This window comes from Lissotriton vulgaris, chromosome 6, assembly GCF_964263255.1.
Source record: "Lissotriton vulgaris chromosome 6, aLisVul1.2, whole genome shotgun sequence".
Lineage (NCBI taxonomy): Eukaryota > Metazoa > Chordata > Amphibia > Caudata > Salamandridae > Lissotriton > Lissotriton vulgaris.
This window is the reverse complement of record NC_141694.1, coordinates 394,546,371-394,618,459: the sequence shown is the minus strand read 5'-3', so window position 1 is coordinate 394,618,459 and position 72,089 is coordinate 394,546,371.

Below are 72,089 nucleotides of genomic sequence, written 5' to 3'. Positions count from 1 at the left end.
TGTTAGTTCTGCCTAAAAAAATGTATATATTACCTATAGTGACATGTATTCTATGTTTATCATGTTTATAAGTGACTGCATAAATAGGTAAATCTTATATCATAACTATTTATCTACAATTGCTTCACTATTGAATTACAAAAAATAAAAACAAACACATTAATTTAAAGTAAAACACTAATTTAAAGTCTGAGTTTATTAAATGCAACTTTATTCTACATATATATACCATGTACTTATGTATCTTTATATGTATTACTTTGCCTCTAATTCAGCATATCCAATGCACTACCCTGTATCTCACTCTATATCTCTCGAAATATATCCTCTATCTCCACTCTGACTCATCTCAAACCTCTTTCTACTAGTCTCTTCAATGCACTACCCTAAATCCCCTACCTCTACTCTCTCGTTCATTCCAAACCCCATACCACTGCTATGACCCTCAAGATATCTCTTTCTAAATGTTTCCCCCTCCCCTTCCTTGCATTATCTCATACCTATTTTACTGTTTAGATGTCCCTAACAAGCCTTTCTAAAACTCTCCCCTTTCTCTTCCCCCTCCACTTCCCCTTTAATCATCCCAAATGCCCTCCTACTGCTATAAACTCCCCAAAAACGTTCTAGACTCTTCCCTCTTCTATCCCTCCACTATTACTTTTCAATCCAATAACAGACTAACATGTCCAACACTCAAATTAATTTAATATTTTCCTATAGTAGTTCAAAATTATTCCTGTTTGGGTCCTGGAGTAGCGTGTTAACCGCCAAAAATCGCTTTAACAAATCATCAGGGTTAGCAAGTGCTATATAAATGCAAACTCTTCCCTCTTTCATCACTCCAATATCCTTTCCAATCCAAATAGCGGACTAGTTCACCACTATTCTTCTTTTAGTTACAGAGTAGCGTGCTATTTGCCTAAAAGTGCTTCAACACCTCATCAGGGGTAGCAAGCGCTATATAAATGCAAACCTTTTCCGTTTTCTCTCTTTCCACTAACAGACTAACATATCCTCCACTCAAATAAATGTTTTAAGTCTCTATACTAATTCACCACTAATCCCTTATGGGTTCCGGAGTAGCGTGCTACTCACCGAAAAGTGCTCCGAAACCTCACCAGGGGTAGTAAGCGCTATATGAATGCAATTACAACACAATACAATACAATTCATACAACGCTATGTTTCTTGCTATACACAAATATTTGATGGCTGTTACCCAGCAAAATAGATGTTACCGTAGTTCTACGTCGTTTTAGGCATGACTTTTTATGCATAGCATCCTTTGGGAAAAGCATATTCAAATATGTGAAGCTGTGCAATACACTGCTCCAAATAGTTTGATGTAAAACATGCATGGCATTCAACTTGCTTTTACTCATAATATTCCAGACAGTAGTTATTGAGATACGTGTCACATTAGTTCCACAAGTGCACATTGTCTGAGTCCCTCCCAAATACAGAGCCTTTAGCGGTAAAGATGCCATTGACAATTAGTATCAGAAATGAGCCAACAATGACTAGTACATTCAGTGCATTACAAATAGCGCTGGCAACATCATAGTCCATGGAATTTAGAGCACAGTATCAGAAAAAGATTTTTCTTTGAGTTCTCTGAAAAATTAGAAAACATTGAAAGTGGACATATATATTATAAATTTGACGGAGATCATTATAGCATCAACAAAGATGTTAGGAATAAAATAGTTTGGTTATTACTACTAGTTGCACAAGGCAACAAGAAACATGCACGGGCAACAATAACCAGAGAGGCGTTGCAAGTGGTTATCTACAATAGTGATGAGTGACAACGTAGAAATCACAAATGGAAAAATACAGATTTGAAACATAGCCATACGGTTCATTGTTGAAGGAAACTTGGTGATATTTTCAGGTTTTTGTATTGAGGAGGAGAATCATGGGCTAAATGTCCTCTGTTAGAATGAAAGGGGGACTTCAACGCTCGTTTAGGAATTAAACAGTGATCTACAGTTCACAAGTTCAAATCCCATGGAGGCAGACCCAGCCTTCTATCCTTCTGATATCACGCACTGAGTAATAGTAATTGTAAATGAGATAGCTAATATTTACAGTGCTTGTAATGTAGTGTAGTTCCTATTTTCCCAATAGGCTCTGCGCATTGGAATAACATAAACAGCAGTGTAGACGTAGGGCTGAGGTCATCTACGTCTCTACTGACTATGTTAAACTTAATTTAGGTTTGCGCCAGCTAGCTCAGAGGTCACTAGAAACTTTCTTGAATGAATAGGGAGGGATGAACTTCCCTGACACAGACAAGAAGGGATTCAGTTTCTGACAACCGCATAAACATGACAACTTTGCTCCCCCAGAATAAAAGTGTATCTCTAGAGTCGTGTGAAAACAATAGGCAGCTATTTCACTCAGTCAACCGTGCATACTTAGTTTCACCAGAGTGCAGAGAAATAGAGAGACGGGCGTTTTCAATAAAAGGTGTAATTTATTGAGCAGTCTTCTTTCTCATGCAAGAGAAATGAATTGCCACAATTGCAATACTTATCATAAAGTAAAGTGCGTACAGTAAAAGTAGTATTATGAAATAATACTGTAAAAACATTGATATGGTTTCTTAGCCATATGATACTTTAAAATGGATAAAATATATACATACATAAAAACTTTGACTAACGTACTCAACTGGTGCTTCTAACTACGCCTACCCCGGTGTACCTGACCTAAGCCTAATACTTGGGAAGGAGTAAGTAAGTAGCAGTTTAAGTTAAGTTGGTTAAGATTGTTTTGCCAAGAATCTGCATCAAGAATTCTCTTAAGGGTTTAGTCAGCTCCGTACCTTGGTAATAGAATGTGGGAGGTCTGGTAATTCTTTCCTCACGACTCGATCTCCCAGCAACCCGCAAGGGTAGGCTGAAAACACCGGAGCTGGATTTTCTCGGCTTGAGAAAACAACAGCTTCTCTCTGCGTCAAACCGGAGGAGCGGCTTCCATGGGCTCTCGCATCAGCTGGGCTCTCGGGCAAGTAGATGGCCGCTCTGCTCCAAACCACTGTGTCTTTGTTTAAGGCAACTGATGGTATTTTTATACCTGAAAGGTGCCGAGTTTGACGTAAGGTTGGACATAACACGTCACTAAGAACTAACAGTTCTTTCTGGACTCCAGGAGTTCTTGTTCAAATCAAAACAAAAGCAGGGGGGATTTCCCGGGCTGCTGGAGGCTTGGTTTGTTTAAAGAATGTGTTGTGCTTTCTAGGAGTCAATGGGAGTAGCCGTGCTGTGCTTTGGACTGCATGGGCTATTACTGAATATGGATATGATTCTTATCCCTTTATCAGGATATTATTGATTATAACCTCACAAGGGCAAGGATCGGGAATATCGAATTAGGGTCCTAGATAGAAACACAACAACAAATGGACAGGCTAAAGTATGAAGGAAGAGACACTCCTTGTCTCTAAAATAAAACCATGTTTTTCCATAGGTCTTAACACACAAAATTAGTGGGTGTTGGATTTGAAATTTGCAATTCATACGATATGAACCTCTGGAAAAAAAATCAGGAGTCAATCCCCAATGAAAATAGAAAATCATCAGCTATTGTAGTACTCATGTGACAGCACTGCAATAAGCAAAAGTGGGTCGGGGGGAATAGATCATGAAATACTTAAATCAAAAGGGACTCCAAATTCCCTTATATTAAGAGCATTAGTCTCAACATCAAGTATATATATACATCAATGATTGCATACCTAATAATAAAGCAGGATTATCAATTTTATTTATAAAAATCGATCAAACAAATCAATGCTTTTATATCATTCCATCTGTACCATCTCATTAACATATATATATATATATATATATATATATATATACATACAAATATCTACATCTAATCTGTACAGCTAGCAACAAACAACAAAACACACATTTTTTACATTTAAATAAATGAACTCTTTTCACCCAAAGAATTGTACTCAAAAGGAACTATGCCCCCTACTTATTCGGGGAGTACACTAAGAGGTAGTCCTGTTTCAACACAATCAGTTCTAATCAATCAAGAACAACAAATCAGCGATTGTGATGGCTCAAAATCTCATAATTAAAGTAATATCCACAGACTCCTCTTATGAATTTTGAAGTAAGTCGACACGGACGCGCTTTGGCCTTCCGATATCTTGGCCTCCTCAGGACAAGGGTGAAGTCAAAGTGTCCTAAACAAATGTACCACAATTAGCTGCCAAGGTCAACCACCTACATCTGTCAAACAACTGTGTGCCAACATGGTCCGAACTGCACGTGTCCACCTACTGACGGTGAAAAAGGGGATAGAGGGCCAACAAACCCAAGCATTAAGAAGCACAATTAAGTGAACTGGTAACACCAAATGAAAAAAGCCACAACCAAACGGAGTACAAACTGAGGTCCGAGTGTGACTTCTCGTGCAACTAAAACCATGCAGAAGGATAGTGATAAGGCACCCGTGTACAGAAATTGGAATAAAATAAATTAAACCTAAATACTAATACCTCACCACTGAACACTGTGGGTCTAACAAAAAAAATAACACACGGAACACGGACTTACTGATATCCAACTCCTAATCAGGCTAGCCAATCCAAAAAAGCACTTCATGGGTCCAAAATCTGCAATAAATGTGTAAGGCTTATCTAAGATCAAAGCACATGGGACCAAAACTCCAATCTCATTCAAACACAACCAGACACTGGGGAGTTCTCTTACCTCGTCTCAGGGGAGAAAAATGACTACCCTTGACCCTTCCTCCTGGGCGAATCTTGTATCTTTTATTTTCTTATACACGCAGTTCTCCCAGACCTGCTAAGAAAACCACGCTGTATGAATTATAGTGCCTCGTGTGCATTAAGTATACAGCCTCGCGAGTTACAACGTGTGTCACCAAATGGTCACACAACGCCCTACATCATCATAGAGTCCCCGAACCTGTTTACACACAAAACGGCCATGGCACTCTCTCGTTACTCCAACACGACGCACACCGAGACTCCAAACGGGCGCCATTTTACATTCGCCAGCATCAGTGTCTCACGCAATTTTTAAAGACGTGCCCCACGTGACCGGGCAAGCATCCATCAAAATAAACAAGGGACTGTCAGGTATCGTCCCGTTCCTCACCACTATGGATACCCTTCACTAACTCAATATTCGGAACATACCGAATCACAGACATAAAATGAAGAGACCTACTCACCATAAAAATCGGGCAACAAGTAATGAACTAAAAAACAAAAAAAAACAGAAAAACAAACCGAATGAGAGACACTAATCCCATATGGAGAAAAAAAATCAAAATTCATTTGAACAGCGTAATTAAACCTCAATACTCACAACTACTCCACGACCCTTCACAAAATCAGGAGTTACTCTCAAAGACTTTATAGAGTAGCTTAAGGCTGTCTTTAAGGATTCACCACAGCTAGTGGAAACTGCAACCTTGGGAACCATGGCAGCACAGACAGAGACTTACATTCTATATCACATCAGCAGTGTACATTCAAGGCAAAGAGAAATGCTTATGATTCGTCATAAGCATACAGACATATAAACAATGCAACATCATATCCCAAAAAATGCAAATATAAAATATAATATGTACAAAAATATATATATATATATAAGCGATAGAACAACATCCATGGCGGATGTCCAAGCTATTTACAGTACATATAGATCACACAAAGTACATTATAATATGACCCTCACATTCTGTCACATCTCAAAACTACTCCAAGACACAACAAAGGAATTTAAATTAAGGCCCATATTTTATCTCGGTCATTTAAACCAAGATTTGCATTATGGTACTTTTCTATCACATGCTCTTCCATTCTATTCAACGTAGTTTGTAACAACACCTTGTTTTGAGATTTTATCACTAGGAGCACTGACCACCTAATGTCATTTTCACTGTGTCTAAACTCATTAAAATGTTAAACCAAGGGGGCCCCCTGTGTGATACATCGAATTCTAGATTGATGTTGCATTATCCTCATTTAGACTGCTTGTGTTGTTTGCCCTATATACACTTTATCGCAAGGACAAGAAAGGCAATAAACAACATTTTTTGTGTTGCAATTAGAAAAGCAATTCTGGAAATGTTTCTTGTTATCCAACATCACATATTTAGAATTACTTGTATATGGACAAACCCCGCAGTGTTTGCATTTGAAATGATTCAGATTCAGATTCAGAATTGATTTATTTGATTTTAACAGTAAATAAAATCATAAAAGCGACAAATATATATACAACATTTGATAATAATAAATAATCCACCAAAATTTAAAAAACATTTAAAATAATAATAAATTGATACATTTTCGATTTAAAGCATTACAAACATTAACAGATCATAGAATTCTGTTTCCTCAAAATACTTTTTTAAAAACCAATCATGATCATGATCCATTTTCCATTTTCCAATTGATGTAGGCTTAGATACACTGGTCGACATTGCCGCCAAAAACCCTGTCTCAAGTAATGTTTAATCCATCATCTGCGTTTATTCTCATAATGCTTACAGAATAGGATTACATGAAATGTGGATTGTGATGATAAATTATCACATGGGCATAGTTCCAAATTCCTAGACCAATAATTTTTTGTCGGAAAATTTACCAGGCAATGAAATAAATCAAATCTAAACCTAGTCAAAATAAAGCGGTTAAAGCCCATAATACAAAGAGATAAATAGGGTTGGATCGCAAAACAAGCCAGGGACATTTGATGCTGAATTACTGTTTTTTTAGTAAGTTCACCCGAACATCTTAACATCTCGAAATGGTTCACACATAACCTTTTTAATTCTTTTAGAGACAGCCCACTAATCAGTTCCGGGTTATTATATAGTTCCGGCCTTCGCAAATCAACTAACGTTTTCCTAACGTACTCTAGCCATGGAATTTGTTTTACATTATCCAGGGCTATAGCGTCCTTAATAATTTCCCGGTTGAGGGACAACGCTTCTGAAGCCCATACTCTCTGCCAGAGTAAGATTGGTTGCAATTTTATGAGGTCGGAAATAAAATCCGTACCTAATTCTGCATGACAGTTGAAAACTGACGTGCCCTGAGGAAGCGCTAACAAATATCTTAAGAAACAGTTTTCTGCTATTTGGATTGACACTGCATTTTGAAAGCCCCAAATACCTGCCCTATAAAGTGCGATGCTTCTACATTTTGCCATGTAAATTTTTAAGAGAATTTCAGAAGGTCTTTTCCCTAATTTTTTGGCAAAATGCATTAATGCCGCAATGTAACGTTTGAACGATAAAGTCCTACTCTTAACCGCTGGACCCCACGAGCCAGAGCCGTCTAGTAGCACCCCCAAATAAGAAAAGGTTTTAGTGTATTGAATTGAGAGGCCATTCACCATAATGGCCTTACATTTGGCCCGTCCTTTCCCACACATCATCACAATGGATTTTTTAGCATTCATTTTAGACCCCTCGATTCCATGAGCTCTGTATATTTAGCGAGTGTCTTCTGGAAGCCTATCCTAGTTCTGGCCATCAGCACTGCGTCATCCGCATAGAGAAGGGAGACAGCCTGCTTTTTTCCATACCTTGGGGAATCAACTATGCTGGCCTCCAATTCCCCCTCCAAAGCCTTCGTATATATGGAGTAGAGGAATGGAGCCAAAACACAGCTCTGTCTAACTCCCTTCTCTATGGGGAAAGGCCCAGTACATTCTCCCCTCAACCCAGTTGCACCTAGTACAGCTGTCGAAGGAAGTGCACTATAGCAGGTTCCACCCTAGTTTCTTCCAATATTTTCCACAGCTTAGCCTGATCCACACAGTCGAAAGCGGCTGTGAGGTCGACAAATATGGCATAAAGACATCCTCTTTTTGCCAGGGTGTATTTCCCTTGTATCCTCACAAAGTTAAGGACCTGCTCCACAGTGCCCATCCCCTCCCTAAAGCCATTCTGGACCGGGCTCAGAATGTTGTTTTTATTTGCCCAAATTTGTAGATTATTTAGGACCACCCTACCTGCGATCTTCAAGAGAGAATCCAGAAGGGATATAGGCCTGTAATTTGCTGGACTCTCTCTGTCCCCTTTTTTATAAATGGGTATGATTACCGATTCGGACCAGGTTTTAATAAATCCTTTAGCACAACAGGCCACTAGGACACGTGTGCAAATTGGGGCCCAAAGTTCAGTGGTCATCTTAAAAATATCGTTTGGGATCCCATCCGGGCCCGGGGCTTTACTTCCTTTACTGCTATTTATTGCACGTAGGACTTTCTCATGTAGAATTTCTATAGCTATCGGAAAATGATCCTGCTCTTGTGCGCCCAACTCATTAGCCTCTACGGACATCCCCAATTCCCCTTCCTCTTTTTCATATACGTTCGAAAAGAAGTCTATCCACGTCCTTTCATCTATGGCAACTTCTATTCTCGCAATATCTTTTTTAGTAAAGTAGGGGGCGTTTACTGCCTGCCAAAACAGTTTACAGTCTCTGCATTGCGAAGCCTTCAGCAGATTTTTCCAAGCCAGCTCCTTTATTTCTTTTTTCCGAAGGATCCAGGCTAGATTATAAGTCTTTCTACAAGCTCTGATTAATCCATAGTCCCTAGGTGTAACCCTAAGTGCGACTTTAAGGTGAGTGTAAGCTTTTGTGCATTGCGAGTCGAACCAACCATTACTCTTGTCACATTTGGTTTGGTGAGGGAGTCTTGAATGACAGCGGTGACCTGCCCAAAGGCATCCAAGATTTCCTCATTTGAGGATTCCTCATCTAGGCAAACGAGGATAGGTGACAGGGCCTTAGATATAATACAAGCGTTGATTTTCATTGGGTCCATTTTACCCCACTTTATTGCAAAGCCATTTTGGCGTGCCAATACTATTTCTTGCGACCATGCAATGGTGGCGGAGTTGTTACAGAAAGGCAAATGTAAATACAAACTAAGGGGCAAGTGGTCACTAAGGCCATTTGGATTAATCACACATTTTTTCACCCAGATGGAGTATCCGGTAGGTAGGATAATAAAATCAACAACAGAATGAAAACCCCTTGCTATAAATGTCGAGCTTAATTTTACCTTCGGCAGCACATCATATTTGCGAAGCCAAGTTCATATGGCTGAGATACCCGCCACCCCCTCTCAACACAATCCCCAAGGATGGGAAACCGGAAACGGTTCTGAACTTTTGGAAGGCGGGAGGGAGTGACCCTCCCGGCCGTATTTATTAAAATATGAAACAAAATCAAAACATTAAAATTAACAGTTTCATATTATGTACAATTTCATTTCCACATTACGATGTTTGGCTAACCTTAACAGATCTCTAATACAAAGGTTCTCCTAGCCGAACTAACATCCTACAAAACATTTGACTTGAAATTGTACATCCTAACGTTAAGGGCCAACGGCAAGGTCGTAACCGGTGTCAGATCCCTAAACCAGAAATACCACCCTCACTTGTGAGGGGAGCGACCGCACAGAGGCGTACCTCAAGTGCATCTACCAATTTCCCTTGAACTTGACGGGGGCCCCAATGAACTCGACGCCATTTAACGGTCGTCCGAGGACTCGTGTGAGGTGTCTAAAAGGTAGCGTAAACCCCCTCCCGAACCCCACACAACTTACCCATCTGCCGTCGCAGATGTCCTGGCCCCGGGAAATTCCCCAGGAGGGCCCGTAGCCCCTCCTATCCAGGAAGGGGCCTTGACCACCTTTCCTTTCCTTCCGGCGGCCTATCCTTAGACGGGACCGCCTCCCCGTTGAGGGGCCAATGGCCACCTCCCCCGAGCGCTCCCATCCGTAATGGGTGACGCCCCCCCATAGGGATCTTCCAATTACTGCTCACCGATCATGACCTTACCGCCCGACCAAAATAAATACGACATTTACCTAAATTACTAAATCGCAAAACAATCATAACTATTACGAGCATGATTACAGATCAACACTAATGCAGAATTACTTTATTTGAAAAACATACTGAAAAATTACCATTCTTTATTGCATACTCAAAATATCACGACAATCATCACAACCTGTAAGAAATAGAGTTACCACATCAAAACGTTATTCAAAACAACTCGCTGTCCTCAGGGGCTGGTGGGTGGGTCAAAATTGGCTCTTCGTTCCGTCTCGAGCTCACGTACAGCGGGGAGGTGCAGCTTCAGAGCACAGGAACAAGAGGATGCTTTCTTGGCTTGTTGCTCCTTTTATCCGTCTTCAGGGCGGGCGTAAACCCGCCCACGCCTGCCTCCGAGGGCGTCGCCAGCTGCGTCAGTGTCTAGGACAACCCACTCCAGGGCGGGAAAAAGGAGCGCCCCGGCTACGCCGCTTCGGGCATACCAGCCGAGACTCGCCTCCCGCCCAAGATGGCTTCCCGGGGGGATCGTGGTACTCCACCATACGTTCGGGGGGACCGAATGGTCGCCCCTTTCCATATGGCTGAGATACCCGCCACCCCCTCTCAACACAATCCCCAAGGATGGGAAACCGGAAACGGTTCTGAACTTTTGGAAGGCGGGAGGGAGTGACCCTCCCGGCCGTATTTATTAAAATATGAAACAAAATCAAAACATTAAAATTAACAGTTTCATATTATGTACAATTTCATTTCCACATTACAATGTTTGGCTAACTTTAACAGATCTCTAATACAAAGGTTCTCCTAGCCGAACTAACATCCTACAAAACATTTGACTTGAAATTGTACATCCTAACGTTAAGGACCAACGGCAAGGTCGTAACCGGTGTCAGATCCCTAAACCAGAAATACCACCCTCACTTGTGAGGGGAGCGACCGCACAGAGGCGTACCTCAAGTGCATCTACCAATTTCCCTTGAACTTGACGGGGGCCCCAATGAACTCGACGCCATTTAACAGTCGTCTGAGGACTCGTGTGAGGTGTCTAAAAGGTAGCGTAAACCCCCTCCCGAACCCCACACAACTTACCCATCTGCCGTCGCAGATGTCCTGGCCCCGGGAAATTCCCCAGGAGGGCCCGTAGCCCCTCCTATCCAGGAAGGGGCCTTGACCACTTTTCCTTTCCTTCCGGCGGCCTATCCTTAGACGGGACCGCCTCCCCGTTGAGGGGCCAATGGCCACCTCCCCCGAGTGCTCCCATCCGTAATGGGTGTCGCCCCCCCATAGGGATCTTCCAATTACTGCTCACCGATCATGACCTTACCGCCACAGGCCGGATAGTTGACCGGCTATCCGGACCCCCCACAACCACTCCTGCCTAAAGGTCATGTTTTAAACCTTTTAACCAAGCTATGAGGTCTCCTATGAGTAACTCATTCCCCACCCGGGACAAATGAACCCCATCCCCCAAATAAATACTGTCCCCTTTGATACAACCATGCGAAACAGAATGCAGTGTACTTGAACGAAACAATCTACTCACTTTGTTATTTATTTTCCTCACTGAATGATTCAGAGCAGAAACCGAAATGGCCCCCCGCCACACTTTCCGTGGGATCATATGGGACCATGCAATTGTGCACCCTGGAACTCTTCTTGCCAACCAACTTACTGTGGAAAGCATTGCCTCAAGAAGAAGTCGTCTACCAGTGGCCACCAAATCGTTGCCCCCAAGATGGACTATGATTATAGACGGCGGTGACCTTGTCCGCCCTAACAAACCCTCGAAAAAGGATTGAAACTGGTCAATACAGAGCCCGCCCTTTCCATAGAAGGACACCCTGTACCCGTATTCCCCAGCCACGTGAAGCATGTCACCTGCTTTGAATACGTCCGCGGCACGCCTCACGTATGAGTGGCCCACGACCCACACCTCCTTTTTCGCAGCCGGTGATGTCTGACCGCTGGTCCCCAGGTGTCGGGTCGACTGCACAGTCCGCCCCGCCTCGTAGGCTTGCGCAACTGAAAACCAAACAAAAACAAGAAGCGTGAGTACATCATTACAGCTTCACAACATGTGCAACCGCACATACCTTTTATAACAGTTCGAGGACCAACGCCCCACACGTTTTACTTCTTCTACACTCAGACCCCTGGCTGTAGCCTCAGTAGCAGCCCCTATCCGAAAGGAATGGGTCCCGAACTCGCCGGGGTTCAAGCCCGCGGCCGAAATCGACATCGCAAGCACCCGCTGGAACTGAAACCTCGTCAGTGGGGTGGCGTCAGCGTGTCTCAACAAGGTCCCCCCCCATGATGCCACCCTCTGCGCTAAATATTTCTCTACGCAAACAACAGGGCACATGGAAGACCCGGGAATCCTCTGTATGATTATGCAGTCCCCAATCGCACCCTGATCGGTTTTGGACCTGACAAACGAGACAGTCATCGTCTCCCCCTTGACCTGAATGTGCTCTCGGCACAGTCCCCCCATCGTATCCTGCTTGTTCTTCGCCACTAGTTCGCTTACCCGCATAGCTCCATGGAATGCTAGCGCAAAAGCGGCTCGGAATAACAATGTTTCATACTGGGATGAACACGTTGCAGGGAGTACGGATAATAACAGGGCCAACCTATCCAGACCTATCGGGTGCCTCTCATCTGCTCTGCGACCCTCAAGGCGTTGCCACCCACGCAGCGCTTTCTGTTCCACGAAAGACGCTGTCGGGTCCTGGATCCCATGAGCCTTTGCCATAAAGGAAATGGCGGCCCGATGCCTCTGGGCCGTAGCTACTGATTTGCCTGCCTGATGCAAAGACAGCAAAAATTTTACGACAAGCTCTTCCTGGCCCCAAAACTCCCCCCTAGCAGAACCCAAAAAGGACCAATAGGAACGGAACGCCCCTTCATATGCCTTCCTTGTCCTGGGTGCTGAACTCTCTCCCACGAGGTTTTGTAGTTCGGGGCACCGAGAGACCAGAGAGCTTCGGGAAAGGGTGCCGCCACCGGGTCCGCTGTGGGCAGAAAACCCCAGAAGGCCTGCATACGGAAACGAGAAAGCGCATCAGCCGCTTGGTTCAGTACCCCCGGGACATGTCTTGCCCTAAAGAGCACATTCAACTGCATGCACAATAACACAATTTCTTTAAGCAGTCTCAGCATCCATTTGCAACGTGCTGCCTGACTATTGATACACTCAACCACGGTCATGTTGTCAGACCAAAAAACCACAGAGTGATCCCGGAACCCCTCGGGCCAAGTTTTCAGGGCCACCAAAATAGGGAAAAGTTCGAGAAAAGCAATGTTACTCGTCAGTCCGCACTCGTGCCACCATGACGGCCATTTTTGAGCCGACCATTGTGTGCCGAATATGGCACCAAAACCTATACTCCCCGCTGAATCTGTCCACAGCCCCAGCTCCTCAGAGGACACCGTCGGTTTGTTCCAGACAATTCGACCATTGAAATCCACCAGAAATGCCAACCAAATGCGCATGTCCTGCGAACCTCTGCCGAGAGCCTCGTGCGGTGATGACCCTCCTTCAGGCCGACCATGGCTTGTGCAATCGAGCGGGAAAAGGGGCGGGCCATCGGCATTACTCTCAGGGCAAAATTCAACTGGCCCACCATTTGTTGCAATTGATGCAGTTTTACCTTAGTCTCACTAATACATGTTTCAAGGGATGCCCTGAATTTTAACACTTTTTCTCTTGGTAATCGAAAACAACCTTCTACCGAGTCGAGCTCGATCCCCAGGAACTCGAGGGAAGTCGAGGGACCCACGGTCTTACCTGGCGCCAATGGCACACCAAAATGGTTCATTAACACACAAAATTCATTTAAAGCCTGTCCACATTCTGGATCCCCGGCTGCCCCTAGGAACAGAAAGTCATCGAGATAATGCATAACATGTTGAAAACCCGTCTTCTTTGTGAAGACCCATTGCAGAAAACAACTGAACTTTTCAAAATAGGCACAAGATATAGAGCATCCCATTGGCATACATCTATCCATGTAATAGCGACCCTGAAACATGAAACCAAGGAGACGCTGATCGTCTGGGTGTACCGGGAGCAACCGGAACGCTGACTCGATGTCTGATTTTGCCATCAGCGCCCCGGGCCCCAGGCGATTCAACATGGCGACGGCCTCATCGAAAGAAGCGTACCGCACCGAACACACTTCCGGGTCTATCGCATCATTCACGGAAAGACCACGTGGGGCTGACAAATTATGTATCAGCCGAAACTCACCCGGGTCCTTCTTGGGGACCACCCCTAAAGGGGAACAAACAAAGTTAGCAACCGGTGGCCAATCAAATGGACCGGCGACACGACCTCGAGTCACCTCCTTCCCAATCTTTACCTGTACCACAGCCGTATGCTGCAAGACCGATAGTTGATTCTTACAGTTTGCTACACCCTGAAAATCCCCCACTGGAATGCGAAAACCATATGAAAACCCGTTTCGCAACACCCCAGCGGAAGAATGATCCGGGTATTCGTTGAGCCAAGGAATCATTGCCATGGTATCAATCGGAGTAGGTAAAGGCGCCCCTCAGACTATTTCAGACCTGTTTGGCGCTTCCTCTACCACCGTTATCACCCGTTTTGGCTCTGCACATGGACTCAGGATGGGATGGCTGCCCACACCCCCCACATTCATGTCTGAACTTGCATGACCCCTGGGGCCTCGTACATTTCCCTCTGTTAAAATTCCAACAAATCCCCCTTTTTCCTGCGTTGCCACTCGGCTTCGAGTGATACTCGTTACCTGCACTCGTCCGAAAGGGTGTCCCAGAGTATTGGCGGGAAGATTCACCCCCGTTACTCCCTGACAATGGTACTTTCAACATTCCTGAACTCTCCATTTTTTGCCATGAAACGGAGTCGTAACAATCCCAAGTCAGAATTGGGTCGTGTTCTTTAGCTTTTCTAAAAATATTGTCATAACAGAACCACTGATTGCCCCCGTATGCTACGGAATACTCCATGATCCGTGACTGATAAATAGGCAACTCGGTCAGCAACTCGGGCCTGCGCTCCCCCATGATGGAGGTAAAAATGCCCCATGCTCTGCCCCAAGTACCAATGTTTTCGTCGACCTTAAAGGCGGCCATTTTTGCGCGCCAAACACTCGGATGCATGAGCTCCTTTTGGCTCTTAACATGCTCCATCTCGTAATGATCGGTAAGCAAAGAAAAAATGTTCACATACTTATTTGCCCAAATCTTTTCCTTAATTTCCAGTGGAACATGCTGAGCCCCCTTCTCCCTTCGTGAAGGTACAGACCCCTCCCCCGCGATCGGCAATGGCCGCTTACCTGAACCAGATACTGCATTTGCCGCCGAACTTGGGCCTGTTGCATTTTCCGCCGCCGGAACTGGCGGGGTAACAGAAGATGGTGCCTTCGCAGCCTCTCTAGATTCACGCAGTTGTCTCATTACTGCCCGGGCGTCGTCAGCCGTGGTGCCCTCGCTATCTTTTCCCAACCACGCTGCCAGTTGCGCCGCTAACTCGGGAGGCATATCTTCCCCGGTCACGGGGGTGACCACTACGGGGATCGGATGCCCCTCCTTCGGAACCGGGGTTGGCTCTTCAAGTGGGGTATCGGGAACCGGGGTTTCCCCCCCAAGTGCCCCCCTTCTGGACCTCTTGCCTCTCCCACCAGGGACTACTCCTGGCAAAGGTCGCTTCGGTCCTCCCTCCCCGTCCTTAGCCGCCATCTGCTTCTTCAAATCGGTTATCTCCTTCATGAGCATGCGGAGCATCTGATCGGTACCGACCCGCTTTCCGACTTTCTTGCCTGGCATTCTCACACGAGATATCTGTAAGACAAAAGAGAAAGATTACCACGCTCAAAATTGGCTCTTCGTTCCGTCTCGAGCTCACGTACAGCGGGGAGGTGCAGCTTCAGAGCACAGGAACAAGAGGATGCTTTCTTGGCTTGTTGCTCCTTTTATCCGTCTTCAGGGCGGGCGTAAACCCGCCCACGCCTGCCTCCGAGGGCGTGGCCAGCTGCGTCAGTGTCTAGGACAACCCACTCCAGGGCGGGAAAAAGGCGCGCCCCGGCTACGCCGCTTCGGGCATACCAGCCGAGACTCGCCTCCCGCCCAAGATGGCTTCCCGGGGGGATCGTGGTACTCCACCATACGTTCGGGGGGACCGAATGGTCGCCCCTTTCCAAATGTGGCCATAATGTCATTTATTTTTTCCCCTCTGTCTGTATGTACGAGATGGTTCATAACGCCCCTTTCTTCCCAGTCATTTTCCCGTGATCTGCATGCATTCAAGTTACATACTCTAATGTTAAAATCCCCACCCCTTACCAAAATTACGTCTCTTCCTATTACTGAGTTTATATAGTTTAAACCTTCCTGAAAATTTTTCATCTCTTCAAGAAAATCTGCATTTTTAATGTTGTTTTAGAAGTTTACCACCAGCAGTTCTGTGCCCGAGTGTAATTTAATAGATACCATTTGGTAATAAGGGGAAAACTTGATCATTTTGACTCTCTGGACCCTCAGCAAATTTGACACATATACACAAATACCCCCTTTGTGTCTACCATGAATAGAGCGCACCGCTGGAATATGAAAGGTCTATAGCCACCCAAGTGTTTTTCATTTAACAGTCAAGTGTCCTGAATGCATAATATATCAAAGTTCTGTATGAATTCCCCCCATTTTAAATGACTAATTACCAGTGGGAGTGATGTTTCTAATGTCCCCTTTGTTTTGTGTCTCACGTGTTGCTTTTACTAAATGTTGTTGTATATTTCTTCCTTTCGGGAAGGCAAACAACGGTTTGGGAATGTCTAGATTTTGTATAACTTTCCAATTCCGCTGAATAATCCATTTAATCTTATTCGCTTTCGGATTATATGTTCAGACACACGTTATCTGGTCCGTTCTTTGTTTTTCTTTGGCAATCAAAAGCGTGTCACGAGGTGTGAACCATGCTCTTTTAAGTGCCGTTCTCACCAACTTCCTGGGATAACCTCGGTTACACAATTTGATTTGTAATTGATTTGTAATTTTTTTGCATTTTCAAAGTAATCTTTCTTCTTCGAACAATTGCGACAGCAAATTTTCCCTTAAGGATCTCGTATGGCCACTCGAAAAATGGAGTAATGTATTGCGGTCAGTCGGTTTAGTAAACAAACTAACTTCTAGGGAACCTTCATTACTAATTACATACACATCCCAAAAATGTATTTTGGTATTGCTATAGGTGATCGTGAAGTTAAGATACACCAAACGTGTGTTCAGCCAATTGTGAAATAACAAAAGCTGTTCCTGTGTACCAGACCAAATCATAAAAATATCATTGATGAAACAAATCCACCGAATGATATTAGAAGCAAAAGGGATAGCTTCCTGAAAAATAAAAAGTTCTTTTCAAAGACATCCATAACCATATTGGCGATCTCGGGGGCAAAACAACACCCCATCGCCACACCTATAACTTGAATGTACAAATTCTCCTTAAAGCAAGAAAATAATTTTTAAGGCAGATGTTAGCTAAAGCGGAAATAAACTCCGTTGGTACAATGTGGGGTCTTGGTCTGCCCTCCAAAGTTCTTTCCATTACCAGTAGAGCCTTGTCTTGTGGGATATTAGTATATAGAGTTTCGATATCGAAAGTGACCAACAGGTGTTGGTCACCATCAAATATCAAATTTTCTATTTTGGATATAAAGTCCATAGTATCCCGTATATATGCTTTAGTCAAAGGAACAAAAGGCTTCAGGAACACATCGATATATTTGGCTAGTGGTTCCAACAAGGAGCCACAAGCCGCAATAAACGGACGCCCTGGAGGGTCTTGAGTGTCTTTAAGAATTTATGGCAAAAAATAAATATTAGGTGTTTTAGATGTGGTGATATTCAAATAGTAGTATTCTTTTCTACAGATAAACCCTTCTTCTAAGGCCTTTGATGTCAGATGTAAAATTTGGGCTTTTAAAACAGAGGTAGGATTGTCAGAGATTTTGCGGTAGTGTTCAATGTTTTCAAGCTGGCTAAGTACTACATTATCATACTCCTCAGTGTCCCATAGTACAATTCCACCCCCCTTATCCGCTGGTTTCACAACAGTAAGGGGGTTACTGGACAGATTTTTTAGTGCCACCATTTCTAGATGAGAGAAGTTTGATTTGAAGAAGCTTGTTTTTCTATTAAATTCATCTATTTCTCTTAAGACGAGATCCTCAAAAAGAAGGACCTCGTTAGGCATTGAAGCACTCTCCGGGCAAAAGGTAGATTTTTCATGGGCGCCACTAATATTAGTAGTGTTCGGGACATCATTATCAAAGAAGAACATTTTTATTCTAATCGTCCGCAGAAATTGTAATACCTCAGTCTTGACATTAACAGGATCTTGTACAGCTAGAGGTACAAATGAAAGCCCTTTCTGTAAAACTTGTGTTTCTATTTCAGTCAAAGGGTGTTTGACAAGGCACATTAGCTGCTGTTCAGAACTTACAGATATTCTCGCTAGGGTGCCTGCAGGGCTGTGCAGGCACAACCCTGCACAGCCCTGCAGGTTTCTCAGTGTACTACTTTCAGTGTAATATGAGAACCCAAAGGCCCCACATCCACTGCGGGGCCTTTCGCAGTGTACTACTTTCAGTGTAGTATGAGAACTCAAAGGCCCCAAATCCACTGTGGGTAAATATCAGATTTAAGAATAATTTTGAAAAATCCCCAAAGGAATATAGCTGATGATCTCAATTTTCTACCTGCTCTATTCAAGGCACGGAATAGATGAACATCAATTAGGACATGGGGGAAATGTGGTAAGAGAAAAGACATAAGAGACACTGTTTGGGAGGGATGCCAGCAGCAGTCTAGTATCAGCTCACATTCAAAGCTTGGATATCCCTGAAGGAGTAAATGCAAAAGTAAGAGATTTGAAAATATCTGACAGTCTTGGCATTTATAGATAAACTCTAGCTCAGTGAGGAAACAATGTGACTAGTTCTAGTATTACCAGAAATCAGGCCTAGAGCAAAATGCCTGATGAGAGGATGCAGAGCTGATGAGCAGGATGTGAGTAGACTAGGATACCACAGAAAATGATACCAGTGCCACAGCGGCACTGTCGAGATGCAGAGCAGTAGCTGTGTTTTGGGTACAGAGCACATAGAAGCAAGGGAGCAAAATAACTTAGCAGGCACAAGAGAGTAAACACAAAAGAGAGAATTGAGCCCAACGGTTTCAGAGGACAAGCAGGGTCAGAGAACGGAGAAGTGTAAAAATAACAAACAGAGAAGGATTGTATGTGCCGAGTGATGAACTGATAGAAGCAAAGTAAACTGAAACAACTGGGAGATGCTTCAAGACACTGATCCAATGCATAAATGAGAACTAGTCCAGCTTCCATGTTCCTGTCCTCTGCACTTGACATGCCTGTTCTCTTCTGAATTTACAGGATGGTCTAGTCCATGCATGCCTGATTAAATATACTGCGCCAGCATCTGCCAAATTGTACAATTTGGGGCGGAGCCTGTGAATGCCCAGAATTGCATATATGGATGTTATGTTTTGCCTAACTGAGTGGGCACTCTCCGTAGTGGGCTTTGGAGATCAGAAGGTGATGCCTGCTTAACAAAATACACGTAGCCACAAGAATTGCAGGTAATGACTTCCGCATACAGGCATCTACTGACGTTATGTCCACGGTGGCCGTATTTATTAACAGCATGTCACGTGACCAGGACCCTACCACATGGCCCGGTCACGGCAGGGGAGCAACAACAGTATCCCTGTCGGGATAGGCACTAGTGGGAGCCTTCACTGTAGCAGCTGTTAAGTCACAGCCGTGACATAACAAGGGGTAATCACAATCTTTTATAGCAAACCATGTTTTGATCCACCCACTTCCCACCTTTGTATGGGGCTTACAATAGCAGATTTCTCTGCACTCAGCGTATCGCTCATAGTAGTAAAATCATTTACACCTATAAGGAATCCACAAAAGACTTCCTGACAGCCATAAAGGAAGACATTTTTAACTGTAAACTTATGTTCACATCAAAAAATTGTGTTCTGTTGGACTCCATGCGAGGGACACAAGGGACCTTTCCCTGAAATTCTTCGCTATCCTAGTTTTCAAATATGGATTGCAATCCCAACTACACCTTGTCCCTTCAGTATCAAAAGAGACTGTTCTTATGAGGAGGGATATACATTGTCAGCAAAAAATAGCTTTGGTTGCCTATGGGCATATTGTCCCTAGGCCATGCTGACATTTAAATTATGCCAGTGTGGGGGGCGTGGCTTGCATGCCGAGGAGCGATGTCAGTTTCTGCGTGAGCTCCGCAGTGCTGTGGGTCTCCACTGCATTTTCCGGACCTCATTCGCTGTTTTGAGGAGCCCTAATGCAGCGTTTTCCACGTCGGAGGATGGGCTGCACCTGAGGAATGATCCGTTTGGTGCCTCCTTGCTCGTTTTCTCCTGTTTCCAGCTACCGGTAATTTTGTTTAGTTCTGGACACGGGCGGCTGCCATTTTGTGCCGCTGAGCCCGCGTCCCCGTCACAAGCTACAACAACGTTAATGCCGGTATGCTGCCCCCTCAGTCAGGTAATTTATCGCATTGCCACTTTGTTCATGCAATGTATTCAAATGTAGCTCAAAACGCGATTTTTCTTTTCTTTTTTTTGATGTTTGGCTTGTCAGCTGATACTGAGTCTCTGCTTCTATGAAACGAACGGTCGCCATTTTACGTATCGGCGCAGAAGCTCGTTTTCGATACATTTCATCATTTGAAGAACGTGACATGGTATCATTTCTACAGAAATTTCTTCCAGAACTTTTTGAGCTTCAACCTATGTCACATCTTCTTAACATTCAAAGAGCTCACTGTTTGGGGCGTCTTAATCCTAACGCCACTAAACCACGCCGCAGCATTATGCTTTTTCTTGAATTTACAGAGTTAATGACTGTTTTAAGCTCAAAAGACGTCTCATATGGTCTGGTCACAATATCTTTATTTCTCAAGATCTCTCTAACGCAACGAATGCTCGTCGTAAAGAATTTCTAAATCGCCGTCCTCAAATGAGACAGTTGAATATCCAATATGGAATTCTCCATCCTTGTTTTTGTAAAATAAAACACAATGGGCGCACTCGCTCCTTCGATGATCCACAGAAACTTAAATTATACTTAAATGTTTCTCCCTCTGGTATGGATACTAATATGTGACACTTTTTTTCCTTGCTAAGATTGCTCCTCTACTAACAATTCATATGTCTCCCTCATAACTTTCTATGATTATGTCCTCCTCTCATCTCTTGAGGTTCTGTTTTTTTTCTACTTTTCTACTACTCGCTGGAGTCCGTGTCCTCTTTGGCATCACTACGCTGCTGTTGCTTTGGTTTTTTCTGTCTCCTCAGACCTGGCTGTCTTGCCTTGATCTGTTCACTTATTTCTTCTTATCTCTATTCATCTCTTTCCTTTTTCTCTCCCCCGCACTTTCTGGCTCTTTTTCATTGCCCATGTATTTTTATACTGTTATTTTTCTGAGAAATCTCTTTTTTTCGTTTCAGTATTTCTCGTTGTTCTGTATTATAGTTTTAGGATCAATGTATTCTAGTTTTGTGGGTGTTTTGGGTGCTTTGTCCACATGTAATGTTTCTGTCTAGTGTGTTGTTTTTTGTAGCTGTCTCCTCGAAGTGTATCCACTTCAAATGTCCCCCATCTTCCCTGCCCTCCATCATGTGTAACTTTGTTACGTGGAACGTCCGGGGTCTTGGAAATCCAGTTAAACAACAAAAGGTACTATCCCATTTATCTAAACTTAATTCCCAAATTGTTTTTCTTCAAGAAACTCACTGTACAGATGTGGAATCGCTCAAGTTGAAAAGACAGCGGGTGGGCCAAGTTGTATTTCTCTTGCTTTTAACAAAAAAGGGGGTGTTGCTATATTGTTTCATAAAGCTTTATCAGTCCAAATACTATCTACTCAAAATGATGATGATGGTTGTTGGGTAATGGCTAAGATTGTGATTCAGAATAAGACATTAGTTTTATTAAACATCTATGGTCCTGTCCAACCTGATCCCAAAGTTTGGAATGATATTAAAATTCTTCTCTCCTGAGTTGACCGCCCCAATATTGTGGTTGCAGGTGATTTCGACCAATGGTTAGATCCCTTTTCTGACAGACTCTCCTCATGTAAATTTCAACCAGACAAATCCCATAAATCTTTTCAATCTGCCATTACCTCTCGTCCGTTATATGATGTTTGGAAAACGTGTAACCCTGAATTACATGAATATACTTTTTTCTCGAATGTGCATCATACCCGTTCTAGGATTGATTACATTTTGGTTAGTAAGTCTTTACTCCCTTCTATTCAAAAATCCGAAATTGGTTCCATTTTTATTTCAGACCACGCACATGTCTATGCTGCCCTAGATCTTTCCGTTACTTCTTCCAAATTTAGTCACTGGAAACTCAATACCTTTCTCTTGTCTGATAATGTTTTCATAAAAGATGTTACTATTTTTATTAATGAATTTTTTACTTTCAATAACCCGTCGGACACTTCTGTCCCTAATTACTGGGATGCTTTTAAGGCTGCTTTCTGAGGCTTCACTATTTCATATGTCTCTAAAAAGAAGAAACTGAATAGAACTAAATATGAAGATCAATTGCAGAAAATTAAAGGACTAGAACATACATACTTTACCTCTAAATCCACTGACACCCTTTAAAGATTTAATTTTGGCAAAAACTGAGCTTAATAAAATAGCCACTATTGAAGCATGTAATATTCTGCTCAAGATTAAGTCCAAATTACATGGGGGTCAAAATAAAGCGAGGAAAATGCTAGCAAACTACTTAAAAGTCAAATCTGAACGTAAAACTATTGGCCTTATCCTCAATGAATCTATTAATAAACTAGTCTCATCATATGAAGATATTGCAGAGGTTTTCCATGATTATGACCAATCTCTTTATACTGATGACACGCATCCCTCTACCCAGAATTTAAATTCTTTTTTTGCTGATCTTCCCTCCTCCATTGCTTCCTGATGAATTTGAACAATTAGAGAAAGATATTACTCTTCCAGAAGTGATTAAGGCCATTAATTCTCTGAAAAAATCGAAGGCACCAGGCCCTGATGGATTGCCTGTTGAATTTTACTCTACTTTTAACTTAATTTTTGCACCTAAACTATTACAACTTTTTAATTCTTTTATTGCTGATGCTAGAGCCTCTTGGTCATTTATGGATGCATTAATTGTCATTATTCCTAAACCTGATAAGGATCAGTCCCATTGCAAAAATTATCGTCCTATATCATTAATTAATTATGATTGTAAAATTTTCGCTAAAATTCTTGCATCCCGCCTTGATTCCATTATCCCCCATTTGATTAAAACTGACCAAGTTGGGTTCATGAAGGGCAGATTAGCCTCTGGTAATGCTTGTATGTTTCCTAATATTATTTACCAAAAATGTAAAGATCCTCTTGCAGCCCTATCTTTAGATGCTGAGAAAGCTTTTGGTCGTATCAATTGGCAATTTATGTTTCAAACTCTACATTGGTTTAGTTTTGGTCCCTCTTTTATTTCGTATATCAAACTTTATACTCCTCCCCCTGAGCCAGTATTTTTTGTAATAACAAATTTTCAAGGTTTTTTTCATTGTCTCGAGGTACAAGACAAGGTTTTCCTCTTTCACCTTTATTATATATTCTCTGCCTTGAACCATTTTTAGAGCGCATTAGAACTAACTCTCAGATTACTTGCTTTAAGCTGTCCTCTGTTGAAACTAAAATATCTGCTTATGCAGATGAGATATTGATTTATATGGCTAACCCGGTTGAATCTCTTCCACATTTTCTGGACGAGGTTCGACTATATTCCTCCATTTCTGGTTATAAACTTAACTTATCCAAAATGGAAGTTTTACCCTTAAATTCTATTTGTTACCAATATATGTTTAACGCTACTGATTTTGCTTGGTGTCCCTCCAAAATTAAATACCGTAGCATTTAGTTTTCTTCATCCCTAGCTGATACGCTTACATTTACTTTTAACGCCCTTTTGAAGAAACTTCAGTACCTCCTCCAAATTTGGTCCCATTTATATCCTTCTTGGTGGGGTAGATTGGATACTATCAAAATGATGATTGCCCCCATGTACTTTACACTGTGTCTATCCTCCCTATTAAAATTCCTAATGTATACTTTTCTCGAATAAGTTCAATTGGTACCAAATTCTTGTGGAATAATAAACACCCTCGTATTGCTCTAAGCAAACGTATTGACCTAAAAATGAAGGTGGTGTTCGTTTTCCTAATTTTAAAACTTACCACTCAGCTTTTTTGAATAAACAATCCTTTTCTTTAGCTAATGAGTTCTCGGAAATCCCTGTTCCCGGATGGGTTTTTTTAAATGCTCATTGTTAAAAGTTTTTTTCTTTTCAACATAATGTTTTTATGTCTAATTGCTCTTTCTTGGCCAAAGACCCTGTTTTGAAATATTCCCAAACTTTGCTTTATAATACATTTTCAAAGGATTTGACTCCTCTTCAATGTTTTTTATCCTCTATTGTGTGGTATAATACATTTCTTAAATATAAAGGCATATCTTTTTATTACAAATATTGGAAGGAAAGGGATATCTTGTTCGTCCATCAATTTCTCTCTGATTATCATGTCATTCCTTTTCATGAGTTACAAACTACGTATCAATTACCTGATTCCTTTCTTAACCACATGACTGCGAAGGCAATTCCCCTCCTGTGCTGGAGAGCCTTGAAATACATTATTTCCTGACGAGCTCAGCTCGTCATCAGCACACGACCAGTGTACTGCATGACGAGCTGAGCTCGTCATGAGCAGCGAAGGGGTTAATCAATATACCATCATTACTACTGCCATACAATCTCATTTGTCTACATTCTCACTCCCTCCTACCTCACCACCTCTGACTCCCTCTACTCTTTTATATCCTTTATTTTCAACTCAAAGACCGAAAGATGCCCTTGTATATAAATTACTGTTATCGAATGTTATTGTTCATTCTAGGTCAACTATTGAGATTGCTTGGGAAACTGACCTGTCCGTTTCCCTCTCTGTTATAACTTGGGATAAATTATGGTCCAATTTGTTTAAAATTTCTGCTGTCGCCCGTATAACTCAATCTTTGTTTTTTATTTATCACAGAGCGATTATTACTCCTGTTAGTATATTTAAGTTTTCACCAACCTCTTCCCCACTTTGTTGTGAAACGGGCACGCTCAAGCATCAATTATACGAATGTTCTCCTGTTTTATCCTTTTGGAATTCTGCTTTGAATGTTTGCATGCCAATGTTTAACTTCACCACTACTTTATCACTATTGAATGTTTTTTTAGAATCTTTATCACATGATATAGAAATTGTACCCTCTACTGCATGATTGATTGCTTTTTTATTGCTTTAGCCTTTAAAGTAATTGGAAGGATAAATCCAAATTGTCTGTACTTACTCGGTGGAATTTATTTGTGATGAACACAGGATTGCTGCTGCTTCCTCTTCTTCTGTTTCTCTAAAAATTAAATCTGATCTCCGTTGGCTTCCCTTTACTACATATCTCTCTTCTAACCCTCCCTTCTGTTAACTCTCTTTCTTTCTTTTCTGCAAATATTCCCCTTATACATGACTTGGATCTCTTTCCCTTTCCTTTCTTTTCGTTTTCCTTTCACCTCTCTAGTCTTCCTTCTTCTTTCTCCTTCTCTATCTTCCTATCCCATTCTTTTTCTCCCTTCTAATTATATATTTTTCATATGTCATATACCTGATGTTTTATTTTATTTAAGTTAAACATATGTTTTTATATGGCTTATGTATTGTATTTGCAAAATCCCAATAACATTTTCTTAAACAAAAAAAAAAATACGCCAGTGTAATTTTGGGAAATGGAGGCTATGCTTGTTATACACAATTCCCAAAACTACGCCATTACGCCACTTTGCATAATTATTGCCATTTATGAGAAACATCTACCATAAAAAATGCTGTAAAAAAGTACTGTAAAAACACAGGAAACGTGAGCTGCGGATTTTCAGGTTGGTTTTGTTTTGTTCCACCTTGCTTCAAAAATTGACACATAAATGCATTTCACATTCAACATAGCTCAAAATGATGGGTTTACTTTTTGCAAACCTATGTGTAATTTCACATACATTTTTCCAACTTTTTATATAATATTGTGGGAGCTAATTACTTCAATTTTTACCCCCTCCCTATTTTCTCACTAAAACCTAAAAAGAAAGTTATCACTTACTAAAGATTTTTTTGTAAATGTTGGCAAGGGTGAACAAGAAATAAGATATGCAAATTATGCTGACACTGCTCTCTGTGATTGACTTTCAATGAATTGCTTTCATTTTTTTCCTTTGTAAGAAAGTGTTGTTCAATTGTTCAGTGATTGTTCCGATGGATGATGTACTGCTATGGAAAGGACAATAAAAATTTCTAATCCGTTGCTATTGTCTGCATTTAATTCAGTGCTGGTATGATCTTTCTTCCACTGAAAGAGCAATAGAATTCTTGACTATCCTGAGGTTGAAGGAAACTGACATTTTCTAGTAACATAAGATCATCAAGAGATTTGAGACAAAGTGGTTTTTCCACCTTCGGAGAACTGGAAAAGCATAAAAACTGCACACTCTTGGTGGGCAAGAAAAACATATCTGTGACCCCTTAAGCGTTTTTTGCAGAACTGAAGAAGGCTACGTTGGGACCTCAGTGTGAATGAATGCAGCCTTTCTGAGCCCTGCCAGGCTACAGCTTTCAGATATGGCCTGCGGGTATTTAAAGATAAGGATAGGCACTACCAAGTTGAAGTTAAGACGAGACAAAACTTTATACCGGAGTGAAGCAGCAAATCATTCCCAGTGGCAATACGAGAATAGTCTATAAAGAATCTTACTTTGTAACAAAACACCAATAATGTTGCAGGCGCAGGGTAATAATTGGCACTATCGGTATTGCAGTGTTTTTTGCCTCAAATATATTCGAAAGCCATATCTCCAGTTCACCCTAATTGATTTTAAGAACGTTATTGTTTGTTTGCTCTTTGAATTTTTCTCTACCTTTAAAAAATGACTGAGCAACATTATTTTATTGTTTTCTGCACTTTAACATTGAATGGTACTGTTTAAATTCAACATGCATTTGTCTGGAGAATTGCCTGCTACCGTGCCTAGCTGGTAGGATGGGAATCGTGTTGTGACTTACAAAAATTGCTTTTATGAAGTTGAAAGATCCTTGTGTTATTCAATGGAAGAAAATCATTAAGTTTAAATATTAAATCAGCCCTGAGAAATCTCTTATTAGCCGCATTTGTTCTGTGGAATACCCGCTGCTGAGATAACATTTGGGGAAAGGAAAATGTTGAGAATTTGGGTACCGGGTGTGTTTGAGGAATTACATTTGGAGAAATAAAGCTTATTTGGCCCCAAAGGTCAGCAGAATAGCTGAAAATTGATTATGAAAGCTGATTTTCTGGATATGTCCTGACTGTACCTCATATGTTATATCATAGGACATTATTTGTATCCAATTCTTCAACATCATGACTACATCACTTGGTAAGCATTGTATGTACGAGTAACCAATGTATTGGATGCAATTTTATCCTACAGTAACTCTAGCTTTTTGACATTGATGTAGTGTTCATACAAGCATTGGGTTTAATTTCGGGTGTTTATCACGCCATATCCCTCTGATATGCAAAGTCTGTCACCAGTCAGCACCTACTCTCTGTGCACCTCATCCAAATTTGCCCCTGAAATCTCGTATGTTCAGGAGATTTGAAATAAAGTGTCCCTGCAAGGGACTGGTGTAAGCATATTCTATGTGCATCCTCACAGTGCCACCCCCAATGGCCTACGTTTCGATGGCTGAGCTCCACATACATCTATATTCTCATAGTAGAAGAGTAGCAGGCAGTACCAGACTAGGAACCCAAAGCAGTCCAGGCAATTTTGTAGGACCAGCCCCCCCGCACATCCCTAGGAGGGGGGGTGGCTAAGAGTAAAAGTGTAAAGCACTTCTGTTTTTGTTACTGGGGGCCGTTATTGCAGCAATACTGCAAAACCAGCCCCCAGTAACAAAAAAACAGCCCCCACTTCAGCAAATCCGGTCCCCCACCCTTCCAGCCCACTGGGAAATGCTAATGCCTGCTCCGGCCTGTCCAGTCCTGATAGCAGGAAGACTGGTGAACAGTTCCAAAGGTTGCTCCTCAGGGCCGAACACTTTCCAATCTACTAACTACTGCAATTCCCTTCTTTTCATGCATGTAAAATCTTATGTACTTCATACTCTTTTTCAGCAACACCCAGCATTGGGGCAAGATTTGGAGCAAGATGCATTTTTTGCACAACATTGTTTTGACAAAGACACATAAAAATTAGGATTAATTTGATAGACTGGGGCAACTTTAAATTCACAGTTCTGGCATTCACAATATGTTCAGTGGTAAACTGGCCCGTGATTTAATACTTCTAGGTGACAACTTTATTAAAATGTAAGTGTTTTTAGTGAATTAGCAAATATATTCACAGACTTTATATTTGGACTACATGATTTTTCTTTTTTGCATTAGCATACAGCCTATAAGTGTCCTTTGCTTTTCTAATAAATCCTGTGCTGACATCTGATCTTGCTACCCCAAAAACCTTTCAAATAAATATGTTCTGTCTTGCCATTTATCTGGTGATTAAAAATAGAAGAAAGACAGATGTTCATGTCTAACTGAAAATACATTCCAAATAAATTCAGAACCCATGTCAATTATCAAAATTTGTGCTGTCCCATGACATAAATCATATGATGTGTAAAACTATGTGGAAACACTTTAGAAGAGGGCAACACATTCTTTACAATAAAATGACTCTTTTTAAAATGATATAAGTGAAATTCTAAAATACCCCCACAGACATGATATACAAAAGTAGAATTTGGAGCGGTCTGAAAAGACCACTAGGTCTAGTATGCCAACCTCCAATTTGAACATAAATGTGTTAGGATTTGCACCATAAACATGGCTAATTCCCATACTGTGAATTAGAATTGACATACTTTATGTAGCATGTTCAGTCTTTATTTTAGTTTGCTTTATGGAATTGCACAAGTGAGAACGTTCATGCTTTTATTTTTCTTGTATAAATTGGTAAGGTTTACTGTAATACTGTTAGAAACATTAAGTAGTTCCTGATATCTGGATCCATTTAGCTTGAAAGAACTTGATTAAGCAGAACTAATGACAGTTAACATGTGCCTGCCACAGTTGGCAATTAGCATTTCTGTTAAACCACCCCACCCACCTGAAGCCTATAAAAGGCTTGAAAGCAGAATGAGACATGCTTGTGCTTGTCTTCATGACTCCCCACTTACCTGATTTCCTTCGAGTTTCAGCGCCGAAGGCAACATTCTTCCTCATCGGTTCCAGACAGTTCTTGGTGATTTCCAGGACAATGCCACAACTTCCTCCTTCTTTCCGTCTAGGAAATAACTCCAGCCTGCAACAAACAAAGAAAAAGCACCACTCTGTCAAGTAAGGCATTTCTAATTAACAAAGCTTGCAGTGGAAGCATGTCAAAAATTAAACAGGTACTTTTCTGTTCTATTCTAAAGGTTGATAATTTACCACTTTTGCTCTCACAGAGGAAATGCTCCAAGGTCAAGAGTGAGACAAATAAGACATTTCAAAATAAAGAGAGACAGACTCATTTCCTACTCAGAATTAAGTGGACATTTGCTGCTGAAACTTATTTTGTGCTGTATTACTTTTAAATTATGATGTTCTTGAAGACAAGAAAAAGGTGTTTGTTGGTAAGTGTTTCTTGGAACATTTTAATTTTAGTTATTGGTGTGTTAAAAGCTGACAGGGTGTTCTTTTATTTCACTACAGAGAGAAGAATTATACACATATGTTTAAGATCGACACTGTAAGCATGTGATTCATCTGATGATAAAAGGAAAACATTATCTCAGATATATGTTGAGCAGCAAATAAAGTGAAAGGTATAATCTTTATGTGCAACGTAAATCATGATACTAGTGAATGTATTCAACTAAGTAGGTTAATGAATGTTTATTGATCTTTATCATTTGTACATAGATATTGTCCCAGAAGAATTGCTCTGTTCACAGAGTGGTTTAAATATCGCAATCAGCGCTACAGTTGTGCCAAGATCCGGATCTAGAAGAGTGTTTTCCTTTTTGTTCTTTTTTATGTGTCCCATTTTCACCCTTCCCCTGAAGATCTGTTCTTGTTAAGCTGTATGATACATACGGTTTGGCAGGTGTAGATTTTTGGGAGCGTAGAGAGCAAGCGTCTCATCTCTCAAATTGAACATCCTGGATTTCAGGTGAGTGGAGACTTGACAAAATGGAACATGTCTGAATTCCCTATTCAACAACTGGAAACACAGTTGGCTAACAATTTTCTTTTTAACTACAGCTAGTGTTTTAACCATTCTGGGATGCCCATCAGTCTTCGAATCAGGAAGCCAGCTCTTAGCATGTTGCCTTAATTGAGTAGAAGAGACTCCCCTTGGTAGATTAGTTTAGTTTTTTTCAACTTGTCTTCCTTTTCTCCAAGCCAGGCTTTCTTTTTAATGGAAACAAACTCTGTACAAACTTCTATTAGGAGCTTATCAACAATAATCAACACCATAGAGTGACTATTTTGCATTCTACTCAGAAAAATCGTGGCATATTCACTAATTGCTATAGTTTCAAAATCAGGTTGATTCTGATGAATAAAATATTATTTTTTATAGTATTTGGACACATATGTTAGTTTATTTTAGTCAGAAGAAAATCAACGTCTATCTGAATTATATGGTTGTTAACATCACCTGAGTTTAAGAACTGTAAATGTATGTGATCTATTTAAACGTTTACTTTGCTCATTGCATGTAATAAATAATTTCACCTCTCTTCAAAAGACCTTTTTATTGTCTGTGATGTTATTATATAATTTTGCTAGGGAAAACATGTGTTAAAGGTAGGTTACTGGAAGCACATGTCCAGTTGCAGGAATCATCTGCGTGAAAACCTCTTCCACAGCATGATACATGTAGTCCATTTATACCACAGAAGGAAGTTCCTCATTTGGATACAGAAACCAGAGGTGCAAAAAATATTTCATCAAGGCTTGATCAAGCTCTTTGGACCATGCAAATGTATCTCCTTTGTGGAGAAGTTTAGTAATAGAACTTTAGATTTCGGAGAATTGTTTAATGACATTTATTAAAAAATCTGCAAAGAAAATCTTGCACAGTTTTTACAGAGGTAGGTGTGAAACATTTGATTTTTGCTGAAAGTTATATTATCATAATTTAAAAACCCTCATGGTGGGTATATATGTCAGAAATTTTAAAGAAGAAGGTGAGAAATATCTACCTAAATATTTTAGTAAAAATACAATTTGATAATATCTTTAGCATTGCTTCAACAGGTTGTACCTGTGTTTCCATAGAGTCAGACTAAATTAAGGTGTCATTTAAATAATCTCTACAAAGCTCTTGTAAAATTCATCCCAAGACTTCTTCAACAAAATATTGAAAGACGTATGTAGAGTTGCAAGGCACAAAGGGCATGACTTGATATTTATATAGGTCAAACCATAGTGTGACATTAAGTTTCCCATGCACTGCCCTCTTGAACTTTGACTAAATGATAAACTCTCTGAGATTAAGTTTGGTAAAAACCTTTGCAAGTATGATTTAAATTTAGATAGAAATCTAATATAATGCACATCGATTTTTACTGTAACTCAGTTGATTGCTCTCTAATGAATGCATTTTCTTAGCTCACCATCCTTCCGAAGGACAAAAAACAAGATTGAAGAAGATGGAGACCATAATGAAGTGATGAATCCATTACCTACCTTTTTGCCTAAATAATGTTAAGGTCTTCTGTTTCAGATTCTGTGATGTAAATGTTTGAGTGTATGATAACAGGGTGTCAGGATTCTAGATCTTGCAATCATAGCCTATATGTAGATATATAATACTTGTTTTCTTCTCAGCAAATATATCATAAAGATTTTTATAGTAGCCATGTAAGATAGGTACACAGTAAAAGGGAGTTGTTAAGATGCATGGTAATGCTTTGACAAGCAACTATGCGGCAATTAACTGGTTGATGAACAGTTGTTAGGATATAATGTAAACTTGATTGTAATGATTTTGCGTCTAATTCAGTGATACAGACACGCAGCACTAGCATGCTCAAAATCAAATAAACTTGTGGTGCATAAATCAAAGAAATGTTATCATGATAATTTCCAAAGCATATTAACAGTACTGTATGCTTATGGAAACATAAGGCTCTGGTGATAGTACTGAGCATTCTATTCACAAAGCTTTCTGCCATCTGTAAACACTGAGAAAATGTAAAGGCCATATAATTCTATTAAGCTCCTGCAGCTAAAAGCCCTGACAATTGTTTTCTGCCAATCTGGCAAGATATTCTCATAGGATCTATATGTTAACAACTGAACACTACATAATATTCAATTCTCAATTTGTCAATGACTTAAGTTGTTGAGTGAACAAATGAGTCCCCTTCATTATCTACGAGCCCAGTTTCCACTGGATGTGTTCTTCCTAACTGTGATGCTACTACTGTTTAAGTCTTAACGAACGGCAAGATTTCTTCACCAGCCTTTTACAAGGTTTTCAGAATTACCACAATACAGACTTAAATCTTCCCCTTCTTCTTTTGTCAGCCAACATTTCAGAGTGGTAACTGCTTAGAGTCAAGAACTACAAACATTTCTATTGTCATGTATTCTAAGAAATGTTACAGGCGCATTAGGATCAGCCATGCTTTCTCTGAGCAGTCTTCAGCAAAATGATCATCTAACTGCATAATCAAATCTATGAGCCATTACACTTAAAATGAGGTTTGACTACCAGTGCGAGTAGGTGTTTTAATTTACTTCATAAAACTTGAAACAACAATTTAGATCGTTTCACTTTAGATCCATTAGATTCAACTACTGAATAATTAAAGGTGGTTATGTAACTTGCTGTGTCTTGATGACTTCGTTTCAAATTCAACTACTCATTATCTAATTAAATATTATTTGATTTCCACACTCATTTCCACATTAGTTTACATTCCTACTTCAGTTGTGTGAATCTCGATGAATTTGCTGAAGCTAAACTAAGCAAAATTAGAACTAAATAACCTGAAATTACAAATATTAATGCAAAATGTTTCTTGCACTCGAGGTGTTGCCAGAATATTTTGCCTCCCACCAAAAGCCTGTGGTAGAGTTCATGTCAGGTGGGCTGGCTGAGCATGTGCTCTCACAGGAGCAAAACAGACTGTGGGAGAGACTGTGTACACAGTGTTGGACAACTGCAGTCCATCAGAATGCTGACCTTAATGTGAACAGCCCACCAGTGTGTCCTGGGGCATGTCTTTCTTCTGGGGGCATGGTAGGAGACGGCGTCAGCCTCTCCATAGAGAGTTTTCTTCTAAGTATCCTCCTATGAAGATTCCTGAGATAGTTTGTACTGCCCAATCCAAGATGGCGGTACCCACAATATGTTTACAGAATCTTGCTGAAAAAACATGGTGGCCTAATTTCCTGAGGGGTTTCCTGTTTTCTACCTATTTAAGGAGGGATTTTCTGCTCATTTATTGCGTCACAACACTCCCAGGATTCCTGTGGTGTGTTCCAGTGCTCCAGTCCTTTCTTGTGGTTTCTCTGAGTATTGACTGGCCTTCTTCTTACATTGCTCTCAATGTTATTCTTGTTTTCTCATGTCAGCCTACATATTCTCTGTCAATGCCCTGAATCCTGATTTAAAGTGTTCCCTTGGCAAATCTTACGAGGACCAATATCCTACGCGGATGACACCCAGCTTACCTTCTCTTTTGATAAATCTTCTACAACAGCCGAGACCAACTTCTCTGCCGGCATGCTTGCAATATCTCAGTGGATGTGTACCAACTATCTCCAATTAAATGCTGGGAAAACAGCGATTATGTTTTTCAGAGAGGTTGCATTGTTGTGGACACCAGAATGGTGGCCAGCGGAGTTGGGTGCCCCCTGCCTCGAAAGCATCAGTAATGAATCTTGGGGTGCACATTGAGCAGAGTCTGAACATGAAGGAGCAGGTGACTCATACGGTAAGCTCATGCTTTCATGTACTGAGTCTGCTGTGACAAGTATACCTGTTTCTCCCAGACTATACACGGAAGACTCTCATTCAGACGTTAGTCCTGAGTTGTTTCGACTACTGCTGTGGCAGCTGCACTGACTTCCGGTGCGCAAACAAATAAAGTTCAAGGTTTGCTGCATCGTCCATAAGGCAGTATATGGCAATGGGCCAACATATCTTATGGAGAAGCTTACCCAATACGTTCCCCTTATAGACCTGCGATCCAGCTCCAAATCCCTTCTTAAAGTTCCTCGTATTAACAAGGCTAGGACTGGGGAAAGGCATTTTCTTACCTTGCCCCATGGAACTGGAATTCGCTCACAATTATATTGAGTCAGTGTACGGACCTTCTCCACTTTAGAAAGTCCCTGAAAACATTTCTGTTCTAGACGCCTTGCATAGTATCAGCACCTTCTCACATGTCCGCAAGCGCAGAGATACCCCTGCGGGGGTAATTGAGGTACTAAATAAAGTTTTTCTAGTTACTTCAAACAATTTTGGAGATTTTTTGGCATCCAACTTTATCCTCCTTGCTCGAGCCAATTCTTGAAGGCACTTTTCTGCTTAAGCGCCTCAGTGTCAGCAGCAACGTGGCTACTGGATGGGTCACTCATATTTTTTTGACAGTCAAGAACTGTGAAGACCTGGATGTCAGGTGTAGCCTGAAACCAGATACTCTCCACCAGACATCAACTCCACGACAGTTTGCAACACCATAAGCCCATTCCAAGTCTGGAAAACATGGCACATGGCACCAGATCCAGCTCTGCTCCAAGGAGTACAGGTGCCCTGGCCCAGGCCTATGTCTTTGTTCAGACCGTTTAGCCGCACACGCATGAGTTGCAACAATTGAGAGATGAAAAGTGGGCTTTACATCAAGCCTTAACATTTAGGGGTAATTCCGATTTGGGGAAATACCCTCGGAATAGCCGTACGGAGCGTTTTTCCCGTGCAAATCGAATGCAGAACCGTACCCGTACGTATGATGTAGTACGATGTGTACCCAAAGCAGTTCTCCTTACGAATCGTAACGAAGACCGCACAACTCACTAATCCGTACGAATCGCATTCGGAACGCGCAGTACGCGATGTCCGTATGGATCGAAGCTGCATTTTCCGACCCAGCAAGTACGAATCGTATTGACAACACTCCGTAGGACTGTTTTTCTACGGGAGCTTAAAATGTCAGTGAAAGCAGATTTTGCCTCGAAATGCGTACGAAACGGACACCCCATGGTTGCAGGGGTACTGTGCATCAGGGTACGGTGTGTACGCCCCTGGATTTCAGGGGTACGGTGTGTATGTCCCCGTACGCAGACCGCATGATCGTAAGTGTACGGACCGTAGGGGTATGGTTCGTACACCCCAGTGTCGTAGGTGTACGGTGCGTACACCCCATGCATGCACCCCTTTATTTTAGGGGTTCTGTGCGTATGCAATAGTGTTGCCCTCCGTACAAATTGCTCATACGTGACAATTACCATACGAATCGCGTACTCATTCCCTAGTCCGGATCATACTTGGTGGGTCATTCGGCATTTTCACGAATCATACGGATCACTGTGCGGGTCGATGTGGAAGGGATTTGCCCTTCATTTTCGAATGGTTCGCAATGATTCGGACGTATTTTCTCACAATGGATTGTACTACGCGATTCAGATGGATTCGTAAGATTCGTACGGAAACGGCTATGAATACAAATCGTCATACGGATTCGTTTGCCGAATCGAAATCGACCCCTTAGAGTTTCTGGTGTTCTTATGCTATCATTAACCACCCAACAGTTTTCTGGGTATCCAAATACCTTACAGGAATTTATTGACATTTTGACAGTTTTCTCCACCTTTTGCCCTGACCAATTTTCTCAAGATAACGCTAAGGTGGGATACTTAATCAATGCCTTATCTGGACCAGTGTTAGCATGGGTGACCACTTTCGTGGCTGGAGAAGATTCAAGTCTCACTAATTATGCAACATTCTTGACTGCCTTTAAATGAATTTTTGAAAGACAAGATATGGAATATTCCACAGAATATTCTCTGTGAAATTCAGCATGGTAATCTAGGTGTCTTTACATATGTAGCATGCTTCCATCAGCAAGCAGCTGAGATGTCCCGTGCAGAAGGAACTCTGCTAATTCAGTTATGTAGAGGTCTCAAGGAAGAAATTAATATAATCTTGTCCATTCTCTCCAATCATAATATGTTTCCACCTTAAGAGACCACATTCTACAGATTGAACACCACCTATGGGAGTGCAGAGCAGAAAGACAAAGTGTTTTCCCTTGGTAAGTTCAGACTTCCATACCTGAAAGTGAAAATTGCCTCTGAAGAGCCTACTTCAACCTTTAGTGAAGAGCCTATGCAATTAGGCCTGACTCAGGGTCCTCTTTCTAAAACTGAAAGAAATCCTTGCTGAAAGAAAGTCCTTGTCATTCATTGCTGATACCCTGAACATCTTATCTGTGAATGTCCAATCTGTCCTTAAACGTTTTTGGGAAACAACAGATCTCATCCTTTGTAGGAGGGAGAAGGATGAGAGCAACTCAAGTCCGTTCAGGTGATAAACTGGTTCCACTTTTTCTGTTAACAGTGTTTTTGTATTCCCTTAACAGAAAGAGAAAAGAAATTCTGGCAATGCTGGATTGTGTAGCAAGTCATTTGTACCTTGATGAGTGCTGGGCTAGGAGCAATATCATTCCAAGGTTTACAAAAGAATCTCCAGAACAAATTCAGGCCACTGATCGGAAACCCTTAAATTTGGGGCCAGTGAAAGAAATTACCATACCTTTGAGAATGACATATGGTAAATTTCAGGAAACAGTCTCTTATTTTCTACTATCATCTCCTTATCATACAGCTACAGTGGGTGTTCCTTGGTTGACTAACCATAATCCATACATCTACTTAGAAAAAAGAAAAATCTCCTCATCTTCCCAATATGCTATAAAAATTGGTATTCTTCAGAGGACCATGGGGCTCTGAAGGTCATGCTTCTACTAAAAGATGCAACTATGAAAATTGGTCTGCAAGGAGTTCTGGCTCCCTGCCATTCTTTTTCTGACCTTCTCAAGAAACCACAAGAAATATCTTTACCTCTTTACATAGAGTTTGAGTGTGCTCTTCCCATTAAATCAGGAGCTACTGTGCCTTTTGGATGGGTATTTTCTCTGCCACACTCCAATAAGGATACCCAACAGCAATATCTACAAGAAAATCTGAAAAATGGTCTAATAGCTTGGTTTACCTCTCCCAGCGCAGAATCACTGTTTTTCATTCCTGAAAAAATCTAAGGAGTAAAGAACCATCATAGACTTTAGAGGATTGAACAAGTTCAGAATAAATGATAGATATTCTCTTCCTTCAATCAAGGACATTTTAGAGTCTATAACAAATGCAAAAAATGTTCAGCAAATTTAATCTTCATGGAGCCTACCATCTTTTCCGCATAAAAAAGGGTGATCAATGGAAAACTGCTTTTCAAAAACTGTTAGGCCACTAAGAATACATGTAATGCCTTTTGATCGAAGCAAAAGACGATCCATTTTTCAATGCTTTATGGATCACATATTTCCTGACATTGTTGGATCAGTTCATCGTAGTATACACAGATAATATCTTGTTATTCTCGTAAGACTCTCTATTACACCATGAGCAACACAGTCAAGTATTAACCAGACTCCTCCAAAACCAATTCTTTTTAAAAATGTAAATTTTTAAAATCTTTTTCCGTGCCACAACCAATATTATATTACTCATAAAAGAAAATAAGAAATGCCAAGGATAAATAACGACAGACAGAGCATGCATATCTAAGGAAAAACATAAGTTAAGGGCGTATGCGATTATCAAAAATCAAGAATAGGGGAAAAGACAACATTGAATAATACCATATTTTAAAGAAGCAAATCAAAGCAACAGTAAATGTTCAGTCCCATTGAAGCTTAGACCACACCCTTTCAAATGTAACCCAGGACCGAGGGCCTAATTGCTAACGGCTGCAAGAAATCTCTAGTAGGCAAGACTGATAAGTCCGCGGCCTGCGACCTGAAAGAATATTTCTAATACTTCAGAAGGCCTCGATATCTCTAACAGCAACGGTGGAGAATGTATCAGTTGATCGATCCTTTTAAGGCGGTGTGCTTGGAAGTTTTTCTGCAGGAGCCCGCACGTCTTAAGATATCAAAGATGGTCAATCACACTTTTCTTTTAACGAGCAGGATGCCAAGCAAGCACTATTGAAATGGCAACAAACCACTTGAAAATGATTGTACACGTATTCCTGGACAACAGAGAAGACTACTTTTTGTGCTTGCTTATGGTATCAGTTTCTGTTCAGCGTTTTTATTTTTGTCTGTGATCTTTGATTTGACACTTTTGCACACTTGTGGGGGGGGAGGGGTGGAGGTGGCAGCGCCTCGGAGTGGTGGATGGATAGGGATACTTTCTTAAAGCTGTCTGGTTGGACAGCAGGGAAGAATTTGATTCCTTTTCACAGGTCCTGGGGGGTGTAGGAAGGGCAGTAATTGGCCGTTCATGGCCAAAAGGGTGGTGTGGTGTGAGGGGAGGAGGGCAGGGGTGGTGGGTTGTAAATAACCACTGTTTAGTTGAAATGTTACTGATGGAGCAAAAGGGAAAGCAGTATGCCAGGAAGGGGAAGACAACCGAATTGTGTATATGGAAGTTGTTTAATGCCTGACATTAAATATATGTGTTGGAATGTGGCAAGACTCATTCAGGCAAATAAGCATAGGTTAGTAATAGAGGGGCTTCGGGTATTTAAACCTCATATATTTGGTCTTACTGAGACGCATTTAGACTATAAGGATTGAGCTTATTTAAAATAGCTTGATTTTGACTTGCTTATTTGTACTACCCTGGCAGTCTTTATACGAGGGTGGCTATTCTACAATCTAGGAATTGTAGAGCCACTGTATTACGAACATTGGCTGATTCTAAGGGGAGATGGGCAATTGCCCAACTTATGATTCATGGGCGCAAGATTACAATTTGTGTGGTGTATGGCCCCAATACTGATTGCCCCGATATTTCTTTTCATCTATGCTCTGAATTATTGGAGTGGGTGAGTGAGTTGAAAGTGATGGAAGATTTTAATTGTATTATGGACTAAAAAATTGACACCACTATCATAGCCACTCGAACTAGAATGGGCAGGACCAGGGCAGCTATATCTGAACTATTGCACATATACCAACTGCGACACTTGCTGGAGATTGTACCCAACCGACCCAGGGTACCCATTTTTCTCAAACCCACATAGGCAATATTCCTGAATTGATAGGATTTTTATAAATATGTTGGAAAAAGCTACTATTGAGGTTTGTCCCAAAATCACATCGGATCATAATCCAGTTATGTTAACTGTGCAGGTCCAGTCTGGGAATAAAGAGTCAATAAGGGAATTTTCATTTCCTAGGCATCTTCTTAGTAATGCAGAGTATGGAACAGCAAGAGGATACTTGGAGATTAATAGGGGCAATGCTTCGGCAGCAGTGGTCTGGAATTGTCTAAATTCCTATGTAAGAGGGGCTACATTACAGTATATTTTAGTACAGAATCGTCATGCTTCACAGCAAGTGGATCTGGAACATAAGGTCAATGTAGATCTTTAGCAAGAACATGCAAGAGCTATTGCTGTGAAAGCTGCTGTGGAACAGTCAATTTATCCGGGGGTTGTTGAAATGAGAGCTAAGTTTAGGAGAGGGCTAAGAAATAAAGTAGCTAATATTTATCAGAAGTATAAATCTAAACAATATGAATATGGGGAAAGGGTTGGCCGGTTGTTAGCCATGCAAATTGATGATTGAAGGGCTAAGTCGTACATCAAAATAATAAAAGGGATAAATGTTCTGCCTTATACTAGATCCCCCAAAACAGAGGAGCATTTTAGACTTTTCTAAACTAATCTGTATGGTGAGTCAGCCTCTTTTGGTCAACAGGTTGCTCTTGCATATATCCAGGAGAGTGAAATGCATACCTTGAATCCACTGGATTCTGAGGCATTGCAAAAAGATGTGGATTTGGGGGAGGTAGAAGAAGCGATTAGCAGATTGCCAGCTGGTAAGGCCGTCGGCGAGGACACTATCCCAATGAAATGTCAAAAAACCTTCAAAGATGTTCTTGCACCTGTTTTTCTTGCACTAGTCAACACAATCTTTGAAGGGGAGGACGTCCCGTTGTCGTGGAATACTACCAACATTATAGTTTTTCACAAGAAAAGAAAACCTATAGAAGATAAGAGTCCGTATGAGCCCATATCGTTGAATAATGCCGACACTAAAATCCTATTTCTCGGATTGCCTCTGTTATACATCACCTAGTCTCGGAACAGCAATTTTAGTTTTGTTCCAGGTAGGAATACAGCAGCTCATATCAATATGGCTATTGCTGCATTTGACATCTCTGGCCAATTAAACCAACATATAGTGATGCTGATGCTGGACGCCGAGAAGGCCTTTGACCGAGTTGCTTGGGGAGCTCGTTGGCCGACAATGTTAGCATTCGGTTTTGGCCAAAGGTTTGTCTCAGCGGTGCAGAAAATTTAATATTTGACTGCAGCTGTGAAATTTAATGGTCTTTCCTCCAAGCAATTTTCTGTTAATAGGTGTACGCGGCAGGGATGTCCGCTATCCCCACTACTATTTGCTCTATACATTGAGCCCTTCATAAAACACCATATTTACAAAAAGGGGTGGTGAGGGACAGAGTCTCTGAATTAAGCAGAAAGCTCTCACCCAGTCAAGAGATCAGGGCTAGATCCAACACCGTTTTTTAGCTCACTGCACCATCCCAGTTTCAGAACCTGGCTGTATGCAAATTAGTCTGTTCCTGTCCCAGTGCATGATGGGAACAGGGCAAACCAAACTACAAAAGCCAATTCTTACACTGGGAAGGAAACAAGCTCCCGGGGACCGGTTTCTGGCATTACAGCCGTCTTCGGCCCAGTTTGCTTGAATCCTGATGGTGCAATGAGCAAGGGTCTCACATCTGAGAATACCCTTCCACGCTTAGGGTGGACAAAAATATTTACAAAAAGGGGTGGTGAGGGACAGAGTCTCTGAATTAAGCAGAAAGCTCTCACCCAGTCAAGAGATCAGGGCTAGATCCAACACCGTTTTTTAGCTCACTGCACCATCCCAGTTTCAGAACCTGGCTGTATGCAAATTAGTCTGTTCCTGTCCCAGTGCATGATGGGAACAGGGCAAACCAAACTACAAAAGCCAATTCTTACACTGGGAAGGAAACAAGCTCCCGGGGACCGGTTTCTGGCATTACAGCCGTCTTCGGCCCGGTTTGCTTGAATCCTGATGGTGCAATGAGCAAGGGTCTCACATCTGAGAATACCCTTCCACGCTTAGGGTGGACAAAAATATTTACAAAAAGGGGTGGTGAGGGACAGAGTCTCTGAATTAAGCAGAAAGCTCTCACCCAGTCAAGAGATCAGGGCTAGATCCAACACCGTTTTTTAGCTCACTGCACCATCCCAGTTTCAGAACCTGGCTGTATGCAAATTAGTCTGTTCCTGTCCCAGTGCATGATGGGAACAGGGCAAACCAAACTACAAAAGCCAATTCTTACACTGGGAAGGAAACAAGCTCCCGGGGACCGGTTTCTGGCATTACAGCCGTCTTCGGCCCGGTTTGCTTGAATCCTGATGGTGCAATGAGCAAGGGTCTCACATCTGAGAATACCCTTCCACGCTTAGGGTGGACAAAAATATTTACAAAAAGGGGTGGTGAGGGACAGAGTCTCTGAATTAAGCAGAAAGCTCTCACCCAGTCAAGAGATCAGGGCTAGATCCAACACCGTTTTTTAGCTCACTGCACCATCCCAGTTTCAGAACCTGGCTGTATGCAAATTAGTCTGTTCCTGTCCCAGTGCATGATGGGAACAGGGCAAACCAAACTACAAAAGCCAATTCTTACACTGGGAAGGAAACAAGCTCCCGGGGACCGGTTTCTGGCATTACAGCCGTCTTCGGCCCGGTTTGCTTGAATCCTGATGGTGCAATGAGCAAGGGTCTCACATCTGAGAATACCCTTCCACGCTTAGGGTGGACAAAAATATTTACAAAAAGGGGTGGTGAGGGACAGAGTCTCTGAATTAAGCAGAAAGCTCTAACCCAGTCAAGAGATCAGGGCTAGATCCAACACCGTTTTTTAGCTCACTGCACCATCCCAGTTTCAGAACCTGGCTGTATGCAAATTAGTCTGTTCCTGTCCCAGTGCATGATGGGAACAGGGCAAACCAAACTACAAAAGCCAATTCTTACACTGGGAAGGAAACAAGCTCCCGGGGACCGGTTTCTGGCATTACAGCCGTCTTCGGCCCGGTTTGCTTGAATCCTGATGGTGCAATGAGCAAGGGTCTCACATCTGAGAATACCCTTCCACGCTTAGGGTGGACAAAAATATTTACAAAAAGGGGTGGTGAGGGACAGAGTCTCTGAATTAAGCAGAAAGCTCTCACCCAGTCAAGAGATCAGGGCTAGATCCAACACCGTTTTTTAGCTCACTGCACCATCCCAGTTTCAGAACCTGGCTGTATGCAAATTAGTCTGTTCCTGTCCCAGTGCATGATGGGAACAGGGCAAACCAAACTACAAAAGCCAATTCTTACACTGGGAAGGAAACAAGCTCCCGGGGACCGGTTTCTGGCATTACAGCCGTCTTCGGCCCGGTTTGCTTGAATCCTGATGGTGCAATGAGCAAGGGTCTCACATCTGAGAATACCCTTCCACGCTTAGGGTGGACAAAAATATTTACAAAAAGGGGTGGTGAGGGACAGAGTCTCTGAATTAAGCAGAAAGCTCTCACCCAGTCAAGAGATCAGGGCTAGATCCAACACCGTTTTTTAGCTCACTGCACCATCCCAGTTTCAGAACCTGGCTGTATGCAAATTAGTCTGTTCCTGTCCCAGTGCATGATGGGAACAGGGCAAACCAAACTACAAAAGCCAATTCTTACACTGGGAAGGAAACAAGCTCCCGGGGACCGGTTTCTGGCATTACAGCCGTCTTCGGCTGAAATGCCAGAAACCGGTCCCCGGTAGCTTGTCTCCTTTCTGGTGAAGAATTGGCTTGGTAGTTTGGTCTGCCCTGTTCCCATGATGCACTGGGCCAGGGACAGACTAATTTGCATATAGCCAGGTTCTGAGCTGGGATGGGGCAGTGAGATAAATAACGGTGATGGATCAAGCCCTGATCTTTGGACTGGGTAAGAGTGGTCTGCTTAATTCAGACACTCTGTTCATCACCACCCCCTTTTCTGTATCGTTTTTGGCCACTATAGGTGTGGCAGGGTATACTCAGACATGAGTCCCTTTCTCACTGCTCCATCAGGATTCAAGCAAGCCGGGCCGAAGAGGCTGAAATGCCAGAAACCGGTCCCCGGTAGCTTGTCTCCTTTCTGGTGAAGAATTGGCTTGGTAGTTTGGTCTGCCCTGTTCCCATGATGCACTGGGCCAGGGACAGACTAATTTGCATATAGCCAGGTTCTGAGCTGGGATGGGGCAGTGAGATAAATAACGGTGATGGATCAAGCCCTGATCTTTGGACTGGGTAAGAGTGGTCTGCTTAATTCAGACACTCTGTTCATCACCACCCCCTTTTCTGTATCGTTTTTGGCCACTATAGGTGTGGCAGGGTATACTCAGACATGAGTCCCTTTCTCACTGCTCCATCAGGATTCAAGCAAGCCGGGCCGAAGAGGCTGAAATGCCAGAAACCGGTCCCCGGTAGCTTGTCTCCTTTCTGGTGAAGAATTGGCTTGGTAGTTTGGTCTGCCCTGTTCCCATGATGCACTGGGCCAGGGACAGACTAATTTGCATATAGCCAGGTTCTGAGCTGGGATGGGGCAGTGAGATAAATAACGGTGATGGATCAAGCCCTGATCTTTGGACTGGGTAAGAGTGGTCTGCTTAATTCAGACACTCTGTTCATCACCACCCCCTTTTCTGTATCGTTTTTGGCCACTATAGGTGTGGCAGGGTATACTCAGACATGAGTCCCTTTCTCACTGCTCCATCAGGATTCAAGCAAGCCGGGCCGAAGAGGCTGAAATGCCAGAAACCGGTCCCCGGTAGCTTGTCTCCTTTCTGGTGAAGAATTGGCTTGGTAGTTTGGTCTGCCCTGTTCCCATGATGCACTGGGCCAGGGACAGACTAATTTGCATATAGCCAGGTTCTGAGCTGGGATGGGGCAGTGAGATAAATAACGGTGATGGATCAAGCCCTGATCTTTGGACTGGGTAAGAGTGGTCTGCTTAATTCAGACACTCTGTTCATCACCACCCCCTTTTCTGTATCGTTTTTGGCCACTATAGGTGTGGCAGGGTATACTCAGACATGAGTCCCTTTCTCACTGCTCCATCAGGATTCAAGCAAGCCGGGCCGAAGAGGCTGAAATGCCAGAAACCGGTCCCCGGTAGCTTGTCTCCTTTCTGGTGAAGAATTGGCTTGGTAGTTTGGTCTGCCCTGTTCCCATGATGCACTGGGCCAGGGACAGACTAATTTGCATATAGCCAGGTTCTGAGCTGGGATGGGGCAGTGAGATAAATAACGGTGATGGATCAAGCCCTGATCTTTGGACTGGGTAAGAGTGGTCTGCTTAATTCAGACACTCTGTTCATCACCACCCCCTTTTCTGTATCGCTTCATAAAACACCAGCTACAAAATGCTAGGATTCCCTCTCGGATTATTAGTGGTCTGGAATAAAAATTAACCGTGTATGCAGATGACATTGCTATTTTTTCTGCTAGGCCGGCAGACGCTATGGTTGAAATCATGCAAGAGGCACTACGGTTTGGCTCCTTCTCTGGCTATAAATTAAATCTGAATAAGACCCAGACTATTTTGAATATTCAACCTGAGGTGGCTCCACTAACATTAGGTGTTATTGCATCTGCAACTTACTTTGGAGTCTGCCTTAGTAGTCTTCTTTGAACGGTGAACCGCTGTTAAAAAAAAGTTGTGGCAAGTCTATGCAGTATGCACCGGCTCCCTATAAGTATAGACGGGAGGTGTAACGTAGTTTAAATTATTAATCTTCCTATGGTTTTGTATTTATTTTGTGCAATTCCCCTGGACATTCATTAAGCGCTTAGAAAGTGCCCTAGGTATTTTTATTTGGGATTATAAGCATGCAAGGAGAGCTCTTCGGTACATAACGCTATCATATAAACAAGGAGGGTTTTAACTTCCAGATTTTAAGTTATATTTTTTGGGCTGCATTTGTTAGTCGAATTCAAAGCTTACTTAATGGGCCTGATACTTGTGCTAAGTCGTTATCTTATCAACTAGCCTGTGGACCAAATACAGGGTTTTTATTGTGTAAAACAGCAGATCCAAATTACTGCAAACGGGTTTGGTTCAAGATATAAGAGATATCATTAGGATATGGCAAGATATTTGCAAGGGATATTCCCTGCCAGCGTTACATTTCTATATAATGCTTTGGGGTAACCCAAAATTGCCTGACATATTTCATGATCAAACTGGTAGATGCTGGCTAAGAAAGGGCCTATCTCTGCTTGGACAGCTTTACAACAGTCAAGAGTTTCGGTCCTTCTTAGCATTGAAAGAAGAGTTTGGGTTGCAGCAGAGTACTTTTTAAAACGATCTGCAAGTAATGGACTTCTTTATAAATGCTCCAAAACCAATTCTATTGCAAGCTTGAAAAATGTGAGTTTGACTAGCCAGAAGCGAATTACTTAGGTTTTCAAATAAGTGGCACTGCCATCTCCATGGACCCACATAAAGTGTCAGCCATTTTGGATTGGCCTTCCCCTTTGAGCATCAAAGAGACCCAATGCTTCCATGGTTTGTCCAATTTCTATTGGAGGTTCATAGATATGTTTCCTCAGTTAATTTGCTAAATTACCCATGGCTTTCAGTGAGACTCTTTAGTTGATGAAGCCTTTCAAGCACTTAACCAAACCTCTACTCAAGCTCCACTCTTACACCACCCTGCTCTTCTTAATTAGTTTATTGTTGAGAATGATTCCTCTGATGGAGCTCTTGGAGCAGCTATTTCGTAACTTCAAGAAGATGATTGGCTGAATCATCCAATCTTTTCTGTCTTTTCAATTCTGTCCAATGTTGAGAGGAACAGTCCTGGAAAGAAAAATATTAGCCATCAAAAAAGCTTGCTTGAAGAATTGAGATTTTTCATGATGGGAGCATATGAACCATTTGAAATGTGAACAGACCGCTGTAATCTCCAGTGTCAGTTGAATTTACAGTGTAAGAGCGGTTGCCAAGTCCACTGTGCTTATTTTTTCAACCAATATGACAATATTATCACTTATATCTTCAGTCCTACAAATATCCTGGCTGAAGCTCTCTCACAATGATACCTAGACACTCCATCAAATTTGAGTCACTTCCTCCACAAAGTATCATTGGAGTTACTCAATCATTTATTGAACAGTTTGGAGCCAGGTATTTAAAAGTTTCTAGAAAAGAATGGGAAGTCATGTCTGGATATCTGTACAAAAGAGGAAATGTTTCCTTCAAGGTATAAGCCCTATTCATCCCACCCAAAGACCTGAGAGCAGAAGTAAATATGATATGCCAGGATTCTCCTAAAGCTGGCAATAGAAGAATTGAATAGACCTTTGAACTCATTCTGCAATCCTTTTGGTTGCCATCCATTTGATGTGAAACTGAGCTCTATGTTGGTGCCTATTCTATCTTTGCTCAGGGGAAATCTGCTCATTATCGTCCCTCAGGACGCAACCTCTCAACACTCCATAGGAACCTTGGCACATTATCTATACTGACTTCCTCGCTGCTCTTCCTTCTTCTGAAGGGAATCAGTTCAATATCACCACCATTGACTCTTTTTAAAAAATGGTTCATTTCGCAACCCCTGAGAAATTACTTTCTCCCAAGTCTTTGTGGCAGATCATGGTCCTCAATATATCAAATTTTTTGGGAATTATTTTTGAAAATCTCTTCAAACTGATGTGGCCTGGTCATCAGGTTTTCACCCCCAGGCCAATGGTCAGATGGAATGATTATCTGCAATGTTTTTATAACTCTTATCAAAGTGACTGGTCTTCCTTTATGGCCTTAGCTTTAGTTTCCAATAACAGTTCCATTCATAGTCCCACCCAGTCTACTCTGTTTTTATGCCAAGGTATGAATACTCTGACATTTAATTCTGGTTGTCTGGTTGTCAGAGGTTTGGCATGATGCCTGCTGTCTCCAGTTAGTTTGACAGCTGTAAGCTGTTCAACTAAAAATGTCACATAATCTTTAGGCATCCACCACACCTCTTATCCTTCCTACAAAATCAGGGAAAAGGTCTGGATCCCTCTAAATATTTAGCTTGTCATCTGTCCCACAATACATGTCACCCCTGATTCTATGAGCCTTTTAAAGTTATTCAGGTCATCAATCTAGTTGGCTACACAGTACAAATACCCATTCATTGCAAAGCTACATGGTTTTTCACACCTCACAATTGAAGCCATAGTGTTTTTAGCATTCATTGTCTTTGCCTCCTACTATTTTGGTGAATAACAAACTTGAATACAAAGCCCAGGAGATGTATTACTCTCTCATTCTTAAAATATTTTGATCCATTGGAAAGGCTAACTTACAAGTGATTAGTCTGTCTCCTTTTTGGTCCTCCATTTCCTTTGGAGGTTCTTGGATAAACACAGGGCTACTGGTGAAGGGCATACTATTACATCCCACCCAGGGACTGTGGCCAAGGCCATGTTAAGTGGGCAGCGTGAGCACTCCTGTAGGAAAACAGACCACTGGAAAAACCATGGAGATACTGGCGGGCTGCCGCAGTTCCTCAGCAAACTTACTTCAAGACAGCCATCCTGCTGGTGTGTGCTGGGGCACCGGTCTTTCTTCTGGGGGCATGGTAGGCGACAACCTCAGAATCTCCCAAGAATCCTCTGGTGAGGATTGCTGTGATAGATTGTACTGCCCAATCCAAGATGTTGATTCCCACATATATTTGTATGGAACTTTGTCAATTCAACATGGTGGCTTACTTTCCTGTGAGGCATTTCCTCTTTTCTGCCTATTTAAGGAAATGTTTTCTTCTCAGTCCTTGCACTGCAAAACTTCCACGTTTCCTGTGGTGTGTTCCAGTGCTCCAGCCCTTTCTTAGGGTTTCTCTGGGAAATGACTGTCCTTCACCCTGAATTGCTTTTGATGTTATTCCTGTTGTCTCCTGTTGATTTGCATCTTCTCCGCCAATGCTCTGAATCCTAATTTGAAGTTCTTCCAATGACTTTTAGTGATCTTGGAGGATTTTTACCCTCTGGCTTTTTCCTCCCAGATGGGGACAGTTCCTAAAGGTAGCTTTTTGCTTAGGAGCTTCAGTGTAGGCAGCAACGAGGTTACTGGAAGGGGTCTACCATATGTTTAGCAGTCAAGAACTGTGAATACCTGGTAGAAACCCCAGGCCAGGCAAAACCCCAAACTCTAGTCAGTGCAAGATAGATACACAATTGAGATAACCTGTGCTCACCAGAGCATGCAGGCTTATCAAAAGAGGCAAAGTGCAAAGCATTTGTGCAGCACACACACAGTAAAACAAAGAATACAGCAGAAAAAAGAGACTCCACACAGGCTTATAAAAATAACTTAGTATATTATGACCAAAGAAGACAAAAAACGATAAAAATCAAATTAAATACTTTTTGAGTTATGAACATTGTATGAAGGTAAATGCAGAGCTGAACACATTTCCTTTAAAGAATCCTTAAACTGAGTGCAGTTGTAAAGATCCTAGTGGGGGTCAATGCAGGGATCCGCAAGCCTTTTGGGGGTATCTCGCCGGTCTGTGCCTCAAGACCAGCATGCTTTATTTAAACTCAGACACCAGTGACAATCTGCAGCTTGGCAGCAGACACCTCATAGGTAGTCCCAGTACCTTTGGGGAGGGTTGTGCTGTGACTGCCAAGCGGGACTGTTCTTGATGTCATGATGACACCCATGGCTGATGTAAGATCCTTTGATGAATTCAGTGCCATGGTTTCCCACGCTGATCTTTTCTTAATACGGTGCTGACTGCAGCAAGTGGATGCAACAGCTTCCCTCCATCGGAGTTTGAGGCAGTAGGAAGGCAGTGATTAGAGAAAATGCACTTGCGTTCATTGACACTCTATTGTTGTTTCACAATTAAACATGGATCCTTCGTTGAAACAAGCACAGGGTGCTTTATCTGATCAAGATTAAAGCGCTGATTGTCACAAAACAGATGTCTTTGCTGGTGCAGAGTGGAGCACTGGCGTTCACAGATGACATGTTCATTCTCACAGAATGGCTCTAACAGCAGTGTAGTTACAACGGACATGACGTCTTCAATGGCCCTGAGACTTCAAGAACAGGGGAAAGCCAATACGCCCTTGGAGAATGCTCAGAGTTCAACACAGCAAAAGGTAGCGGGCAGCAGGCCAGCACAACAAGACAGGTAGCAAAGTGGCAGTCCCTCCTGCAGCTCAACAGTTGTAGGAAAACACAGAAGAGCAGTTAGCAGAGTGGCTGCTCCTCCTGGCAGCACAGCAGTCCTTCTGGAAATGTGCAGATTTAGAGGCAGCAGTATTTGGTTAGAAGCCCAAAGAGTGTCGGATTTTAGGGGTCAGAGACCCAAAAGTTGCGGTAATGAAGAGGTTTGCTTCAAGGGAGCTCTATGCAGTGCACAATGATCCTTGTGAACCCAGTCCTGTCTCCCAGGCTATCTGTGGGGGTAATCAGCCCTTTGTGTGTGGACAGGACACTACCTAATAAAGTATGTCAGCCCCTCCTATTCATGCAGTGAGAATCATCAGAATGTAGGTGAATGCAGAAGCAGTTGGGTGTCCTGTGTTGTGTCTAGAGGGAATGCACAAATGAACATGTCACCCAACCCAGCTCAACCCAGATGTGTATCAGAGACAGGCTGTGAGTCACAACGAGGAGTAAGTGCAGAGAAATGTCCACTTTCTAAAAGTGGCATTTCCAAACTGTTAATGTTAAATCCAACTTCACCAGTAAGGAGGATTTCTCATTCCTAATCCAAAGATATAAAACATGAAAAAGCTATTCCTCTCTGATCAGGCATTACCAGTTAAAAACGTATAAGGACATCCCCAATGCTATTCCATGAGAGGGGTAGGCCTCACAGTAGTGAAAAACAAAATCAGCTGTTGGTCACTATCAGGACATTTAAAACATACCAGTAGATTCTATACCTCTTGCTTACATGGCAGTCTTTTTTTTATAGGAAGTGTTGAACAAAAATCATGTAAACACCAACACCAACATCTGCCTTAAGGTGAAGATTGTAAAAACATTTCATTTGGTTACATAACATCTGACATAAATACAGTTCACAGCCAATAAATAAATTACAAACAATGCATATTATATTGCACACTTTCCAAATTACTTCTTTTGCATTGACCACAATGTTTCTATCCTAAAACCCCACAAAATCTGAGAAATGTAGCAAAGAATCTAATCTTAAAGCGTATGTCCTTTCCAATTCCTAGACTCTGTTTAATTTTACCCGCCTCGGCTGAAATGTCGGAATTACTTCTGAGCGCCAATTTAGCAAAATAGTTGATCTAGCAATCAAGTCAAAAACATATAATATTTTTCTTTGCCAAACACCCATGTTTCCAACAGATGAATACCCCAAAACCGCATTCTGAGCATCCATAGAGTAAGCTAACTCTAAAACATGAAGGCAGTATATTTCATTGTCAGTCTAGTATATTCTTATCCCCTTCTGTGCTGCGCGAATTTTGCTGCGGTGCTGAACGCTCCATTGGGCCTATGGAACCATGACGGAACGGTTCCGTCATAAGCACAGGCCAACTTACGCTCATGACGGAACCGTTCCGTCATGAGCATGGAAGGGGTTATTCTAATAAAACTCCAAATTAAATGGGTCCATAACCCTTCGCCCGCCTTCTTACATCTAAAACATTTAGATGAAATGTCAGGGTTTAATCTGTGTAATGACACAGGGGTTTTATGAAGCAGCCACTTGGAATAAAATTGCATTCACCTAATGTATACCCCTTTTTATCAAAGTAAAATGAAATTAATTATTGTTGTCCAAGTGTCATGTGAAATGTCTATATCTTCTTAAGAGTGTCATTTTCCTGAACTTTCTCATACACTGTTACACTTTTATTTTGCATCAAAAATGTGACCAATCCACTGTTGGATCTGCACTTTCTTAAACCAATTCCTCAACTATTATCTGACTTTTCTGAACTCTGTTTGCGTCTAGTTCCCTTAGGAAACCTCTAATGTTAATGAAGGACCAATGGAGTAAGTTTTTATGAAACCTAATCCTAGATTCTATATCACTTTAGACCTTCCTTGAGTCTCCATTCAAAAAGTCTGAAATTAAACTAAAACGCTTACATTCCCATTTGTATCAATAGACTAAAAGCCTGGCTGTAAAAGAGTTTATTAAATGTTCACTCTTAGGACCTGCTTCCGACGTTAGGATACCTATCTCCACCCACTCTCTGACACCCTGTCCAATGGACTGCAGTCCCAGAACTCTCAAACCAATCATTGCTATTAGTCAATCCGCCCAACTATGCATATCCTACCACACAGCACATGAGTGAAGAACACTTACTGAAAATAAATGAAAGACAGGGTGCCAGAGAGTTGGTGAAGATAGGTATCCCAACGTCAGAAGCAGGTCATAAGAGTGAACATTTAATAAACTCTTTTACAGCCAGGCCTTTAGTGAATTGATGATTTGTGAGCGGAGGGTGGCCAGGTGATTTCCCTCTAAAGCTCCTTGTTGTGAAAACATTCCCATTTTTAAACAACTTTCTTTTCTAAAAGGCATCCTACCCCCACACAAATGTCCACCAATTGAGTAATGCCATTAATCATCAGAAATCCAGTATATCTGATTATCTGTTCTTTACATTTTATATACCACTGCAGAGTCTTATATCTAACTTTTTAAGGTATTTCGTGAGGTGCAAGAAATCTGCAATATGATATTCCTGAAATAAATGTAAAAAAGTAATCACCAAACCTATGCCATCCTAAAGATGTCAGGAATCTTAAGGTGCTATGTGCAAAATGTGCAAAATAATAAACTCTCAAATTAGGAAGAGCTAATCGACCCTCTTCAATGACCTTGTCTAGTTCTAAACTAGGGTAGTTATTCACCCAAATAAAGGTTGTAAACAAACTCTTTATTTCCTAAAAGAATTTAATCAGGAGGACCAAAGGAATAGCAGCAAACAAGAAATTATATAAAGTGTCAAAACAGACATCCGGATTAAAGCAATGGAGCACAATATAGAGAGGGGCAAGTTGTTCCACCTAGCAAATAGTGCCTTAACCCTGGTAATAAGAGGGCTATAATTAAATCAATTATTAACATTTTCCGTAAAGTATACCCCAGATATTGCTATGGTCTGGAATTGATTAATAGATAAAACTTGTGTAGTAAAGTGTCATGTACGCAATTACATAAATCCTCTTCTGAATTCCAATTTTAGGATTTAAATACAACACCATATCATCTGTGTATAATTTAATCGGAGTTATACCACTTACAGGTGGTTCTATGTTTGATGTGGTGTGAATGGCAATAGCGAATGGTTCTATAAAAAGGGCATAGGTGTATAGGTGACAGGTGCAACCTTGCCTTGTCCCCCTAGTCACCTTGCATGTTTCAATATTTCTAGAATATATACCTATTTGGGCAATGGCCCCTTTTACAGGCTAGATATTAACTGAACCAATCTTATGGGGAACCAATATTTAAAGAATGATAAAAAGGCTCTCCCAACTTACCAAATCAAAGGCCTTTTCAGCGTCTAAAAACATGGGGACGTTTTTCTGTGAAAAATAGCCTAGGGCTTCTGCTAAGAACATTTGTATTGAACCCTCTGCCAGGCTGGTATGAATGGATTACTGTACTGATAACTTGACTAATCTAATTAGCTAAAGGTTTTGTAATAATCTTGTAATCAATACAAAGAGAGGTGCCCCACAGACCAAAAGGACCGGGCACCAAATAAGACTTAAAATTCAGTTATATAATTCCCTTTGGGTTCACTTATCTCTCAGATCAACCACTCCATGCATCCCCTACACACATATATTAACACAGTCTTAAAGGAGCTATGAATTCCACAGGGTATCGAAACACTTATAAGTTTAATATTGAGAGTGTAAGGAGAGGAATATATATGGTTATTGTCCTGAAAAAGGTGGTTTTATTCATGTCAACTCACCAAAACACGTCAACGCTTTGCTGTTGTTAAATTTAGGTCACATTGAATCCCTTTTCGATAAGAAATTGTTTTCTGCAATATGATGTCCTGATGTACTCTTTCGAATTAACCTCTGTATGATAAATGTGACTGTCATTGTGTTGTTTCTCTCTTTAGCATATTTTAAGTTTTTAAACATTTCATGTATGTTTTAAATATATTTCCACATGGAATTGATACGAAGGTACTGTGTAGCTGAATATTGTTAATAAACTGGATTTATAAGTGTTTTGATGCCCTGTGAAATTCATAGCTCCTTTAAGACTTGTTAATATATGTGTGTAGAGGATGCATGGAGTTGCTGATCTAATAGAACCTAAAAAAAAGTGAACCGAAAGGGAATTCTAGTCAGTTCACCACACTTTCACAAAAGCCAACTACGCAGTAATCTGGCATCATAGCACACCGGGGAGGCACTCTGACTCTCCCGGTGGGGCCCGATGATGAAGCATGTCACCAACCAGGTTGGTGAGGACTTTCTAAAAATCTAATAAGATTTCCAATGCTCAGCTTTCTCTTTCTTGAATGAAATTTAGACGCTCTTCTGCTGTTTACCCTATATTGTCAGGGGGATTAAGATTGTCTCCATTACCCCTACCCTCACTCTCTAGTTGATAATTTGCATTTAAAACACTGCTGTTTGCATTTTGATTTGTAGTGTTATATTTAAAAATTACCCAGATGAGATGTGCAGTAAAGGCATATTCTCCGTAACTGTGTAATCATTTTGAGAGGCAAAGGACCAGATGTAGGTAATTCTATTTTACCAATTCTAAAATACCACATTTTACTGATTCGGTATTTTAGAATCGGTAAATGGGATGTAGATAAAAATTCGGTAATTTTTACCGATTCGGGATCAGCCATTCGGGATTTACCGATTCAGTATTTACCGAATCTGTATTTACTGATTCAGTATTTACCGAATCGGTAATTCCCATTCAATCCTATGGGCCTTTTGGCCCACAGGAATGAATGAGAATTACTGATTTGGTAAATACCGAATCAGTAAATACTGATTCGGTAAATATCGAATTGGCTAGGAAAAAGAAAGTAAAACCAAGGAGTCAGCCAATCAGGTGCAACTGCCCCCTCCCAACCAGGAAGTGGCTACACCCAGGCAGCTGGAATCAATTAGAAGCTTCTGGAGAGGTTTTGAAAGCAGAGCTGAGTCCCTGAGCAACAGGAAAATGTTTGTGCTTTTAAAACTGAAAAATGGTAAACACCAGTGAAAAGGAACTCCCAGAGAGGAAGAGAAAAATAAAATTCAGCATCATGGAGCTGCAGGTCCTCATGGAGGAGGTGGTGAAAGAAACCCTAAATTGTTTGGAAAGCAGTCCCTGATTGTGGCTGAATCTGCCAAAAGAAAGATTTGGCTAAAAATACAGTCCAAAGTGAATGCTGTTGGAGTGATTCCAAGGGACATAGATGACCTGAAAAAGAGTTGGTACGAACTCAGGAGCTTGACTAAGAGGAAAACTGGCGCGCTCCGCAAAGAGGCACACCAAACTGGAGGAGGGAGGAAACCGTGCCCCTCCCATGACTGAGCTAGAGGAGCTGGTGGAGTCCACCATAAAACCAGAGAGCGTCTGTTGCCTGGGACATTCAGACAGCTCAGCCAGAGCTGCCACTAGAAAAGATAAGAAGCATGCACAGCAATCCCCCCCACCCAATAGCCTTCCCTTCCCCTATGTGGCAGTGTTAACCCCACTCCAGTAGAGGTAGCAACATACAGCAGCAAATCATTATGGGGGATGTAGTCATGTCAAGACCTACCATGTCAAACAGCACACCAAGCAACAAGTTATGCAACAAATATTAGTGATAATGAAGCAGAGGCAATATGTACAGTGTTTCAGTGAGAAGAACTTAATTGGATAAGCAGTGAGGCAGGAGCAAATAGCTAATGTACATTTTTATGGCCACAGGCGAGACATCTCGCAGGTGTACCAGGGAGAAGGAAGGCAGTGCACCACAGAGGGACGACAGCCAGGAGGCAGGCACAAGTGCAGGGAATATCACTGAGGGTACTGGTGCACCAAGAACACAGCCACCATCCCAAGAGCTTGAAATGTCGCCCCATCTGCAGGCATCCCTAGAGCATTCAGGATCCCCTCTGCTACTGTCCTCACCAGAACTGCCTGCATCACTGCAGCAAACAACACCTGCACCTCAAAAGAGCAAGAGGCATGTTGTTGCCCCACTGGTCGAAATGGAAACATCAGCAGGTGACATGGAGGGGGATGAGACACCAACCTTGGCTGGGGAAGGAAGCACTGCCACACAGCAGTCCAGCGCAGAGGGTGCCCGCACAGATACCAGACATCGCAGGCCCAGACACAGCAGTGCTGAACAATATGTGGAGGGTCCCAGTGTCTTCCGTGGACTTAAGGGTAGCATGGTCAAGGTACAAAGAATGCAGGGGAAGGCCATCCAGTCAGAGCAACGCCAGATGAGGCACCTGAATGCAAAAATGGAAAACCTTGGGAAGGGCATTAGTGCACTGGTGGATGAGAACAAAGAGATGGCATCAGGTATGAGGGAGATGGCTGCAGGAATGCGGGACATGTCACAATCCGTGCTTCTCTTGTGCACAAAACTAGATCGGGACAGAGCAACAAGGAATAAGGACAGGCAGGAAGCACAGCGACACACCAAGGCTGTTAACCGCCTGGCCACAGCAACTTCCCTTCTGTGCAGGCGAATCGTAAACATGCAAGAGGGCTTAGCACACAGCAGCAATGAGACTTCCAGGGACCTTGCCAGGATGACGAGTGCTGTAGAGGTGCTGTTTAATGCACAGTCAGCACATACTGCTGCACTGGATGTTCCTGAGAGTGAGGAAAGCACCAGTAGGAGCAGCATGACAAGCCCCCCTGTTGCTGAGACACAGAGGAGCAGCAGGCTCCATGGTGCTCCAAGCAACCACACACCTAGTGAGGACAGCCAGCCAATTACATCTGGCACCAGTAGGCGTGGACGAAAATGACTTATGCTGCCCACACTCCATGACTTTTAATGGGGAAGTGAGCCAAGACTCCCATTATTAATAGATACCATTTGTGCTGCACATTTGTGCCTTTGAGTACCTGCATAGTGCCAACAATTAAACTGCGTTGGGTACATACTCCACCTGTCTGTTTCTCTTTACTTACTCAAAAACAGTTGGTTTTGATCTCTGCCTGTCTCTGCCTGCCATCTGTAGCTGTCGCTACTCCTGCTGTGTTGGGGTCCGGCAATGCATGTTCATCATCATGGTCCTGGTATTCGCACAATTACACCTCTGTGCCCTTCTTTGTAGCAAGGTTGTGCAACATTGCGCAAGTTGCAATGATCTTACAGCAGATGAGTGGTGAGTACTGCCGTGTGCCTCCGCTTTTGTAGAGGCATCGGAACATGCTTTTTAGGAGCCCAAAGGTGCGCTCAACAAACGTTCCTAGTGGATTTATGTGCCACGTTGTATCGTCTCTGGCTTTGTGTTTATGGGTTCATGTAGGGTGTCAGGATAAACGAGCAGACGGCATATGCGCTGTCACCTATTGGAACATAATTGGGCCTTTACTCACATGCACAACATCACATACATCTGCAATTTCTACCAGGGTTGGTCACAGTGTTTTTCCAAGCAATAATCCTTCTCCGAATTCCCCCACTGTCAGGCGTGAGTATATCCCATTGTGCTGAAAGATGTAGGAGTCGTGGGTGCTTCCCGGGAATTCGGCCACAATGTCTGTGGTGATGTTGTTGGCATCACAGATTACCTGCACATTGATGGAGTGTGTTGACTTCCTGTTGCAGTAAATGTACTCTGTGGCAGCAGTTGGGCAGATTGGGATATGGGTGCCATCAATACAGCCAATGACGTGTGGGAAGTGTGCCAGTTGATAAAAGGTAGTCTTGGTCTTCAGCAGTTCCGCATGTGTGTCAGGGAAGCTGATATAATGATGCATTCTCTGCATCATGGCCTGTAGGAACTTGTGAAAGAAACGGGACAGGCAGCTCTGGGACACCCCACCTACAGCAGCAATCAACCCATGGTAACTCCCAGAAGCAAGCAGGTGTAGGCTGCAGCGCACCTGCACATGAGTGAAGTAGTGTGGCTCACTGGTTAGAGGCGGCAGACCCGAGAGCAGAGGACAGCCTGGGACCAGGGTTCGATTCCCGGCGCGGCAGGTTTCTGGACCAGGGTCAGCGGACTCGATAATTCTCTCGCCTCGGTGCCCACTCTGATCAGCGATCACACTCGGCAACTCTGGGCATTAGCTTGCCTCATCTTCACTAACGGCCCCACCAGACCGCCGGGGATGCCTGGTCTCACCCTGGAGATACCCATTAAGGGACCATCTCTCAGGGAAGCCAGGAAGGGTTTCGCAGCGGTCGAAGCGCCTTGGGACCCTACGGGTAAGTAGTGCGCTATATAAATGCCTATACATTTACATTTACATTTACATGGGTTGGGATGGCGTGCACCCTTGGTGTTGGGTGCTCCAGGAGTGGGTGCAGGTCCCTGATCAAGTCCAGGATGGTTTGGGGGTCTAGCCTGTACCTTTGCAAGATCTCTACCTCAGTGAGTTGGAAGAGCGTTATCCGATGTCTGTAGACTTGCTCCTCTCGTCTCCAGACCCTCTCTCCTACTGCCTGTAGCTGTAGCCGCCTTGCTATCACGTAGAATGCCGCCATTCTGGTCATACTGTTGCATTTTGGGGCCTTTTTTTTTAGCCTGCACCTGGTTACCACCTGCTTTTAATCCATGTTAATTACTGACTCGTAAATACAGAATGTCATGTAATTCGGTATTTTAAACACCGAAACGGTAAATACTGATTCAGAAAATACCGATTCTGTAAATTCCGATTCGGTATCTTCCGATTCGGTAAATTACCGTCTCGTATTTACTGAATCAGTCTTTTTTGGGCTCCTACATCTCAATAGCCCAATACCAGTCGGTAACTGCCAAAATTCTGTATTTTTGGCCGTTACCGACCGGTATTTGGGTACCTACATCTGGCCCAAACTTACCAAAATCAAACCAACTACATCAGCATAGTAAAAATGTTGCTTCCCCCAATTCCTATTCTAGTTAGATAAGACAAAAGGTACTATGTTCTTAGTTTTGACAAAATTTCTTAGATAGTGCTTAAGTTATAATGGGTACAACATAAGGGTATGACTGCACATTAGAATTATAGTCTTTAAAAGGAGTTGACACAACCCAATGACCAGTAGCCTTCAGTTCTGTAGGTAACAGTACTTAGCTGGTATTTTTCTTGTCAGGCTTCAATAAATACCCTATTTCTTGCTTAATCTGTAGCAATGCATTAGGTATAATTGTATTCTCAGACATTGTTAAAATAACCAACAGATGTACCTTGGTTGCTGCATCTAAAATTTAGGACAGAGTCGAATTGGAATCCATCTCTCAGTTAAAATGATAATGTGGGCTTAACAATACGTCAAGATGCACTGATCCTGCATTCCAAATCCAGTGGGACTGATGTGCGCTTCAACACTTCACTTGCCACAGAGCCAACCTTACTCTGACAGCATGAATGTTAGAAATATATCTTGGGAAAGGGCATTAGGACAAGAGAGAAATGGAGACGCTGGATATATCTCTCTCTCTGTTTGCACTGCTGGGCTTGATCTCCATTACAGGAACATTAATATCTCAAGGCGAGAAATGAATTTAAATGTGGCTGTGGGATTGGCTTTGGTATGTAGATGATGTACCTACTGACAATAGCTGTATTTCCAACTCCCTATTCTAGACTGTAACTTCATATTTTTCCTGAGATGGAATATAATTAGAGTTAGTATAATTCATAACTGTGAACAACAATCTGAATTATCATGCATTGTTTGTTAAAGATAGCTGCTTTCAAGTTTTTGTTATAACATTCTGTGACCATAATTATGTTTATTGTAGCTTGTTGATAACTATAATATGAAAACTGCTCTTTATATTACACATAGTTTGTTTAAACAACCAGCAATCATATACTCATTCAAATTAATACCTTGATACTACAAAGGTTCTAATTGGTATATAAAGTCTATGCAAGATGAGATGCCACTCACTCCTGAAACAATAAAAATGCAATAGTAAGTGTATATTTTTATTAGAAGACTCCCTCTGTAAATGAAAACAGTTCACAATAAGAGTGTGTAATCCTATCTGATGACTCCTTATGCACAAACAAAGTGTAAAATAGGGTTTGTTAACCTTATAGACAACTCCTTCAAAGAAATATACGTTTACAATATAAGCTTTCACATTCTATATACGAGTGATGCATTTGAACACTTCTCTTACTCCGGAGATGTCCTTTGTCAACTTCCAAGAACAACAGGTTATGAGGATTCAAAACTTCTAAACAACAAGTCCCATCTGCAGCAGCCATCTGTCACAAATGCTTCAAAAGGATGCTACAGAACAAAAGGAACTAAAAAGCGATTTCCAAACTAAGGCGTTGATTACGATGGTCGCATTGGCAAAAGGGACCACCCGCAATAGGTGCGGCGTTCCGCAATACCAATTACGATACACCCGCCGCACTGGCGGGTGCATCCGGTATTTTTACATAGCGGCGGGCAGTGATGCAAGTAGCACCAGCCCCAATGTAAAAATACATGTTGTGCATTTGAATGTACAATGTGACAGGCACCCTGCTTTGCCTGCCACCTTGTACATGCAAATGCAGGGGGTACCATAGGTACCCCCCACGTGCAGCCCCCACCCCCCAACCCTCCGGGGGCCCTCAACGGGCCCCCAAAGGCATTCTCGCCTGTCTTTTTGAGGCGGGATCTCTGCCGAAAAAGACAGGCATCGTGATGCCCACTGCGGTGCCTGCACGGCACCGCTGTCATTGCCCCATTGTACGTGTCCCGCAAGGCAGTTGGAAAAGGACCGCCTTGCGGGACCAAGGCGGACAGTCTTTACGTCCACCGCTGTACTGTTTCCATTCCCACCACCATTCTAATTTGGCGGTGGGAATATTTAGGTTGATGACATTTCCGGGCCTGCGGTCCTCACAGGCGGCCCTGCGGTGACGATCCGCCCGCCATAATAATCGGCCCCTAAGATTTTCTGTGAATCGCAATTAGGAAATCTCTATTCCTAATGTATGAAACATGTTGAGAATCAATAAGCTATCCCTAGTGGGTCACAAATCAACCTACCCCATGAATATTAATGAGGTAGATCGTAGTTTGTGAATCATTAGGAATCACAGCTATAACAGGGATGGTGACCTGCACAGGTCCGTAAAACACCATGTATGATTGCTTTTTAATAACACAAACTTCTTTTCTTTTAAATGCAGCTTTTTCCCTTAAAGAAAAATGGGATGACTTTCAAAAGAAAATTGAAGAGTAGGCAGTTGTCAGTGGAGCCATTGCCTGGTCTTAAAAGTATTTGTTTTTTAATTTTCAAAACAGCAAGGGGTCCATGGGGACCCCTTACCAGTTGCAAATAGTTACCAATCCCTTTAAGGTGTTGTAAAATAATGAATGTAGAGTGGAGAAGTGTGGCTCAAATGGTTAGAGCGGCAGATCCTGATGCAGAGGTCTGGTCCGGCAGCAGGGTTCAATACCCCCCTCGGCGGGTCTTGGGCTCAATTTCCTCAGACCTGATAATTCTTGCCTCAGTGCCTATTCTAATCATGGGTCCCACTCTGTAACTCTGGGCAATAGCTTGCTTAATCTCCACAACGACCCCAACAGCGCTGGGATGCTTGGCTTCACCTTGGGGGTGCCCAGGAGTGGACATTCCACAGGGAAAAACCAGGAAGGGTTCCTAAGCGGTATACGGACAGCGCTGGGACACCTCCGTTGGAGGTAGCTGTGCGCTTTACAAATGGCAATTACATTACATATTACTTCAGTCACAAAACATTCTTACATACTTCATCAAAACGGTATTTGGAAGGGTTCCCCCCAACATGCCCCTTCCAAATACCAAACTGCAAACCCAAAGTGGGATTCTGGAGCAAGTTACCAGATCACAATTTGTATTGTGTACAATAAAAAACATACTTTATGCAGTCAAAATCAGTCCTATTCTTTGATGTCGGGCTTTTGTGACCTTTGAAAAAAGATTTGTACATGCGGGCCTTATACTGTAAAGATTCTAGATGGCTGAAGCCATTTGGAAGACTAGTGGGGGTTCTGTGGCTCTAAAGGGAATGTGTGTATTCTTCTCTTTAGGTGTTTAGTGTTACACATTCAACTTTGTCTTGAGGGCTCTTCTCAGGTGCTCCCTACACTGTGCACCCCACTAGGCTCAAAGCAAAGGGCAGCCACAGGCAATAGCATTTCATATGTGGACATGTTAGAGACAGGAGGAGCCATGAGCCGGAAATTCTCTTCCACTGCAGCCTACAATGAAAAGTTACAATCATGTATCTCAGCCAGCACTCTACACTGCCATTCCCCGTAATCACACTCAGACATAGACTATACAAATGCTCATATATTATCTTCACAAAACATAGACCCACCCAAATACACATGCCACTAACCACTGCATACTCTCAACCTATCAAACATGCATTCCAACTCAATGTCATTAATATATAAAATGCAGTTCTCCACACTCCAGACATCACAGACCTTATCACCATCACAAGCTTAACACACGCTATCACAGAAACATAGCTCACTGCTGCACCCTTTCACATTCTAGACATCATTGTTACAAAGAGCTACAGCATTATCACACAAAAGCAGGGAGTATTCCTCAGTGTCACCCATAAGTCCTCCTGATCATGTACTCTAAGCAAGTAAGTGGCACTCAATATAATGGTGTTCCCGGCATGCAACTTCCTACTCACTGCAACTCAGATCCCATCTTTTATCTAATCTACACGCCTCCCAGGTGGAAAAAAGACTTAATTGCTGAATTCTTGGCCCTGTTCACGACCACACTCACCTGACACACCCATACCACCATACCATACCATACCTCCCAGGTGGAAAAAAATACTTCATTGCTAAATTCTTGGCCCTGCCCACCACCCCACTCACCTGTCACACCCATACCACCATCCTGAGAGACTCTAATGTCCCATACAATGCAAACTCCAAAAATAAATTTCATTCTCATTGGCTCATTCAATGTGGTGTTGTATGTCTTCCAACCATTGCCATCCAACCATACATTCCAATGATACATCTTCAACCTCATCATTTCTACATGCAATCAAAATTGCCCATGCCGAGGGTGAGACAGACCACACTGCCATCTAAATTTTCCTCTTCATCGTCTAACCAAAACCAAGATCAATACAAAAGATTACACCAACCTTTAGATCCTTCAAGTACTTTTCCATCAAGTTAAAGCTTCAACTCATCTCTTAGCACACCAACTCCATGCCCAATGTTAATACTATTCTAAGCACATCAGCACTTTACTGAGAGAAATGTGAAAACCCTCACAACAAAATTAAACCTTCAATACCAATTCTCCATCTGCAGACCAATAAAAAAAATGGTAGAAAACCATACTCCTCCAATAACTTCAAGCTACCGAAGTCAATCTGTGAAACACACAGACTGCTCATAGCATGAGCCAGATTAAAGAAATACATAAAAACCACCAATGAAGCTGCCCAGAGAAGCAGGCCACTATTCATGGGAATCATACACTGCATCGCCCTTTGTTTCACCCTCCTATACCTCATGTTTACATTTATTTATATTTATTATTATTTAGCAATGTCTGCTACAGGCCTTAAATATTCTGCCAGTATGTTTCTTATTCATTCCATTTAGTGTTTGATAGTTAAAGAAAGGCAAAGTGCTTTTAATGAGAATATACAAGTAAATTCCTATGAGTTCCTTTTTACATTTCATCTTGAATCACAAGGTTAATCTTTCCCAAAATAATATACCAAATGATGCATCATGATCATTCATAGCTATCTCAAAGTGAAAGAGGGAAACTTCAGACCACAAAAGAAATAGAGCACAGGAGTTCTACACTGTATCTGTGCAAAAGCCATTATTTGATTAAAAAAACATGGCCGCATAAACACCAATCCGCCTTGTTTTGCCAAGTTCCTGGATACAATGACAGTCATCTAAATATCGAACTCTCACGGAAGAGCAGTCTTTTGGTGCTATTAAATGTATTAGTTAAATGTGGACATGATGGGATTCTCAAAATAAAATAGCTTGCCTGCTTTCAAATTATTTGCATTATCTTTATTTATTTTTACTCCTGTTGCTCTGATACCTGTGATAATACTGCACTAAAATTAACTTTAAAATAACGCCTTAAAAAAACTGAGAAGATTTCTTATTGGGGCACGCTTGATTCGAAATGGCAGCAGCAACTCACAAAAATAAATGATGTGTCATCCTTGCGCCAATCAACAGGTCTAAAAGTGCTGCATCTCTTAAGTTAGATTTATTAAGCCATGCAAGGCCACCTTTATCCTTGGCAACATAACAGCTCCACAGACAAGGGCAAGTGAACCCTCTTGAGTGAGAAAATACAAAAGTGATGATAGCAGATCATCAATGCTAAGCCTGATTTTCCTCCTATACCCTCTCCTTCTCAAATCATTCCACAATGATCATCCTTTAAAACCATATCTCTTGCCCTATCTCTTGGAGATCAGGTTAAATACTCAACTCCCTCAAAGCCACCGCATCTGAAGATAATGTCTTACTCTCATCCTTCTCAAAGCTCTTCTTGAAGAAGCTCTCTCTGACCTACACACATTTGCAAATACTTTCTCAATATATAATTCCAGAAGGTGTTAGGATAAGGTAGAACTCTACACTTGACACCAATTATATCTCAAACTACTGGCCCATCACTATCCCTCTTTCATCAGCAAGATCGTTGAGAAAGCAGTATACACTCAATTCCAATATCACTTGAACAGCACCTTCTCTTAAATGAGTTCCAAACTGGGTTTAGTTCACTCTGCAACATTGAGACATGTAATACTTCATGAATATGACCTTCAGGTTCTTCTCCTACCATTTCAGCTGTCAACATTTTATTCAAATTGGCACCTCCAGGGCCTAAAGATCCCTATCAACTATGGAGTCCAAAAATGAGCCATTCTTACCCTATTGGCTATACATGACTGGGACTCTAATCACTAATAAACACATCACAATTCATCAATATGCTGATAATATACAACTTTACTTGAAAGACTCTTCCACTGCACTCATCCAAGCACCTCAAACACTGCCTGCACCTCATCCAGACCTGGATTTTCAGGATCTACATGAAGCTCAATACCACCAAGGTAGAAATCTTACCAAGAATAGCAAGTTAGAAATAATCCAAATTTGGTTCAATTACATGAACCTAGAAGACTTCAAAATCCAATTTTCACCCAAATCCAAATCACCTTGTCTCATCCAAGACACCACCATCAACCTCAAGGAACACATAGACACAAAAGCAGATTTGGCCTGCTACCTGCTCTATCTACTAAAGAAACAGTTTCTCCCAAAAAGTAACTTCAGAAGCTGCTGTTGGCCACCTCATATTCTCCCAACAAAATGGTATAAATGCCATGACCTTTGATACCCAAAATTCCACAGTGGCTCTTCCTAAAGGAGCATAACATGTTGCAACATGTTTCATCCAGGGCATGAGAAAAAGTTAACATATCACCACCATCCTGAGGGAACTACAATAGCTCTCATTACTGGCCCACACCATCTTCAAAATCAGCTGCATGATTTATAAAGCCTTCAAAACCAGGGGATCCTGCCTGTCCAGCTGACAAACTCTGGTTGGTCTTGGCACACCCAGGATCTGGTTAATTACACTGAATCACTTTAGATCCTTGTCTCTCACAACACAGCTATGTAAAGACCATGTACTTGTAGTCATTCAGTAGACTATTATTCAAATGCTTGCCATATGTAATCAATTATAAGTAATTGAATTATAAAAACATAATTTAACTGCAAAATATGAACTTGTACAATATCACCATGATAAGCATACGTAGGGCGACGTAGATGTTCCATTCTAAAGTCCCATATTCTTACCCTGGTGATATTGTGCAAGCTGAGTTCTTGGAGTCATCATAATTGCAGGTCAACATTTTGGTTGATATACCTGTACTCATGTTTTGAATAACTGTGGGCTAAAAATCCGTTCCACTCACGGAATTTGCGGATTTTCGGCAATTTCGCGATCCGTTAATCTCGCGAAATTGCCAAAAAATCTACAAATCCGCTCGGGTGGATTTTTTTTTGGGCCCACAGGAAGCACTTACAGTTAAGGCAGGTGCTTGAGTTGAAGCTAACTTTGTAACCATTTTAGAATGGCGCCGGCAAGCTGCCAGAGTTGAAGTTGCTTACTTGCAAGTTGCAACTTCAACTCTGGCAGCTTGCTGGCGCCATTCTAAAATGGTTACAAAGTTAGCTTCAACTCGGGCCCCTGCCTTAACTCTGTAAGTGTTTCCTAAGGGCCAAAAATTAAACCTCAACAGGAAGCACTTACAGATATAAATAAAGCAGGTGCCCGAGTTGAAGCTCAAATTCAGTAACGCTTTAATCAGCCCAAAACATTAGTGAGCACGGTCGAGGCTGGGCAAGTGTGCTTTAACCCCATATCTTCCGTCAAAAATTAGCTGTAGTACTCGAGGGAGGTCTTTGAATCCCTGAGTTTCTCAAGCGCAACCCTGTGTAGTTCCTGTGACCAGGAGGCTGTTTCTCCTCACCTGCTGCCCTGCTGGCTCTCTGACCCTTTATACACAAGAGGCATGTTGACACGCATAGAAGCCCGCACCACACACTAGCGGTATCAAACGTCTTCCCGCCCTTTCCCACCTATGATGGACAGCTCACTCAAGGGACCTCAGCGCCTTTTGGCGCGGTGGCAAAGTTACAGGCACACATGGTCAGTGCCCTTTACGCAGCTGCACTGTAGGAAAAGCACTTTACATTTACCCAACGAGGTAGCACTTACTGGATTAGCCAGTAGAAAGTACTCCAGTTGAGTAGAGTGCAAATCGCAAAAAAATCAGCGAGTTTGTGTTAAAATTCGCGGATTTTTCTGCGATTTTGCACGACTTTGCGGACCGCAGATTCCCCAAATTTGCCCATACTTAGTTTTGAATGTATTATTTAGAAATGTGTACTCACATTGAATGGCTGAAAGTGTTTAAGTACATTCCATAACACTTTAAGCTACAGTGTGAGCCTGCTCCTCCCTCTCTCTTGTGCAGCCTAACATAGCTCATTAGGGAAGCAGGACAAGGTTAAGGCCCATATGAATCCCTGGACGACACCTTATGCACCCACTATGTGCTGAATCTACCAACTTTACCGAGTGATGTGTAGAATTTACAAAATCTCCCAAATCTTATGAAGAGATTTGATGAAACAGACAAATGGAAGAACAAGCACTCACTCACTTTTCAGAGCTATATAAATGTGCTAGTGAGTGAAGGTACATTGAGATTTGTGAGCCGGCATTTGTAGATTAGTCTCTCGATCTCTCACTTTCTCTCTCTTAAAGAAGCTCTTTGGTCTGTTCCTTACTCTATAATTGACAAGTATACCAGGGGGCATCCCAAGTCATTATCTTTTTGTCATCATAAAGTAACTTCACCTCACTTTATTTTGCAAAGGTTTTAAGAATTGCACTACAGGTATTTGTGTTGTATTTAGAAGAGTAGCTGAATTGATTATTGTTTTATTTGATTTGACACATACACATTTTTGTAATGTGCATTTTTAAAAAACGTATGCAATTATAAATACCGATTTGGATATAAGATATATTTTCTATGTCTTATGTTCTGTGGGTGACTATGATGTATTTGTAAAACGTTTGGTTAAAATGCATATCAAATATTATTTAATTGTTACACATGGTGATAACTAAACTACAGTGTTAACATCATTTCACAGTATTGGACTTTCTGCAGGGTCACCCTTACACTTTATTCCCACTACCCCTCCTGTTTTGTGAATTAAATGTTTGTTAGCCTAAGAACTCTGTGTGCTTTACCTTCCCTAACCTGGGCTAAGGTGCTTGTTTGGGCTCACTATTTAAAACATATTAAAATTGGCCTACATCTTATTGGCACTTTTAATATACATATACGTCTCTAGTAAAGTGGTGCAACAAGGACCCAGGTTCTGTAAATTAAATGCTACTAGAGAGCCTGCAACCCTTATTGTGTCACCGAGTTGGGTAGCTTTTTAAAACATGTCCCGGGCCTGCCATTGTAGTATGGGTGCAGTTGAATACTGTCAATTTGACCTAGAAAAATAAACCTTTTGTCAGGACTAAAACTCCCTTTTCAAAACATATAGCCCCCCAGATCCCCCAGTAGGCTCTAAACAGCTCACAGGGCAGGATGCACTGCATTTAAAAAGTTGTCCTAGCAGTGAAACAAAATATTCACACAATAATGTATCAATACTGAGAGACATACTGCTCCCATAAAATAACTTTTGCTTGCCTTATTACATTTAATAAGTGATAAGTTCTGTTTGGGAACAGGTGGAAATATAATCATCAAATAACTTTAGTGCATTTGAATAGATCATACAAGTTGCGCATACAGCATACAACATACAATGAATCATTACACATGTTTCCTCAGGTAAGCCATTAAAAGGTTACAAACATGATACAAAGAGCTGAAAAATGAAAATTTCTACTATATATGATATAATTCTTGGGGGGCTGAAGGAAAGTGGATGATGTCAAATAGCAAACAGTTTCCACCATCAGAGTGACCTTTGTATAGGGAAGTAACAAAGGGTAATGTTACTAAATTGCAGACCTATTTATGAGGCAATGGTAGAAGGGGATTGGCCAATCAATAAGAGGTGGAATTAATAACATATAATCCAATTTTTAGAACAAAATTAGAAATCACGGTAACATCTCAACAAATCCCATTATCTTTAAAATCTTTTGAATTTAGTAAGAAACAGTTAACTCAAGCCAACTTTTCTATACAAGCTAAAGTTGCAGCATCTAATCCAAAGCTGACAGAAAACATTTGGCCATGGAAAAGAGCACCACCTTAGAGATGACCGAACTAAGAATCATAAAAGCATCAATGTGCTGCCTAGTACCCAAATTCCTCCTTAGTGGCACCATCCATTTTGCTCTCTGGGTGAGATACATCAGACAGAAAAGGAATATTTTGGGTGCCTCTACAAATGTGGGGCACAGATTTCTCCTAACAGAATCCAATGCCAACTTACTACAGAACTGCTTCATTGGTAGAGCCTTAAATATGAACTGGATGTACAGTTTAGGGACCAAAGTGGGAGTGTTTTCATCAATGGTGGATTCATAGTAAGAAAAAGTTTTTACATCTAGGAACTCTGATGTTAAAGTTTCTCTATACTGGGTTACCATTTAGATAGCTTCAACTCCCAGTAAATCCCCTTAATGACCTGCATTAGAAGAAGAACACATCTTTTCAGGGGACGTTCAACATTTCTCCAAACCTAACAGCCCTTTCACACATTTCAGCTATGGGATTTGCCTAGGAAATCCCAGCGACATTAAGTCTTTATGACCTCTCTGATATGGTTTAAAGGCCAGTAAGTCCCTAAAAGGTCAAGAGTTTGCAGTATCTCTTTTGGAAAATGCCCCTCTGGTCAAAGTCCAAACTCACTGGAATCACTGGAATGCTTGCTGGAAGTCCCAACAAAGATCTAACAATCTTGTTTTCATCCATTGACAATATTTGGCATTTACACATCTCCTAATGTAAGCTCTGTACACTGCAGCGCCTAGGGCTTTTACATTATAAATCTCAAGAGCTGGAGCACCCTCTTTGAAGATGTCTTATGGTCAATCAATCAGGGTTTTGTTTGGTGTGACTTCTCACCAGAGAGGGTGTCAAGGTACTGGGGGAGGGGGGCTGCTGGTCAGAGTGGGTGGAGGAGTCTTCAAAGAGACATGTATTGAGGTCCTTCCTGAATTGGGTCAGCGATGTGGACTGCCTGAGGTGGAGGGGCAGGGTGTTCCAGGTTTTGGTGGTGAGATGGGAGAAAGACCTTCCTCCGGTTCTGGTCTTGTGGATCCTGGGGACAGAGGCAAGGGCGGGAGGATTGGTGTTGTCTGGTGGGTACGTAGAATGTGAGCCCGTAGATCAGGTATGTTGGTCCTTTGTCATGTAGAGCCTTGTAGGCATGAGTGAGGAGCTCGAAAGCGATTCTCTTGTTACCTGGGAACCAGTGTTGTTGTCGACCCTGAGCTACAAAGGGATGCCTCATTCAGCCAAGCCGAGTGAGCAGCACAAGGCTCTTTCACAGGTCTTACTTACCCTTATGGCATATGCAAGGCCTTGCCTCATTTAATACACCTCCAAAACATGGGACACAGAAGACAATGGAAGCATTCAACTCTGAAGCAAGAGTGTTACACTTTATTGTCATGGACAGCCGGGTATATGAACCACCCATAGGCCAACGTCGGGCAAAGGTACCTTGGCTATCAAATTTTGGAGGACGCTCAGGAGGTATCCAATGACATCTCATACCTCACCACTCAAGAAGACTAAGGAGACAAATATTGGAAGGGGAGCAACAGGAGGATCGCCTGCTTACGGAATCTATCCCTGATAAGGGAGTATCCATAATGTGTAGAAAACTGTATTCATTCCTACACACAATGTATGATGACCATAGTTCAAATGATAATGATTTACAAAAAAAAGAATGTGAAGAGATGTTAGCTTCATATGCCCCGGGAATTTTCCTCACAAGCAACACTCGAGACATCATAGTCAAACTAGGGACAAAGAGCTAGTGCAGAATGATGGCATCTGGTGATCCCTACGAAAAAAAACATGCAGTTATCAGTAGATGCCCTACAATACCAGTCCAATAAAATGGACTTACAGAAGTAATTACTCAATACATTTGTAGTCTTAGTCACTGCCACTGATGAAAAACTGTACAAGCTTAACAATCTCACTAAGCGAACCCAGTGTGATTTGCAATCGCTACAAGAGAATTGTACTTGTCCTCTGGTCTTGAAAAAACAATCATCTCTCAATTTTATACTTGCCAACTTTCTTACAAATCTAGAGCAAACCACCAATACTTCATTAGGAATAGAGTTACAACTTTACAATTCCAATCAACTACTTCCTAACTTGGAGTCTAATGGTCCATCACAAATCAATTCCCCAAGTCCTCCCAGCAAGAGTGTTCCAGATCCAAACATTACTTATGCCACTATGTATAATGTCCCAACACCCACAGTGGCTCAGAATTCTTTCTCAAATAAGCAGCAAGTCTAATCCACTAAAACCGAACCCAACTCGCCAAACAGCACCAAGGTTGCAGGGCACCAGAACAAAGTTCAAGCTTGATGAAAGTAAAGATGGAAAGGGCGAAACAAAAAATATGATACCAACAAACAGCTTGTGGAATGTCCAATCTTTAGTATAGTGACAAGGACCAGCAAGTCGGATTCCAAAATACCATTTCAATCACACATTTTACCAGCAGGGGTTAAGTTTCCCGGAAAGGGAACTGAAGATGGCAATTCCAAATGCTAGGATGCAGGTAAAGGTGATACTTCAAACAATCAAAGATAATGTAAAACAGAGGAAACAGATGTTAGAAACATTACAAGCCCAATCACGACTTCCTTTAACTTTGAGGACGAGATTAGCTTATCGTCAAGTGTAGTCACACAACAGCCAGGTGACACCCAGGATCAAATGGCAAGGGCTGAACTCACAATTAACGGGTCTCCAACTGTTCTATTGAGAGGTGAATTTGTGGAAAATGCCCCATCTTTAATGAGGGCAAATATGAGGCATGAGAGGCACAACATAGATCAGGAGCTAATCCAGATGGCTGCTTCCCAACCTCAGGCACCAATCGAATATCTCCTTGTTTTGAGGACTGCCAGCACAATTCACTGGGTACTCTTCCCCCTAGTGCACAGAACTCGTGAACAAACCCACATAACCTTTATAGAAGGATTAATAATCCACTTGACTCAAACATTGTAATGTTTTTTTCCTGAATACTAATCTAAGGGCAACTGGGACATCTTAAAGATGGACAATATCTTATGTGTCTTTTCTCCGACCCCAAACCTGCAAACTCTAAGGTTAACAGATCTAGTTTCCATTGGATTTATACAGCAAATAAATTTCTTGGAAAAGGAATTAACTATAACCACCCGGAGGTGCGCAGACACAGCTCGGAAAGTTTTAAATGAGTGACTCACATTTAGGAAGTGGGTAATAACGTTGAGGCCCCACCATAAATCATGGTATCCCCTTCCTTTAATAGCCACACACCTAGCCGGTGACGGCATCCATCCACCTGCAGCTACACCCTCAGTTTTCAAGGGTGCTCTGGGAAATTAATCACCAACATGAACCTCAACCAGAAATCAGTCACGAACATATAAGTACAAATCTTGGTCACCAGAAATAAACTTGAAATGGCTCTTCCTAACAATAAATTGCACAGTGTGCAATCTGGAACAGAATCTTGAAAACTATGTGAAGAGCAAGGATACTGTGTTCATGGCACATTAATGATCTTGCAAGCAAAACATCTAACCATAATTTGTAGCCTACTTGTAAACTTTTTGACATCATTCACCTACAGGAGACATGGTTTGAAGATCCACTCCACATACAGGGGTTTTCAAACTATTCTGTGCAGGCCAGCAAAGGAGCAAAATATGGCCTTCCAAAAAGTGGCCTGGCAATATGCATGTCACAGATAAACACAGACCTGTCCAGGGC